We start from the raw sequence: 70,467 nt of genomic DNA, 5'->3' as shown, positions 1-70,467 counted from the left end.
CATGGGGTGGATCTACTAGGAAACGAGATCAAATCTACATCATGGGAAGTTCAGATGCAAAGAGAACACAATCAAACTTTCATTCTGCTTAGCTCATAAAACTGGGTAATAGAACGGAACAATTTTTCAACTCCTACAAGATCATATTAACTCATTTGATTTATTCATGTCTACTAGACAACATAAATTGTAACTATAAATACAGGTAATACTACATAATTTTTTTTCTTGAATATAATACAACTATAATATCATTATTCAACAATTTACAGTGCATATGTGATAAAATTGCACAATTAAAACACTGTGATTTTAATATAAGATAATGCGAATAAAAAAAATAAGCATGCTAGTTAGTAAATAGTATCTAAAAACCATTCATATTAGTGTGGGCACCCCGGTAATTATATTTTCCAATATCCAACACGAGCATCGCACATGTTTTGGATCCCACTCATCCAAATATGTGTGATGCTCGCGTTGGGCATTGGATAGTATAATACCCATCCAAATATTTGTGATGCTCGCGTTAGACATTAGATTTTATAATTCCCAGTGTCTCCATAGTTATAGTTATAATTTTAGATGTTCATTAAATATACAACAAATTTTGAATATACAGGGCAATTGTAGGAAATGAACTATTCAAAGACTAGAACATGGCTGAAGTGAAATGAAATAGTTCAAAGAATGCATATATACAAATATTTCTGAATTTTGCATTACTTTTGAGGTTATGAATTATAAATAATATAGATAAATTGTACTTATTCGTTGAAAAAGTTACCAAAAAATAATCCAAACTGGTTGACATTCATTACATGATCAATTGCATGTTTCGTTAAGAAATGAGATGAGATATTCAAATGAATTTGATGCTTAGAAAAGTACAATTAGATAACATGTAAGAGCATTGAATAAGTCATGATTAATAGCTTAGAAGAGTACAATTAGGCAACATGTAAGCTAATAAAGTTGAAGTCGAAGGAAACAATTCAAAGGATAGAGGTACATAATTATAAATCATTTCATCAGCATTTATCGGCAGCCACGAGCTGGAAAGGAAGAAATAAGGTGGAGTATGAACCTCAAACCAGACGCACATATCTTAATAAAGCGATCCAACATCAAGAATATCCATTATTTTTAGTGGTGTTTTTCTATCAAAATTGTAATAGACATCCCAAAAGCTATTGCATCTATTTTTCAAAAAAAAAAATGCTAAATGACTTTAGAAAACAAAACCGAACGACGACGACGCTCACACGGGGGAGAATTAGAATATACACACGCCAGTACCTAATATAATGCAGGGTGGAAAGTGGAAATCACCATGGAAAATTCATCGGAAGCTTTTTCCCTTGGCTCATGGCGACCTTGATTTATACATAAACAATATTTTTATGTAAAACAAATATTTTTATCTTTAAACATGAATTAAATATTTTTATATCTACATAAAAAATAAATAAGATAAATGGTCAAATGTTGATAAAAAGTTAACGACGTTATACATTAAAAAGAAGGGGAGAATATGGTAGCAGTACGTTTTAATGTAGTTACGGACAATTTTATACATAATTGTAAAATTTCTCATTTGACTAATAAAATGATTTATACATAATTATAAATCATTTCATCAACATCAGCATTTTCATTTCATTTCATCAGATAATGTTCGTTGTTGAAAATTTTGAAATTATAAGTAGACAAATGAGAAATTTAAATGAATTTGATGCTCAGAAAAGTACAATTAAACACCATGCAAGAGCATTGAATAAGGCATAATTAATTGCTTATAAAGTACAATTAGGCAACATATAAGCTAATAAAGTTTAAGTTGAAGGAAACAATTCAAAGGATAGAGGTACAGAATTATGAATCATTTCATCAGCATGATGGGATAACGTTCGTTATTATATCTAAAATTTTTGAAATTATAAGTAGTCAAATGTAGGAAACTTAATCATATTTTTGTCAAATATAGGAACTAATATAGAAAAATAATATTAAAGGAAGTGAAACCAGCAACAAAGAAATACCATGTTAGAATTTGACAATACCATATTTTCTCAAATTTGACAATACCATAGGAACAAAGAAATAATATTTTCTCAAATTTTTGAAATTATAAGTAGTCAAATGTAGGAAACTTAATCATACTTTTGTCAAATATAGGAACTAATATAGAAAAATACCATGTAGGAAACTTAATCATATTTTCTCAAATTTTAGCTCATAACATCAATAATTTGAGAAAATTCCTAACGGAATTATATAAAATTCTTCAAATTGATTGTATCAACATATCAATGATCTAGTAAAATTCTGGAAAAGAATAAAGATAACTAAAAATGACAATATGCATATCTCATACAATAGATAAAAAATATTAACAAAGTTCCATTGCAAAATTAATGGAATTTTAAATAGTTTTATGACATTGCAAAAATCTTTCGGTTATACCGGTATACAACTATTCTGAATATGTAAAAGTCTTTCTGAATACCGATATACAACTGTTCCTAAATTTGCATTACTTTTCGGTTAATGAATTACTATTGATTAAAAAAATATCACATGCCATAGAGCAATACCAAAAAGAAAAAGAAAAGGAAAATTTGTAAGCACGTTTAAGGGGCCTCCTATCAAGTGCACGTGAGCTAGGAGGGGAAGTCGTGCACACTTCCTCTCCCTCTGCATGAGTGCACGCCCCCTATCTCACCCCATTTCCCCCCTCTCATGCACTCCCCTCCCCTCACTTCCCCTCTCCACTCAACGCACGTGAGCGGAGCGGGCGACAGCCTCACGGTGAGCTTCTTCCTCCTCACTCTAGTGATTTGCTATGACGGAGAAGAGGGGTTGCAGTTGAGCGACAATGATGCGAGCGAAGGGGCGACAATGATAGCTCCATATTCCTTCCTCTGGTAACAGGTTAGCTCCACCGCCACCCCCACCGTGCCGCCGCCCCAGCCTTGCTGGCACCGAAAGGGCGGAACGTGCCGCCCTGCCCGGCCGGCCTCCTCACCCTCCCCTTCCCCTTCGCCTCACTTTATCCCTGCTACCATCACCAGCCCATTGTCCACTGCAAACCCGGCGCCTCCAGCAGTGCCATCGCCACCTTGCCTTCTGGCCTTGTCCGCTACTCACTGTTGGTCTGTTTCCTCCTAGGCCATCCCTCTAAATCCTCCCCACACTTCCTCCTCCCAGCACCACCCTCCCTTCCCCCAGCCCGAAACCCTAACCTTAACCTTAGTTTGTCGCCATGCAGTCGAAAACTGCGCGCAACTTAATTCTCTCCCTGGTACGTGTGCCCTAATTAGGATCCCTGCATTTTTATTCCCTACCATCAGTTGGAAGGAAAGAAGAGAAAATAGAAAAAGAAAAACTGTAAGCACGCCGCATTGACGTGCTTTTGTTGCGCTCGGCCACGTACGGATCACACATTCACACTACATGCGTAAAGACTACCCTCGATCTCTCCTAACACATGCGCCGTAGTATATTTGGTCTATCTATATAGCTTAGATACAAAGCATGACTCGAATATTTGGTCGTCTAACCACATATATGAATGTTCAAACAAAAAAAAATACCACATATATGCATGGGTTGATATGTATGTATATATAGTATATCGTTGTGTTCGTGTTCACTCCAGGTCAACCAATGCTACTACCAGGTCGTGTACGGCACGTCCAAACGTGTGCATGATCTCACTTACACGTAATTAAGCATGAAGAACTGATGAATCCGCAGCAAGCTAGCTAGTCATATGCATCTATTGATTGCATGTGTCAGATCCAGGGTTTTCCAAACCGCCGGGGCCAGGGTTACCGCGCCCCGACGGTAAGCACGGTTACCGCGCGGTAACCCGTGAAAAACCGTACGAAACTGTGCAAAATTTATCAAAAATTTAAATTATTTTTAAATTTATTTGAATTTGAGGAGGTTACCGTGGTTTTTCTATTACCGTACCCCGCGATAAGGCCAGTAACCACACAGTATATATAGTTTGCATATACGTGGTTAATTCCTTCGTCAAAAAAATAATTTTATATGAGAAAAATGATGTTTTGTCTAAGATGGGGAGGGAGTATAAATTAATACATGCAAATTAATTAGTCGGTCCTACGTCGATCTTTTTCCTTGATCAGTCAAAACATCTGAAGAAGTATGCTGCGCTAGCTAGTAGTATATACTATATACGTACTATATAGTTCTCCAGGTTTGGCTACCTTAATATCCACGTACGTCGTACGTTAATTAGGTCTCGTTAATTAGCTAGCTAGTGGAGTGCTAATAATCATAATTCATTCAGTGACCGGCATGATCAGCCTTGTTTATTGTTGCGTGTTAATTAGGAAAACTTATGAAAATTGATGGCTTACGTACATCACATCGCTACATGCATGGTCGGAAGGATGTGTGATACAGTAGCCGATTCACCAGTAAACTAGTTTCTTTAATAGATAATGGACACAAATAACTGAAATTAATTTAATGGGAGCATGGAGGGTATTTGGAAACCAATATCCATATCTAATTTTACTCATCCTCATCTAATCATAGTCGACGGCTAATGTTGTCTTCGTCTTTGAATATAAATTCAGTGAGATAGCCTTGGAGGTAGCGTTATATCCCTCTTGTTTTTTTTTTCCGGATTGGGCATGTCTTTTGTTTTGGCATGTCTAGATCTATCTAGACGTGTTGCATGTTCTCCTTCCTTCTAGGGATCTTGTATTTATGCCCTCGAATATCCCCTTCTTCAAATAGAACTATGGAAAATAGAATTAGGGAGAAGTAAAACTCTGTTTCTCCTTCCTTATTCGAAATACCTTCTGTAATAAAGCATGATTTTGTATAAGACTTGGTATATGGTGGGCTCCATCGAGCCTAAACCAAGACTATTGAGTATGCCTTATCTATAACACTAGCAATTACTCATACCTAAATTAAGTGGGTATTACCCAATGGGTATGGGTACACCAATGGATAAGAGAAGAGACATATGTGGGTCTTAATGTAGAAATTGACCAAAATTTGTACAAAATTGCTCTTTCAGAAATCATCCCTCCAAATTAAAGTCAAATTTGATAAGATTTTGTAATGTGAATGAGAGTTTAAAAATTTTAGGTGCAAGTTTTACGCATAGAAAATGGGTATGTACAAAGTGGGTAAAATAGGTAATACACTCCACAAATCCAAATTTTAAATGGGTAAATTTGTTTACCTATACCCTACATAAATAATGTGGGTATGGATATCGGATGGGTAATGAATACCGAGTGGCAGGCCTAGATCCACATGCCTATAGTTTGCTATATAACAAATACGACATTCTAATACAATCGGTCTATTACTTACAAGTATCTCAAATGCAGCCTATGATATATGCACGCGTGAATATACGGGCTACCTTCTTAGTTTATATTTATGATCAATCTTGTGCCTCCGGAATTGTAATCACTTTATTTAATTAATAATATCACCATTTTTTTGGAGAAAAAAACAAATTTAAAATTTGGCCATGACTAGTCATGTTCCTTGATCTTCACATGTGGACCGCCATCATCAACCCCCCCCCCCCCCACCACCCCCCACCCACACATTTTGCAGGCGGATTTCTGCTAAAAGAAAATATCTTCGCTTGAAAAAACATAAGCACCTCATCCGTGAAAATCGCTTTTTCAGCAGTGAGTAAGTGAAACCAAACCAACAATAGGGATAATGCTGTGCACCGGGCGACCGGGCGGGGGGAGGAAAAATCAGGCGCTCCCCCCGCCCCCCGCGTGCGCGTGCATGTCTGCACTCCCCTGGCCCACCACGTGTCCACACACAAACAACTCTATTGCAACAAAAAAACCCACATATTTTGGAACCCCTCTATTAAGGAAATTCGGTTTATTTTTTTTTCCATAAAAAATGTTTCACCTAGTGTACTCACAATGTTTCACTATATATAGATCTAATATTGCAGTGAACTGAAATATTCCATTGCAACAAAAAAAACCACATATTTTGGAAACCTCCTATTAAGGGAATTCATTTTATTTTTTGTTCCACCGAAAAATGTTTCACTTAGTGTACTTGTAATGTTTCACTATGTATGGATCAAATATTGCAGTGAACTGAAACATTCTTTCGCTATTTGCTGAAACATTGTTTTTATATAAGGTAAAACAACACCCGATTTAAACGAGTGACATTTTTGATCTACTTAGTGAAACAATTCCGATATACCTGGTGGAACATCGTGCAACATTTAAAAATAATTCAATAATAAGCTAAAAAAAATTTTCGTCGGAATATATCCATGTGTGGTCTTGTTTTGAAGATTTAATTGCAACGAATTTAATGGTGCAATCGGATCATGATTTGGATAAGTAATTTAAGAGAAAAATCAATTTAAATTAATTTTGCACGTAAATTGGGCGCTGACGTCAGCGCCTGATTTCATCCCCTCCTGATGTCGTCCCCCAACAACAGAACTATAGTAAAGGTTAAGGAGTTGTTTGGTTCCCTCCCAAACATTACCAAACCTTCTTGCCAAACTTAGCCAAATATGTAATCTAGCCAAATATGTGACTTATAAATTGATGGCCACGCCTTAGACATGGTTTGGCTAAAAAATAGTTGTATGACATGTGGGCCTTTGAATTAAAAAACTGTGGCATGCCACGAGTTTGAAAGTGAAACAAACATATATCTTAAAAAGTATAGCAAAGTTTGATAAAGTGAGGGAGTGAACCAAACAGCCCCCTTAACTATTGGTTATCAAGGCTGGCAGTGCCGACCGGCGATCGACCGAACTAGTCGATTGAATAGAGCGATTGGCTAGCAGTCGGATCGAACTATCCAAGTACAGTAGTCAATAAGGTCCCTGCATGAAGATGATCGAAAGGAAAACAAAACAAAAGAAAAAAAAAACAAGCCTGTACTAGCTAGTACGATTCAAGCCACTCCGTAGTGTGCGTAATAACAAGTGATTAACGGACCCAGATCGTGGATGACAATTGAAGTGTTAGGTTTAAGGATTTAATGACCACGCGCAAATACTGATGATCCAATATGCATACTACTAGGTACTAGCTCTAGCTAGGGAGTACATGTACAGCATTAATAATATGATGAGCATTACTGATTAATTATGCGAGAACACACACGCATACATGCACCAAGGTTTTCGGCTTATCAATGGCCTCCTCCCAACACGGGTTGCCTGCCTCGCCAGCAGCTAACTATATTTTCTCCATTTTGGCGATGGCAATGGCGCCCTGCAGGCTGGCTGCTCGATCTCGTCCTGGCAAGCAAGCTTAGCCGCCATTATTACTGAATGAAGCACGTACGGGCGGCCAGTGAGATGAGAGGCCTTTGTTTGCGACTCCAGCCAGCTTCGCACCTGTACACTCCCGCTGCATTTGCTGCGGTTGTTGCTGCATGCCGTCCGTCGTCGTCGGCGGCTATTGCTTTGCACAGTACTTTCTCTGTTTAAAATACTATAATTTTTTCTAATTAAAATCTATATATAATAATATATTCCCTCAGTCCTTAAAAAAATCAACCTAGATATATAGGATGTGATCTATTATATGAATCAGTCCAGATTCATAGTCTTGGATTAGGTCACATCATATCCTAGGTTGGGTTTTTTTTATGAGGGAGTAAACATTTCTACGAACCAGTTTCAATATACGGAAATCTAATATTCTAATAAACTAATTAGTTCAAATTTGAACTTAACCAATAAGATGACTGAAAAGCACCGCTACAAAACTTTGGCACCTTCCACGTAATAAATAGATACCCTATTAAAAATCTACAACACCACCATACAAGTGACCTCCTCTGTCTCCACTCTCGCTCATTTCCACCATACAAGTGACCTCCTCTGTCTCCACTCTCGCTCATTTCCTTGATATCTCTGCCCTCTCCTCGGCCTCTCCTCACCTCCACTCCCGTCTTCTCTCTCTCCCAACACCCCCTCCTCGGCCTTTCATCCTTTCCTACCAGTGGTATCGCCGTTGCTTCAGTCTTCCTCAACGTATTAGATCTGGTCCTGACGCTCTGGGTGAAATATGACTGCACTCAAAGCGAACGGGAAAAAGGCAAAAGGCAGATGCGGTTAGAGGAAGCAGATCTTGCAACGGCGGTGCTTGGGAGCACCGGATCGACCACCATTGGCCGATCCTACGGGGCGGCGACTCATGAGCTGCTCTAGATCCATGACTTCGACCATAATAATTACCAGCGGCGGTGATCGCAAGGCTACGAGAATGATGGTGACCCCAACCACGTACAACGATGACCGCGAGGGGTCATCCACATACTGTGGTGGTGGGTATAACAGGTTGCCAGATCTGGCGATTGCGATTGGGGAGGGGGGATGGGGGCTAGTATGCAGCTCCAATTCTAGGAGCTCAGGTGATGACGACGGATCTGGCAAGGAGCTCATGATGGATACGGGGAGCAACGACTACTAGATTTTTTAGATTTTTATTTTATTTTTTGCATAAAAAAAAAGGCTTTCATAGGTCAGCCTGATGGGTGGGTGTGGAAAAACCTACAAACATTGTCGATTCTCAGTGGCCTTTAGTTCCGAACGATAATCTATCTGCCTGTGAAAACTTATTTAGAGCGCCTAACGATTTGTAATTTAGTAGTGAAGAAAATCATCTCACCTAACCCTTAACTTTTGAAAAATAACATAGTACAACCTTATACCCTCCGTCCCATAATAAGAGATTTTAGTTGGATGTGACACATCCTATAGTTTAATGAGGCCGAGTTTAGTTCTCAATTTTTTCTTCAAACTTCCAACTTTTCTATCACATCAAAACTTTCCTACATACATAAACTTCTAACTTTTTCATCGCATCGTTCCAATTTCAATCAAACTTCCAATTTTAGCGTGAACTATGAAAGCAAGCATTGGTGCGAAACTTCCAAATGAAAGCAAGCATTGGTGCGAAACTTCCAAATTTCAATCAATCTTAATTTTCGAAGCAAGCATAAATTTGAAATTTCGCACCAATGCTTATTATGTGTGGACGTACGCGTACGTGCTTAATTATGCGCACAATTCATCTTAATATAGTACACACCGTGGATGCATGCATGCTACCCTCGTGTCTTTGTTTTTTTTTTTCGAAACATAGTACCGACTGATATACACTCACTTGTATGAAAGCATACACCCGCACTTCCGGTGCAAAAGAAGCTTTTGGTCAACTTTTTATCTAGCATTCTTCAAAGTTATTTTCCTATAATCAATATCTATATCTATATCTATATCTATATCTATATATCTATTACTATTATAATAATTAAAGATGTTTCTATCCGCGGTCCGTCATCCGTGTTTGAGTCGATTATAAAAATTGAAGATGTTTTCGCGGTTAGTCATTTGTGTTTGAGTCGGTTTTTAAGATCGTTCACTTTTGGTAATACAGAAGGAATCATACAAGAAATATGTTTTAAAAAAACTCGTATGCTAACTTGAGACGATCGGACTCCTAACTACAGCTCATGATTTTCTAAAAATATATATATCCAAGCAAACTCCCACAGTGAATTTCATCTTAACTAAACCATATAACAAGATTAAAATAGACTTCACCCATTGCAACACACGGGCATTTTTTTCTAGTTTATTATATTTTTATCTATCAATTGTGCCTATTCTTGTTAATGAAGTAAGGAGCCAAGCCAAAGCGCAAATAACTTTCGTTTACAATTGAATATTTTTTTAAAAGAAAAAGATCAAATCATGGCGAGCAATTTTGAACCGAGCCACCGAGGTAGCTAATCGAGTTTTTTCAGCCCTACCCACGTCTATATCTTCTGACCGATGAAGTCATGATGAGTATCTTGTTGTTGGCTTCTACTATAGAATAATTAACCGTACATATAAGTATCCATCTCAAGTTTAGGACATGAGCCAGGATGGATAGATTCCACCGCAAGAAACCTAACTAGGTGAAGGTGAAGTACACCAATTCGCTTAATTAAATAGTTTTTTTAGAATGCATGGATTCTAATTACAAATATTGTCAAAACTAAGAACAAAAATGCATAATTACAAATTAATGCAGCCTCAAAGTTAAAGAGTATTCACTCGTTCTAAACTATAGGAGGTTTTAGTTTTGTGTAAGTGAAATTTCTCTAATTTTAACTAGGTTATAGAAAAATATATTAACAATTGTGATACCAATAAATAAGCTATCAAGGCACATATTTCAATATTTATTTTAATGAAACTAATTTGGTGTTTAATGTATTGGTGTGCTTTTATATTTGAAGTTAGATAAGTTTGATTTACGATAAAACTAAAATCTCTCTGTTTTTAAATGGAGGGAGTATATACCATGTATGATTTACTTATGAGAAATGCCAGAAAATCTCATGTACTCCCTCCGTACTCGTAGAGGAAGTCGTTTTGTACAGCGACACGGTCTCCAAAACACAACTTTGACTTCTTATTTCTATAAAAAATATTTATTAAAAAGTGATATATGTATACTTTTATGAAAGTATTTTCCAAGACAAATCTATTCATATAATTTTTACATTTTCAAACTCAACAACTTGAGAATTATTTATGATTTATATTCTCAAAGTTTAACTTAAACATTTTCTTAAACGATTTACTTTTACGAGTACGGAGGGAGTATATAGTATACATGTGAATATATGATTTAAATTTAACAATCGGACGGCATTTATTTCACCGTAATAGGAGCCGAGCTATTTATTTCACAATTAAATTAGACCAATCAAGATTCAAAAATAAAAACTAAACCAATTAAGGCATGGCCATACCAGTTTGTTGGATCGCCATAAAGCACTCGCATTTACTGGGAGACGTTGAAAGTTAATGTGCCGATCGACGATTTATTGCAACTTTTAACTTGGCGACAAGAGGATTCACAGAGCCATGGCCGTGCATTATTTGTCCAACACAAAAGCTCGTTTTTTTTTTCATTGGCCATGCTTTTTCTGCCGTACGATCATATCCTTCTGGGTATCTCAACACTCTTCAATCCCATCTTGAAAATTAATTAGAATGGCAAAAAATTGTCGGAGATCGACGAAAATTTATCTGGTACACTCCACTAGTGTGAATGATCGATGAGTTTTTTTTTTTCGATTACACTGCAGACGCACACGCACAAACACCACTATACACGCAACATCCACACTCACACACCCACGAATGCGTCTTTTAGCACACTCTCAAAGAGACTGAAATCAGCACATCCATGATTTTACTAAAATTCCGTTAAAAGCACACCTGCATATGTACAATATTCGTGGGTACTAGGATTTGAATCCTAGCGGTTGGAGTCATGTACCCACGATTCCACCCCTACATCGCTAATGTTTTTCCCGATGAGTGATGCACCGGTGCTCTCTACCGGTACCATTCGTTATTAAGGGTATATCGGTAATTTACTAGTATAATGATGATTGGTAACTTTGCCATTTAGGTTTTTCCCTGCCCAGATCGATATGTGGTCATCCATTGTGTTGGCATCGCTCATATTCTACCAAAAAGCCAAAAAAGAAAGAAGGAAAAAAAGTTTAGTTACTGCTAATTGAGGATTATATTCATTCGCACTTTTTCTTTACAATGATGCCCCTCTACGTTTCCACTGCTGCTAACTAGAATGATAGTATAAATAGATCTGAATCTTTTGATTAAATGTGATCAATGGTTCATTTATGGGGGAGCATCGCAGTAGGACTCTTCCCCAATCGATGAGTCTATTTGTCATGACTTTCATGCATAGCTGACAATATTGTAGTTTTTGGTCATGGATTATTTATCGTTGCCTTCTGTTTCTTGAGCCTACTTTGAAAGGGTGTACTGTATTATTAAAGGAGAGAAATTTTATAGTTATTGAGAAAGTACCTGGAGGTACCAAGATTTTATACTAAAATTTTGGTACCTCAAGATACTTACTACCTAGAGGTACCAAATTTTATACTAGAAATAAAAAATATAGTACCTCCCGGTACCTTCTCAAGAATGGTAAAATTATCCATTAAAGAATATATGCATGCAATGTAGGCACAAATCTATTGTCGTGGGTGTACATGTGTATTTTTTGAAAAGAAAATAATTTACTCTCTCTGTTCCAAAAATATAAAGATTTATAAGTTGTTTAGCCAATATTAAGGTTAGCTCGAGAGATTCCATTTTAGTCACTTCAGATATTAATCATAAATTTTATATTGTTCATATTTCCTTTCCAAGCATCATTGAAAATAATGGGAACCATGGAAATCATTACAATAATCCTCTTAAACTATGGTATAAAATTTGGATCAGAAAAAACCTTATACTTGGATGGGGGAGTAATAGTTTTCTTTATATTTTTATAGAAAAAAAGTTATATATAGTTTGGGAATTTACTCAACTATTCAGTACTATGGGGATGTTTAGATCCATGATGGCATGATGTGTGTAAAGTTTTAGCGTGTTACGTCAGATATACGGACACATATTTAAAGTATTAAACGTAGACTAAGGTGGTGTTTGGATCCAGGGACTTAACTTTAGTCTCTGTATTTAGACACTAATTTAGAGTATTAAATATAGACTACTTACAAAACTAATTACATAAATGAAAGCTAATTTGTGAGACAATTTTTTTAAGCCTAATTAATCCATAATTAGAGAATGTTTACTGTAGCATCACATAGGCTAATCATGGATTAATTAGTCTCAATAGATTCGTCTCGCGAATTAGTCCAAGATTATGGATGGGTTTTATTAATAGTCTACGTTTAATATTTATAATTAGTGTCCAAACATCCGATGTGATAGGGACTTAAAAGTTTTAGCCCCATCTAAACAGGGTCTAATAATAAAACAAATTACAGATTCCGACTGTAAACTGTGAGACAAATTTATTAAGCCTAATTAATCTGTCATTAGCAAATGTTTACTGTAGCACCACATTGTCAAATTAATCATGGAGCAATTGGGCTTAAAAGGTTCGTCTCACAATTTACACGTAATTTATGTAATTAGTTATTTTTTCGTTTATATTTAATACTCTATAAATATGTCAAACATTCAATATGACATGATGAAAATTTTGCCAGGGGATTCCCGGGCTTGTCGATTAGCCATACTTTCTGACGGTCTTCCATCAACTGTGCCTCCAGTAAAACATTTGTGAAGAGTTTCACTTGATTGTCGACTCTGCCACTGGTGGGTAGGTGGGCTTTGAATCCCAATTTTGTTACTCCCTTCGGCCTCTCATTGGACCAACAGATAATCCTCTTTTTTGACACGCCAAACAAACCAAACAGATACTAATCAATTAATCCCTGATCACGATTAAATTAAATGGATAATCACCAGCAGTTAACGGAGCACACCAACAACCAGGAGATTAAAGTGGGCTCGGTCAATCCAAACGGCTTGGAAAGTGATTACTATCCGCAGTAGCAGCATCAGCTGCTGCCATGGAAGGAGAGAGAAAGAGAGAGAGATCTTAGCTTGCTTGGCGCCAATAAATAGGAGCCCGGGTCATCGGCGAATCCATTGCCATTGCAGTTGTATCCTTCTTCTTCTTCTTCTTTCTCTACTCACCTGCATCTGTAGAGAGAGAGAGAGAGAGAGAGAGAGAGAGAGAGAGATGGCAGGAGGTGACAACAACTCCCAGACCACCAATGGCGGCTCAGGTCACGAGCAGAGAGCCATGGAGGAAGGCAGGAAGCAGGAGGAGTTCGCCGCCGACGGCCAGGGCTGCGGCCTCGCCTTCTCCGTCCCTTTCATCCAGAAGGTGATCATCATTTCATGTCTTCTTCTTCCTCCTGATCTTGAGAGTTCTTGATCTTGACAATGGCGGGCGCGCGCATTGATCGATCATGGTGTAGATCATCGCGGAGATCTTTGGGACATACTTCTTGATCTTCGCGGGGTGCGGGGCGGTGACGATCAACCAGAGCAAGAACGGGCAGATCACGTTCCCGGGGGTGGCGATCGTGTGGGGGCTGGCGGTGATGGTGATGGTGTACGCCGTGGGGCACATCTCCGGCGCGCACTTCAACCCCGCGGTGACGCTGGCGTTCGCGACGTGCCGGAGGTTCCCTTGGCGGCAGGTGCCGGCGTACGCGGCGGCGCAGATGCTGGGCGCCACCCTCGCCGCCGGCACGCTCCGGCTCATGTTCGGCGGCCGCCACGAGCACTTCCCCGGCACGCTCCCCGCCGGCTCCGACGTGCAGTCGCTCGTCCTCGAGTTCATCATCACCTTCTACCTCATGTTCGTCATCTCCGGCGTCGCCACCGACAACCGAGCCGTAAGCTACCTAGCACGATTTTAATTCATTTAATTTAATTGCTCCCTCCGCTAATTAATTATCTAGTTTAATTAGTTTCTATATATCTGTAATTTGATTGCTCCACTAATTAGGATCGATTTGATCCTGATTAATCTGAAAGTTTTGAAGTGATAATTCTGTTGACCATATGCATGGATGCAGATCGGGGAGCTGGCAGGGCTGGCCGTTGGTGCAACCATCCTGCTTAACGTGCTGATTGCTGGGTACGTTTTAATTTTTCTTTCTTTCACGCATCATCTCTCTCATGATGATAATTAATTAATTACTCTTCACAATGGAAAGTATTTCAAAGAGGATCTAGAGGCTGAAAATGTGTTGGTATCGATCCACTTCTTTCCATGCCCATGAAACATATAGGGTGTGTTTAGTTCATATCAAAATTAGAAGTTTAGTTGAAATTGGAACGATGTGACGGAAAAGTTGGAAGTTTGTGTGAGTAGAAAAGTTTTAATGTGATGGAAAAGTTGAAAGTTTGTAGAAAAAGTTAGAAACTAAACCAAACCAGGCCATAGTAGTAGTAGTAGTATATAATTTCCAGTCAAAATTAAGAAAACAATGGGTCAGATTCAGAGTTCAGACTAGATCAGATGTATGCGTCCTTTTCGGTAGGGAGAGTGCGTTTTGAAGGAGCCAAAGCCAACCAATAAATTCGGTCATGTGGAGCGCAGGGCTTTGAGTGTGCTGCGGTTGGTGCAGTGAAGATCGGCCATGCACTGCACTGCAACCAAGCATTAATGTCAACTTAATTACTCCTCCTACCTCCGGCCGCCTAGCTTGTAAATTCACACTCTCCACTCCACTTCACTCCTCACCCATGGTGCCTGCCTCTCAATAACTCACCGTTTGATACAGGCCCTATTTAGATTCTACCTTTTCTCTTCAAACTTTTAACTTTTTCGTCGCATCGTTCTAATTTTTTCAAACCTTCAATTTTAACGTGTAACTAAACACAACCATAGTTGTGACATGATACTATGGACCCCGTTTGATACAGCTCGTACTCGCGAAATTAATCCAGGGTTATGGAATAGGTTTTGTTATTAGTCTACGTTTAATACTTCTAATTAGTGTCCAAACATGTGATGTGAAAGGAACTAAAAAATTTTAGTCCCATCCAAACAGCCCGTAAGATTTTTATCCCGTGAAGTTGGAATTGTACCGAACACTCGGGTCTACGACTTAAACCTTATGAATTTGTAGATTTTTGTTACACGGTTCTCAAACTACAATTTCTTCTTTTCACAATTTCACTAAGGCTTAGATAACTTGTTCTTATCTATTTTTTTTCAATTAATGTATAAATAATGTTTAGTCAATTCTTATAAACAAATGTCCATAATTGAGATTAATTAGAGTCCGTAAAAAAAGCTGAAACAGAGTTTTTGTGTTTTGTTGAAGAAAATTCATTTGTACCCTTTTACCTACCTTTAACCAGCATCATTTTATATTGGACAATAATGATCAACAAGCCCTAATAAAGATTTGGGATGAGAGATTCAGAGATTCAGATAATTCTTTTTCAAAAAAAAAAATCAGAGATTGATGACATGTGCATTTTCTGTTCAGGCCGATCTCGGGAGCATCGATGAACCCGGCTCGGAGCCTGGGGCCGGCGATGATCGGCGGCGAGTACAGGTCGATCTGGGTGTACATCGTCGGGCCGGTCGCCGGCGCGGTGGCCGGAGCTTGGGCCTACAACATCATCCGCTTCACCAACAAGCCCCTCCGGGAGATCACCAAGAGCGGCTCCTTCCTCAAGAGCATGAACCGGATGAACTCCTCCACCTAACCTCTATCTAGCTAACCACCAAGAACCCTAATTAATTACTACTGCCAGTACTACTACTGCTACTTTCTGTTCGAGATCGATATCGAGATGCTTGATCGATGCACCGCATCGCATTTAAAAGGGAAGAGATGGATGAACTACTATTTGTGACGTACACATATATAGTAGTAATTTAATTAGCGTTAGTTCGTTGTCGTCTCGGCTACGTGCCACAAGGCCTCCTTTGTAACGCAGGAATTTTATAGGAATTCTGTGATGTGTGTTTTTAGATGTGGGGATTCCTATAAAATTCGTGTGGAACTTCTCTGCCTCCTATATATGTAGAACTTAAAAAATCTATGTATATGTGTGTGTGGAATAGTATGTTTTGGACCACGTGATAAAATTGCAGAGTGTTTCCTTGCAGATTATGGTTTTCTTTTAAATAGGTGAGTATGATAAGTTCCCCCCTCTATCCATGCTTATGAAGTTCAGTATTTCGACATCTAAATTATCAAGAAAAAAAAGGACATGTTTGAAATAAGAAGGGAACTTAATTTTGTTTGAAATAGGGAATGAGCTTAATTTGGCCATGTACATAGCAAGTGACAAAAGACATGTGTCTTCCATGTAATCGAGGAGAAAAAATAGTACCAATGAAATGGAACCATGGTCAACCGGTGTGCTTGGAAAAAAAGCGTACCGGAATTACTTATAAAATGAGCCTTTTGCTAGCATTTCTGCATTTGGCTTTGATGTGGTGTCTTTTCTTGGACTAGGAGCAGTAGCATTTCGAAGAAATCTATGATATGTGGTAGCAATAGTTGAAAGATGTTAAAATTGATTAGATCTTGCATGGTCTTTGACAGTATATATTCTCACGGATTCATGGTGCTTAAATAGAAACCCGTGTAGAAAGGTAGAAAATCAAGCAGTGCTGCTGAATGTTTCACATCTCCGATTTTGGTTTCATAAGATCAATTTCAGGTTCAGTGAGTTTGGATGGGCTTTAATTTGTGTTAGGCTCTTGTTTGGATGGGCGTGGATGGACCAAGGCTAAGACCCATCCAGTGATCCAGAGAGACTTTAGGGAGCCCAAATCCAGGCCCAATCCCCACCAAAATGAACTTCCAATGAACAAAACATGACTTCTTTTTGGAAAAAGTACACCCAAGGTCCCTCAACTTGTCATCGAGTTACAATATCGGTCCTCGAACCACAAAACCGGATATAACGCATCCCTCAACTTACAAAACCAGTGTAAACTAGGTCCCAAGACGGTTTTGAGTCCGGTTTTATCCCATGTGGCAGCTGACTCAGCGTGGAACCCACGTGGGCCCCATGCGTCAGCCTCTTCTTCCCTCCCCTCTCCACCTCTCTTCCTCTCTCCTCTCTTTTCCAATCTCCACGGGCGGCGCGCGGGGAGTAGCTGCACGGGCGGCGGCCGGCGGGCGCAGGCGGCGTGGGGAGGAGCCGCGCGCGGGCGGCAGGCGGCAGGCGGCGGGCGGCGGTGCACGAGCTCCTCGCCGGACGAACGCTAGACCGGCTCCGCCACGTCGGCCGCGAGGAGGTGGCGCGCCTCGTCGGCTCGCTCAGTCGGAGTGCCGCCAACGGCGAGCACGTCGACGCCGACGCCGCGCTGATGGGCCTCACCAGCGACATCGTCTCTCGCATGGTGAATTGGTGATGGGCCGGCCGCCGGCGACGACAATGACACGGAGGAGATGTGGAGCGTGGTCGCCGAGACGGCGGAGCTCACCAGCACGTTAAACCTGCAGTGCGAGGTCATCATAATACTTGTTGTAGCCGTTGAGCAGCCGGGCGAGGTCGTCGTAGTGGTAGGCGCCGCCCTGGTCAATGAAGAAGTCAATGCCGTCCACCGCCGCGTCGTCGCCGAAGGGGCGGTGCACGCCGGCGCGGTGGCCGCCTAGGTAGGCGTTCCAGATCAGGTTGTCGGCGACGTCGGCGGCGGAGGCGTTGGTGGGGAGGGAGTAGCCGCCGCCCTGGCCGCCGATGGAGAGGAGCACGGTGATGCCCCTGGACTGGCAGTGCTTGATCAATGTCGGCACCGACGGCGGCAAGCGGGTGGCCGGATATGTCGAGCGAGTAGCGGCCGTAGCCGAAGACGTTGTAGAAGGTGATGATGACGGTGGTGTAGTGGCCGGTGTCGCAGGCCTTTCTCAGGGAGCCTTCCTCCTTGTGGCGGCCCCAGTAGACGACGAGGCCCGGGTCGTCGGCCGTCGCTGGCGGCGGCGTAGCGAGGAGCAGCTCCTGCTAAGGGGAGGAGTGCATGCACGAGGCCCATGTGTAAGTTGCTGTATGCTAGCTAGGTTGATGGTTTTGCCATGTATTTATAGAGAGATTTGCAGGTGAAGCTTCATGTCCTCTTGTGGTGTTCGTGCGTGATGTGCATGCGTACAAGTTTAATGGATTGATTCGTCCACGTGGATTGAAGCTTTTGAGATGTGAGCATTTGACTCTATGATCGGCGGCTAGTTCGTCGGTGCTGCTCGATCGATCATATCTCGATCCAGTGCTTAATCGTGTCAATCTTGTTGATAGGGCTTGAAGGAGAACAGCAAGATGGCAATGATCTCAAATTCTCAGGTCATTTGCGTTAACGTCGGCGGCGGCACTCCGGCTGAGCGAGCCGACGAGGCGCGCCACCTCCTCGCGGCCGACATGGCGGAGCCGGTCTAGCGTTCGTCCGGCGAGGAGCTCGTGCACCGCCGCCTAGCTCCTCCCCCGCCGGCCGCCGCCCGCCCGCCCAGCCTCCGCCGCTCGCCGCCCGCACGCAGCTCCTCCCCACGCCGCCTGCGCCCGCCGGCCGCCGCCCGTGCAGTTTGGAAAAGATAGGAGAGAGAGAAAGAGAGGTGGAGAGGGGAGGGAAGAAGTGGCTGATGCGTGGGGCCCACATGGGTCCCATGCTGAGTCAGCTCCTACATAGGACAAAACCGGAGTGAAAACCGTCCAGAGACCTAGTTTGCACTGGTTTTTTAAGTTGGAGGATACATCATATCCGGTTTTGCGGTTCGAGGACGGTATTGTAACTCGATGACAAGTTGAGGGACCTTGAGTGTACTTTTTCCTTCTTTTTTAAGTTAACAAGGGCAGAAACTAGTTTGCACTGAACTGTTATTATGTTACATGTCTTCTCTACTTGCCCACCAAACAATAACCTTCCTAGCTAGAAAAGAAAAGAAAAAAAAAACTTACTAGATATCCACATTTGCACAGATTAGTTGTACATTGCATTTACTAGATACATGATGACCAAGGCTAACAAACAAGAAACTCAAGTGGTGCCCCTGAGAAGTTGCTCAATTCATATGTACCATCACATCAGCAGCATCAGATTCCAATATCTGCTTCCAGTCCCCTTGTGAAGAATATATCATCATGGCAATGCATCATTGATATCAATTGTCATATGCCATGGATGAGAAGGCTGAGGACAACTGACAGAATGCCAAACTACAGGGGATTACAGACAGAGCAAATGCATATGCATATGTACAGTTGCTGCATTGGGCTCAAAACAATTGCCAACATTTCATCCTAGCTAATCCTGGTGCTGCAGCTCACAGCTTTGAAGAAGGGGAGCTTGAAGATGGGAGGTAACCACTCTCCATACTGTTCTGCAGCAAGATCGAAGGATCGCTCGATGGCGCGTAGGACCACTCCGTTAGGCTGTTGTTCATGGATTGATTGGATTGGGAGTAACTGGGCCTGATGTATCCACTCAAATCTTCATCAGGTACAACCTCTAGAGGGGCTTGGCCACAGAGCATGCTCACCACCGAAGACATTCTTGGCCTCTGAACAGGTGATGTGTTTGTGCATAGAAGAGCTACATTGAGCATCCTAAGTGCTTCTTCTTGAGAGTAGTGAGAACCAAGACGCTGGTCAACGATTTCCAGTAGTCTCCCTTCCTGCTTCAATCTTTCAGCCTGTGGGCAGAAAATAAATCCAGTTAGTAGATTCGTGTTTAAAATGTGTAGCAGGACTATCAGCAGTTTACTTGGTGATATTAACATGCAATGCAAGGCTAAATTTCTTGGGTAATTCGCCTTTCAGATGTGAAACACTTTCAGTTAGCACTAGGCAATTCTTTCTTCTGGCATGAAGAATATTGGTTTGTTTGTGGGCTAATCCTGATCAAGAGAAAATTGTTTATGGGCACACCTAGTTCATTGTTAGCCTTTGTTTGACAGAATCTCAGTAGCTACTAGACAGACTGATTATCCATTGTTATCCGTTGGGTGAGTACCAAGAAACTTGGTCTTATTTCATTGGCTATAGCAGAATAGCTGCCATTCAAATGATCGATTTTTGGAACTAATGTTGTTGGTTTATGTTACAATTGACCTTTATTCCTATCATAACATAATTTTGAACAGCCAATCCAAATCATCAATTACTCAGCATATTATCAGCCTAAAATGTGACAGAGCTCTCCAAAGTTAAGCAAACTGACTTTATAAAAGATAACATATCTATGACAGAAATTCGTCCCATAAGATCATACCCAATTCTATGGGGCTGGACGGCTGGTTATGAATTCGAGTCCTAAAAGACAAAAGCAGTAACAGAAAAAAAGAAGCTAAAATAGCATACCCAGTCAAGAAGATGGAGATATTCGTCATCTGACATGCTACTTGTATTGCTCATTCCACTAACAATCTCTAATGTCACCACTCCAAAACTGTATACATCTGCTTTACATGTCAAGCAACCTCTCGTGGCATACTCAGGTGCCATGTATCCACTGGTTCAAATAAAGAACGGTATCAGATGTTGGATAATAAAGATTTTTACAATATACAATAATAGAAAATGAAAGGTGAAGTAGCCAATAAAAATATAGAATGACAGCTTACACTGTTCCAGCTATCCGAGTGCTCATACGCCCACGGTCATCATTCAGTTTAGCCAAACCAAAATCAGATATTTTCGGTTGCAGTCTTTCATCAAGAAGAATATTTGATGGTTTAATATCTCTATGGATGATTTTCAATGTTGATTCTTCATGGAGATAGCACAAGCCTTTTGCTGTTCCAAGGCAGATATTATATCGTTTTGGCCAGTCTAGTTTCAATTGATGATCTCCACGTCCTAAAAATTGGTACACTATTAGAATAGAATGCTCTTACCAACTACGATGAGCGTTGAACTAGATAATTGTAGGGAAATTCATTTTGGGGCAGGAAAACCAGTTTGGAAATATCATCTGAATTTATGTAGTCTTACCAAAAAGTGCACGACCAAGACTATTGTTTTCCAATAACTCGTATATCAGCAGTAGCTGTTCTCCATCAATACAACAACCAAAGAGCCTTACAAGGTTAGGATGCCTTAGGGCAGATATTATTCCTATTTCATTTAAAAACTCACGATTCCCTTGGCTCGACTGGGAAGAGAGTTTCTTAACAGCAACTGTAGTACCATTGGCTAGTGTACCCTGAAGATAGAAGATTGGTTAACAGTGTGTTACAACTCAGAAAGGAATGAAAGAGGTACTGAATTAAAATGCCTACTGTTAGTTTATTACATCTGAGTGCTGGTCGATTCACCTTTATTATTATTTATATGTTTCTTAGTTATTATGTTCGATCATCTGAGTATGTTGCAGTGGCAGTGAATTACTTATCCCAAAGGCAGTGTTTGGCTAATGGGATAGGGGAAATGATTTCCCACCCACCAAAAGACATCTTTAAATCCTAACCATTCATTTCTCCTTTTCCATTTAATCTTAACCCTTCATTCATTTCCCATTCCCAATACCACCCCCCATTTCCCATTATCCAAACACACCCAAAATGTGTATACCATATGCAGTGATGTCATGAATACAAAGTAAATTTTCTGTATTCTAACACCTTAAGGGAGAAAACCTTAAGTTCACAGTTTTTACCTTGTAAACAGGTCCAAAGCCACCCTCACCAATTTTATTTGCAGGATCAAAATTTTTCGTTGCAGATTCAATTTCTTTTAAGCTAAAGAAGTACTGTGTCCGTGTCTGAAGATCTGAAGTATCGGTCTTCCTTCCATGGTAAAAGAATTGTAAACCTGTGATGCACAGTAAAATATTAAAACTAGAAGGTAGAAACACTAGTGTATTTTGGATGTCTGTCGTCAATATTAGCTGACGAGCATATCAATTTTTTTTTATTGACATTCTTCTAGTTTAGAGATAGTTATAAACTTTCAACTGCATAATACAGCCAGAAAAAGGATAGCATCCCCTTGGTCCTTATGTAATGAATTAACACAATTTTGGTTTATGTTGCTCAAGTTGGTTGCTTCAATAATAAGTTTACGGGCTGATACTTGAATTCAAAATTAGTAAATTTCACATCCCAGGTTTTGGGGCATTCGTAAGTTTTGCAATTTGCTTCGAAGAACCCCATGAATTGGGGGGAAATGCTTCATAAAACCCAGGTACATCCTACATCATCTAATTCCCATGGTATAGTATTTGTGCATAATATTTGGACAAAAATATTATGCAGTATTTTGTGTGCATAGAAACATTAGGCATTTTCTCAACGAATAGAGTATATGCTTTTGAAAATACCACACATTATAAGAATATGTGTACTTTGCATAAATCTGGTTTTGTTGAACATTTTGCCCAAAAACCTGGGTTGCTTTATACATGGGAAAACCTAAGGTTTTACGCTACAAATTCCCCAAAAGGCCAAAACCTAGGGGTTTTATGAATTTCATAGTTTAGAATCAATGACAAGCATGCTAAACCAGACAGAGAAGATAACATACATTCATATAGTATGTAGGACAAGGTAGAAAATGAATATCAACTTACCATTTCCTTTCAGATTCTTTTTCCGGAAGAATTTGATATAGCAAAGAATTAGCGCAAGTATGACAATCAAACATGCTGCTACTATTATAGTAATCATCAATCCAGTAGAGATTCCATGATGGTTCCTGTTTACTGTACAAGTACTACAGTTAGCTAATTTCCAAGCATATGAGAAGATATGATTAAACAGTATCCATGCGTAATTAGAGAGCTTGAAAAGCACATGTAAAATGTTGGAAAGAAGACAGTTTAGTTGGGAGTGCAAAGAACTTACATTGTATCACAGATATAGCTGAGATCAATGGACCATACACACCCCGGTCAGGAACACCTGTGGTACCTTTGCCTGCCCAGTAGAAGTGAATTTCCAATGTATTATCTGTGATGTTGGTTGTGAAAGTTTTTGTAATTACACGATGGACACCACCAGCCTCATCTTGAATGTTAAAATCCTTCAAAACTTTAGTACCCTGGCAGATTATTGCAAATCTTAGTTAATAATGTCTTAAGAGAACAGTAATCCATATTTGTATGATGCTACTTTAACAAGAATTAAATAATGCATGGTATATTCAAGAAAGTGAGGACAGGTGCCCAAGAAATCATTTGAGCAGGAAATAACTTACACCAACAAAAAATAAAGTAACCAAGAAAAGAAACTTCCATATTTTATTCATAATTTTATATCCACTTGGGTTGCTGACGATTTCAGATTATCCAATTTTCATCTTTGTCGCTTCTTAATACAAATAATGGATTTGAAATTGGATTTTGTGGATTTGCACAACTCTGTGTGCATTCATGATTCTGTTTTGGAATTTTTCAAACATTAAAACATGGTAAATTCTTTTTTTTCTCGAAAAACGCAGGAGAACTACGCCTCATTAAATTAAGAAGAGAGAAAAGGGGCTAGAGCCCTACAACACACACCACACACAACTCACACAACTTCACACAACTCTCAACGAAGGAAACATAAAAGCGCCTGAGCTAAACACCAAGGGGCGACCAAGAAACTGCCACTAAACATGGTAAATTCTATAACTGAGACAACTGTTCCCCAGGCAGCAAGCAGTTGTTATTGATCTTTTTTGTTAGTAGGACAATCATTTGCTCCAGATAATATATAAATTCTCCAAATATAATGATAGCTTTTCCATGCAAAATTTCTGATAGTTATTAAGAATGAAGTAAGAATTCTATAACTGAGACAACTGTTCCCCTAGGCAGCAAGCAATTGTTGTTGATCCTTTTTGTTAGTAGGACAATCATTTGCTCCAGACAAAATATGAATTCTCCAAATATAATGATGGCTTTTCAACACAAAATTTCTGATAGTTTTTTTAATAATGAAGTAAGACAAGTGGTATAAACTAAGAGTAGCAAAGAATTAAGATGCCAGCAAGATTATGACATAAAGGAAAATGGCAAATCCTACAGATTAAGGGAATGGTACCTGGATAAAAACATCAAAAATGCGCTTGCCATTGCTGGAAAAAGTATGATCTTCTGTAAACACAATCTCAGCAAAATGAAGTTCTACAGAATATTCACCATTTTCCATGCAGACTCCATAGTATTTCAGTGAGAGGGGTGAGAGGCGAGCTTCAGTGTATAACTCAGGGTGATCCAGTGTGAGTTCTGATGTGTTTCTAGCAATGTAATCAGCATCTGGATTACCCACAAAATCTCCTGTACTACTATAGGCCCATTTTCTGTCATTTGATAAAACAAAAGTTGATGTTCCTATTCGAGATGAGTCATCCTCATAAATATTCCCATTGACCTCAACACTTTTGCCACCACAGTTAATAAATAGGGAGGAATCTGAAGATATTTGAAGGAATTTTTTAGTACCATTTTACACTTAAAATTTTAAACTCAAATCTGAATATAAGACTGATGTCATGTCCCATCTCCATTGCATAAGAAACTTACAGCGTGGTTTGTCCATGCAGGGAAGATTCTTTCGTAAACATGGTTGCAAACTTGCAAAACAAAAAATCATAAACCCCTTAATACTTATTTTCTTATATGGATATTTGATATGAAAATATATTATATTGAAATTTCAGTGTGTGATCTTACAGATTGTCATTTGAGGATGAAAAACTTGAAACCATATTTCTGCAATTACAACATGCAAGGCATTTCAACATCATGAAAAAAAAAGCTCATTCTATGCAAAGTTCAAATGAGCAGCATACACGTTTGCTTGTTGACATTCATTTGGAGGGTTACCCGTGAAGTTATTAAACGACACATCCCTGCAAGCATTCATCAGTTGTTATCCAAGAACATATCACCAAAACAGAAAGTGACATATACAACTGATTTTCATTCTATAAAAAGTAAACAAGAGTGACCAGTAGAGAGCATATATGTATGTGCACAGAAGAGTATTGCATTATAGCATACGCACATGTTTACTTTGTTGCTTGCCTTGTTTTTCAACATCCAACCAGGCAAATCTCCAGTCAGCATGTTGTCACTTAAGTACCTATTTATAGTAATTGAAATGAGGCGCCTTCCAAAAGCAATAAACAAAACCACCAATGTTGGAGAGAATTCTACACTTTATTTTGTCCAAAATCAAACAAAAAATGTTGACACATAAAGTAAAATCTCAAGGATTTAATCTCACAAATATTGTAGTTGTAGTGCCACCATTCTGTCAAAATTTTGTGGAATTTGACCAGTCAACTTGTTGAAGCTTAGATCCCTGAAATTAATACAGATTGTAATCATGGCATTGAGCAAAACACCAGGGCTTTGTGTGGCCACATATGTTAGCTTCAATGAACAGTAAAACTTATACAACATCCTATAGTAGAGAATGAGTTAGCATGTCAGAGAAACAAGTATTTGTAATTATCAGCATTCAGTGTAAAAGGAGACAATAGGTTATGCCAAGATTACCCCTTAATACTATTACCCCCTAATAGTGCAACAAAAACAAGTGAAATAGATAATGGTAAAAGACACCCTTGTCCAACGCATGCAGTAAAAGACACCCATATTTCATATTAGAATAATAAACCATGACATTTCCAATTCTAACAACTGACTTTTCTCGTCTCACCCATGATGATGCAAACAGAAAAACCATAACCATATGAACAAGAAAGTTCACTCTAAAAGGTAATGGTTGAAGCAAAATAATGGCTGGATACTTACATGAGTATTAGATACTGCATCTGTCCAAGGTAAGGTGGTATTTCACCATATATGGAGCAGTTTCTTAGGACCCTGTAACATAAGAGAATTTAATATTGTGCTGGAAGTACTAATGTTTTTGAACAAACACCCAAAAGGATACTAAGATGGAACTTAGCATCAATTTTTAAGAGAGAAGAAATGGTGAGAATTTCATATTGTGCTGGAAGTACTAGTGTTTTTGAACAAGAAATGGTGAGAATTCCATATTGTGCTGGAAGTACTAGTGTTTTTGAACGGACACTCAATGTGGGATACTAAGAAGGAACTTAGCATCAATTATTAAGAGAGAAGAAATGGTGAGAAAACCAGAGCTGAGGAGGGACTCGAACTCTGCCCAGCAAGAGCACCTGGAAGCTCCCATACCACCGGGCTACAATGCCGTTCTCTGCTGGAAGTACTAATGTAAGCTAGTAAAAATCACTGAAAGATAAACTTACACTTTTGTAAGGTGCTGTGCATTTTGTAAGGGAGGAAATTTCATGCTCGGTCCACTCAAATCAGTCACTCTCCTGATTATGTAATGGTTACAAGATATATTGTTAAAAACATCAGTTGTGACTCAGTGGTAAAATAATAAAGCATAGGTATGAAACATTCATACAGTTCTGTTAAGTTGTTCAACAAAGAAATTTCTGGAGGAATAGGCCCACTCATCAAGGTACCCTGCATGTCTCTGAAAAATCAAGAGAGAAGATTTAAACGAAATTAGAACATTGAACAAAAGTCATTTTCATCCATTTCAACTGCAACTCGTGAAATGTTCTACATCAGAGTGAAACTAACATTCTGTTGACCCGTTGCCAATTTTTTATGAAACTGGGTATTCTTCCTGAGATATTGGTCCCGTCAATTCGGCTGAAATTGTTCCAAATTACAACAAAAATTAGAACTTCCTAGTCAAGAAAAGATTTTCTTGAAATAAGGGTGGGACATACAAATCTGTCATATTTGTGAGCCTGGAAAAGGTTGAAGGCAACTCTCCTGTGATGTCATTTGCAGAAATGAAACTGTAAGAGGAAAATGAGTAATAATTCAAGAAACTTTAGACAGCCTTAGTGGAAAAATAATGAGAAACTTCGTTTTCAAGGCATATTCATGTTTCTTTAATTGATAAAAGTTATCAGCATCTGAAGGAGAAAAAAAATCATTCAAAACATGGCATCGTGTTATTCTAATTAACAGTATATAAACTGTAATGGGAACAATTGAACAGCAACGATGTATTAATGCTAATTAGGTATGGTTACTTATCACATTCATGCTAGTTTTCAAAGTCGTTGCAAATTTAACTTTAAATAAAGAAGTCTGGTTATTTGAATTTCCATTCCCGGTAACAACATAAGTATATGTCTTAAACAACAACGCAAGACAAGTGAACCTCCTTAGCAATGAGGATGTAAATAATTATATAAAGGTATCAGTACAGGAACTTACAATCTCTCCAAACTGATGATGTTACCGAATTCTGGTGGAATATGACCCTCAAGCTGATTGCCTTCTAGATTTCTGCATGCAAATGGTTGAGGTTCAAAAGTTAGTTCCTCTAATATTTTAGGGGAGCATATCCTATGGACATAGGCCCTCGCGTGTACACACCGTGTACACCAACTAAAAATTATCACAAAAAATTCTAGAAAAATTCATACATGTACTTCCAATAGTATTACATCTACGCGCAAAGTCACATCTTCCAATAGAGAGTAACAAAAAAGATAAAATTCTGACAGAATTACAACCTTAAAACTGTCAGATGTTCTTTTTTGTTACGGCTAAAATATAATGAATTTGAGGTTAAGATTTTACCATTATGTGTAATACTATTGAAAGTACATGTATGATTTTTTTTATATTTTTTGGTGACATTTGTTAGTTGGTGTGCACGTGTGTATACGTAAGAGCTTCTATGCATAGGATATGTTGCCATATTTTAGTATACACTTTCAGCCCAGCAAGCTCCAGGTGCTTGTAATCATCGTGCAACCACAACTCACATAGATTTCAAGAAGGGCATGCGTCCAAGCTCCTTAGGTACTGTTCCAGATATGCGATTTCCCTGGAGAGACCTGTAATTGCACTAGAAAGTTGAACAAATGACTACTTACAGGCATTCTGACGATATGATGTAGGATCATGCAAAACATACAGATTAAAAACAGGTAGGCTAGCCCATGATGCTGGAATTGGTCCTTGGATGAAATTGCGTGATAAGTCACTGCAGGGAAAGTGAGACTTTTATTTATGAATGCTGGTGAATGTTCTTAAATTTAAGTAGCTGGATGGAAGCACTTACAGATTTGTCAAATAAGTGAGGTTGACAACTTCTTCAGGTAGAACTCCACTAAGATTCTGACGCATAAGTTCCCTGCCATGTGCATGAACAAAGAATAAAAAAAACATTTTAGTGAACAACGAAAGACACTGAAACAGTTGAACTATTCTGGATAAGAACCACTCTAGAGCAATAAAAGAAGTGGAATAATAGGTATTATCCTTACAAGCTGATAACATGACACTCTGTGTTGTTCTTGAATGAACAATCACATGTCAGATTGCTGACTGGAAAATTAGGATAACTAGATTTTGGGTAACTATTGGAATCACTGGCATTAACCCAAGTTTTAGACCCAGTGCATGGATCCACACTGAAGTCCCAATCCATCTTGTTAAGCTTGCGTGCTATTCCCTTAAGTGCTTCAACTGCAAAAGAAAAGGCAATTGAAATTTTAGCTTGTATTTCTGTTAGCATGTAAGAACTCAGCAGTCTCAATACAATGTTGTTTGTTTGCTTCCCTCAAAAGAAACAAATAGAAATCACCAGCACCAACAAGGCAAGTATCAAGTGTTCCCGCATGAGAATTTCAAAATGTTGCAATATACAACTTAAACACACAAATTTTGACAATTTGACCCTTTCCGAAAACTAATTTTACAAATGAACCGCGGCCAAAACTTATTTCAAAAATGACCCTTTTGTTCAACGCTAAATCGTATGGCGCTGAACTTAGACACCTCAGCGCCAAATAGCACGGCGTTAAATGCACGTTGGCACGCCGACTCAGCCTCTCATCCGCGGTGGCACAGCATTCAGCGCCAGTTGACGTGGCGCTGAGGTGTCTAAGTTCAGCGCCATACGATTTGGCGCCGAACAAAAGGGTCATTTCTGAAATAAGTTTTGGCCGCGGTTCATTTGTAAAATTAGTTTTCAGAAAGGGTCAAATTGTCAAAATTTGTGACTTAAACAGTACAAAGCCACGGAACAATGCATAATGAGTGAGCTAGAGAACCTATCAAGCAGTGGATAAAAGGAAGTTTGGTATTGCAATTCTCATTTGCTTAGAGAGTAAAAAAACTAAAATGTTGGCACAAAAGCCTCATGTTTGATGGTAGCAGCCTCCCAGAACTCCATATTTATCCTCGTTAGCAAGTGAAGTGAGACATTCATAAATTATTTCTCTCCACACATAGCTACCAGCATAGGCCATGGCCATGACATTAACTTTGAGTCATTGAGCTATCAAACATGCCATTTCTTTCCCTCAAGTGCCCAATTTCTTGTAGCGCATATATGCACAGTAGGCCATGGCTTTGCACAACTCACCCATCAGCTCAAGCCCATGACTCATTGCGCTCTAGCAACTAAACCTCCGAAAAATTGCAAGCGCGGAGCATTGTGCACTGCCATTCTCCGGTTCATCATTCCTTGCAAGAGGAAGGCTTTGCGAAACCATCGCTGTTACCAACTCAATACAATCACCAGGCAACATATTGTCGTAATGTCATGAGATGCATACAACACATTGTCACCATGGTTTGTATTGCACATAAAGCCAAGCCAAAGCAGCCAACGTCTCCTGCCAGCGCACCGAGCCAACTTTGGCACTCCTAGGAAGTTGCCCGGCGTGCACCCTGGGTACTCAGCAATTTCATCAAACAGTTGGCGTGCAGCACCCATTGGACTAGATCAATCTGTTCACCACTGCATATGCCTAACCCGCAGCTCTGGCGCAAGATGGGATCTTCAAGACGAAGAGAGCGGCCAAGTCAAAACTCAAAAGCCAAAACAACTTCCTGCTCAGATTCGCCATCGACAAGATCGCACAGCTTGCCCTTATCTTGGGGGCCCTTGGAGGAAACAATTTTGGTGGGGGAATAACCGAAAAGGCGAAAAATGGCGATGCTATTTGCTCTTATGCCCCTAAAGGAATACCAATTTGCATTTCAACCCTGAATGATTCAGGGAATGCTATATATTTGCACTTAAGCTGGATGAGAGAATTTTTTAGAAACGTCCTGAGAGAAGCAACAATTCGGCACGAACTCCATGCGTCCTGAACACAGTTCACCCGAGGATCACAGGCGCAATAAGAAAAGAAGAAAAATGGCATTTCGCCATTTTGCACGGTGTACGACTGTACGAGTTCTTGAGGCATTGCCCCCCAAGTGAGCAGCACTGATGGATCTGATGCGGCAGAGCAGAAGAAATGCCTGAGTGCCCTTCCGGGCGATCTGGGTGAATTTTGCAGATGATCTTGAGACGCCAAAATCAGCGGTAAAGAAAAGGGAAATCTTTGGCAGTTTATCTCCAGATCAAAATAAACAAACATTTTTTTATTATTCTTGTTTCCGGGGATTGGTAGAGGCTGCTAGTTGTAAATACGAAGTAGTAAAATAAAAATCAACTACCAGCGTGTGGAGGCCATCGATCGATTTGTAGTTGCGGTTGCAATGACAGATTGGGAGCAGCAAAAAAATCCACAAGAATCTCAAGACAAAGCTCAAGCTTAGCTAAGCGAAAACACACTTAGGCGCATGCTTACTACAGTAATTAATTCTAATTAACAAAGAAATTAGCAACAACAACCAAAAAACAAAACAAGAAGAAGAGCAAAATCTGAGAGGAAAGCTAGCTAGCTGCCGCCGCCGCCGTACGCAACTCACCTTCTTGCTGCGGCAGCCTCTGAGTCTGCGCGGCCGCGGCGGCGCACCGGCGGCCATCTCTGCAGCCGGCGCCCAGCAGCAGCAGCAGCAAAGGTAGGAGGAGGAGGAGGAACAGACGGCTGCCTCCCACCATTGCCCTTCGGCCCCTCCCAATACTGGGCAGCAAGCAAGCTACAGAGAGCTTTTGGTAGAGCTAAGCTAGCTAGGCTAAGCTAAGCTCCTCCTCACTGTGCTCGTGCTGCGCTTGCGCGTGCGATGCGACGCTGGTTTTTGGGTGGAGTTGCGTATGGGTTGTGGTTGTGCGGCGCAGCGGCGGTAGGCCATATCGCAGCAGGCTCGGGTTTTTGACCAGCTGGGGGATTAACGCTTAATGCGCGCTGACACTGCTGCTGATCGTGTGTTTTTTTTTTTTTGTTCGCGGATAAGAAGTAGGAGTAGTACGGAATTTCTTTCTACTGTACAGTTTCTACGTCCGGTCAACTTGTCTTTCTTTTTATTTATTAACAACGAGAATACTAGTGTCTCCGTCCCAAATTATTAGACATTTTGATTTTTTTTATTTTAATATTTAATCATTCATCTTATTTAAAAAATTAGTATAATTATAAAAAAAATAAGTCATACTTAAAATATTTTAATAATAAAGCAAATCACAAACAAAATAAATAATAATTCTATAATTTTTTGAATAAGACAAATGATCAAATATTAGAAAGAAAAACTCAAAACGACAAGTATTTTAGGACGGATATAGTACTAGTTTACATATTGATACCGTTAAGTACGGTCTGGTCTGGTTTGATTTTGATTATTAGACAGACTGGAGAGATAAATTAAATATTTTTAAAATTTTAATAAATAATCCAAACAAATGGTCGTACGTATTACAGTAAAAAGTGTTATGATAGCACATGTTTTGAAAACATAGAATAAATAATTTAGAAAAGACAAAAAAACCAAAGAGATGATATCTCCGAAGGTTTCCCAAACCACATCGAGGCTAGACTCCATCTTCCTTTTGTCGACGATCCAATCTTAGAGTACAACCTTTGATTTTTTTAGGCTTGATAAAATATACTCCATCCGTTTTCTAATATAAAGGATTTTAATATTTTATTTGCACTGTTTGATCATTCGTCTTATTTAAAGAAAATTAGAATTATTATTTATTTTATTTGTGACTTACTTTATTATCCAAAGTATTTTGAGCACAACTTTTTAGTTTTTATATTTGCACAAATTTTTTCGAATAAGATGAGTAGTCAAACGTTACAAGAAAATAGTGAATATCCCTTATACTAAGGGATGGAGGTAGTAGGAGTCACACATTTTGATAGATCTAAAGTATTGGTTTAAGGGATGAGATAGGTTGGGTTAGGTTAGAATCTATTTTTTCGAGTATTTGGCTTAAGGATAAGTGGGATGGGATGGTATCTCATAGAAAATATTATTAGAACTGACGGATAAATCTAACCCACTATTCTCTCTATCATCTCTGAAGGATGATCTCAGGAGAATATTCCCTCAAGATTCGGATTAAATTGATGGACTATTCCAAACCATTTTTTTATCTGGCTGATATATAAGATATCTTTTTAAAAGTAGGATCATTAGGATCATTTCATTCCTCGTGCCAAACGAATGTACGAGGCCGTCACATCTTAAAAACAGAGTTTAACCTATCCCACGTGACCCCGATAGCCAACCCCTGCTAGTTAACCTTGCACGCCTTCCAACGGTTTTGAGCACATGTACGTATCTGACTGCATTGCTTGGTCCATAGAAAATAGAGCTTCGGCTCAAAACATTTTTCATTAGCTTCTTTAAACCGCGTGGGATCCTTGAAGAATTAGGATGCCACTTCAGCGGTTCCTTTTGCAAATTAGCCCCCGCACATTGGAGATTAGGAGTGTAATTTTTGCAAAAAAATCCCTATGCTTCCAGTTAATTACCTATCAGTCATCGCTACTGTCCACCGTCCGATCTCACCTAGTAGTATGCATGCTTGTGCATCTTCCGTGTAACCTCTCTCAACCTGTGGTAGATTACCATCCACTTCATTCTGCCAGATACAGACATACAGTGCATGTAATGGAGCCAAAAACTGTATTGATCAGCTGTGGCACCAGTCAACCCAAGCATGTGATTCTACTACTGGCTTGGCTAAAAACATGCCATTCCCCTTCATCTACTTGGACTAATTAAAGTGGATACCTAGTTTGATGTTTGACATTTCAGTCCACAGGAACTCTCTTTGTGCAAAGAACCAAACGCCACTGCTAGCCAAGTGCCACTTCTCTTTCCTAGTTCCAAAAGATGAAAAAAGAGGATCCAAACCTTTCCTAAAGATCAGCAATTGATGCTACTGGTAGCATGCATATGGTTGGAAGGTGATCTTAATTTCTTCTTCCCTGATGGTGAAATTGGACTGAAAACCACTTTGCTTAGGAATGATGTGAGCTCATGCCATGCATGATGACCAACCAATAGTTGCAAACTCTCTACTAGTACTAGCCAGTGAAAGCAGGTGATTTGGATCAACTTATGATGTGTCAAATCCACCATTACTAGTAGATTATCTATACATCTTGCAACTGGTCAACAAAGATCAACTTCAAATCTGTTGTTGGACATAAATTAGAGGCTGTTGTCAAGAACACAACAGTCCACTCTGGCATGGCATGGATGGTTTGTCAATGACAAGTTGTGCTCTCTGACTCTGACTTTCTTTGGCTGGTCTGTTTGCTGCTGACCTGGTCATCTGCATGGATTAGCAGTGGTATAGTACAGGATGCAAGCTATTAAGTCATCGCACACCACTGAGGAAGCAACTATGAATGGTTGATGTTGATGGTAAATGATCTTGGTTGTTAGCAGGTAGCAGGCCGATTCATAATTATCAAGGACTTTCTGACGCATGCTAAGATCGATCTTCTAGTAGTCTACTAAAGTCTAATTTTGAGTAATATGTAAATCCGCAAATGGAAGTTGTTTTGGTCGATTTTGCTTAGGAGTAGTCCAACTTGACAAGTTTATTTTTCAGATAATGTTAAGTAATTAGCTGACCACTAAATAAGTCCTATAAAACGTGCATAGGCATGAGATTAGGCGATAGGGCATTAGTGGCAATGCTTTTTTTTAAGATGCTTCCTTGGAAAATTCCAGGTCATGTTCCACCGCTATGAACATGGAAACTTACCAGCCGTAAATGCAAGAACCAACCACAATTAACAAAGAGGAAGAACTCCAAAAGGAGATGTAAATGAGATGACCCACCAGCACATGAGCACATGATTGCAGTTTAAACCGTTCTGATCAACATGCAGCAAGGAATGGAAGGATGGAGACACTTAGGTAGGCAGTGCAGTGAAGGGCCCTACCTAAGCTTGATGATAAGGTCCACATGAATGAAGACAAGTAATAATCTGACCAAAAAATGCCATCATGACTAGCAATAGAACAACGCATGTGTATAGTTCCTACGTGTGAAATATCTAGGCCAATGCAGACAGTGACATGCCACAACCTGACAAGGATTAGTTTAGTGACGAATGGTGAACTGAAAATGATGCAATGCATTTTGTGCTTGGGCTTAAGGCCCCAACCCTCAATCTCAGCTAGTGTTCATAACATTAAATCCACTATCACATAAGCAAAAATCTAATATAGCAAGAAAGTTAATGAGAAAAGAGGTAAAAAGATGAAACTATTTCTCATACAAGAAATATCTCTACACAAAAATCAAGAATTAAAACAAAGGAAAGAGAAAAGAGGTGATTAGATAAGAATTTAAAACCATGTGGTTAATGAGTCATGACAAAAACGGCAATTATAGTAGACAGTAACAGTTAAGATTCACCATCCACTGAAACAACCGGCAGTTTCTGATTTCTCAAGAACGAGCAAGAAATTGACCATGCAAGTTTGCCTCCTGTAATGCAACCAATAAACTTGATGGCATATTGATATGATCGACTGAACTGGAAAATCTTCTTCAAATTTTGCATTTTCATAGTTTCTGCCCAGAGATATCCTTTCATTCTCCATGCTTGGGAGAATTCAAGTTAAAGAGAAAATGTACATTGGGTGAGCACGATTACAACGCACGCCTCAGTGCTCTCTGGTGTGGCATTATTAGTTTATTACCCATATATACGTGAACTTGACAACTTAAGACTTACAGCTCCCAGATTCATGCAGATATGTAGACTTGTTAGCACAGGGATGAAGCTTTGCTTTTATTTTGTACGCTGGATGCTGTACCTTGAAGCTATCTTACAGGGCAGAACCTGCACGCCGACGCCTTGTTGCGTTAGAGGTAGCAATCTGACCAAGCTGTTCGCCCTGGCTTGCTGGGACTCGTTCTCTGACAGGTGTGTAATGCCTCAGCCAAACACCAGTGTATACCTGAAGAAAGAAGAAGCCATCATCAAGATATCTAGTCAACTAACTGATTAACACCATATCTGTAATTATGTATCGCATGAATCAAATATATAATACATAGGAATTAATTGGCCAGCATTCAGAATACACCCAAAAAGGTCTAGATAGAGAGCACAGTATCAAGTGATGAATGTATAAAAGGAGTCAATATATCAAGAATACTGCTGGACTTTGTTAGTGAAAGATATAACTATGCCGTGGTCATAAGAAAATCCTACGCTCCTTGTTTGCAGCCCAGAGAAGAGCTAGCCAAACCAAATGATATTCAAAAGGAAAAGAGCATATAACTATTTATTTCCCATCACCGCAGTCACTGTGCAGAATAACAATGGCTCCAATCTGGCTCAATATTGATTGACAAGAAAATCTAAATGTTAAGTTGCTCAAAAAGGAGTAATCATAATTCATGATTGACCTGGAGTTCATACTAAGGGAACATAATAGTACATGGCAAATTTGTTTGCCTATCACTGACCTGCTGAGGCCTCATAATCTTAGTGTCTGGATCATCAAGTGACTCTTTCCAATGTGCTAACCAACCAGCCATGCGAGGAATTGCAAACAGAACAGGGAAGAACTCTGTAGGGAATCCCATTGCCCTGAATCAACACAATCACAATTAGCTACTCAATGACAAAAGGAGAGAAAAGAGAAAAACAGCTTTCCCACTGATGTACCTATATATTAAGCCAGAGTAAAAATCCACATTTGGATACAGCTTCCTCTTGACAAAATAATCATCTGACAATGCTGCCTTCTCCAACGCAACAGCAACCTGACATGGCATCAGAAACCATCACAAAGGTGTATTGGATTTATCAAAGTGTTATTGCAGTTGCACACAGATAACCATGTTGTTCAGAATCCTACTTCACGAACAGAAAATAATTATTGTAGTTTTTTGTTCCATTAGGAAAAGGTTTGGAAGATAACACAGGGTAGTTAACAAAAATGTGACACCATCAATCCTCGAAGAGTGCTAGTTATAGCCTGCTTGATATTTTTGCCAAATAACTTTCCAGATTAATCAATCAAATTTCAAGTATTGTGGAAAGGATAGAATATAATCCTAATAGTTCTTGGGATTCCTCTAATACGATGGATCAAATGATCAAAGCCAGCAACCAAAATATGATATTGATTGTAGCACTTGGGCAAGTAGAACACAATTACTACACGGAACAGGTGCTTAATGTTTTGCCAATATAGCTTGTTAACCTCATGTTTATTTGAGCTTTGCAGTATTAAATATCAAAGGCTTTCTGCGATAACAGTAGTAAATCTGCAAAGTACATGTGGATGAAGAAACTGACTGAAAGCAACAATCAATGTTTCATATGTATCGGCATATGATTGATATACAAAATTCTGAAGGACAAGAATAGCATTAAAAAAGTTTTTTCTGAATGGTTAAAAATAATACATCTGTCAATAAATATCTTGATTGTCTTTTTAATTTTACAGACTCCTGAATAAAAATGATTGCTCTTTGAAATATGTGAAGCACGACGATTAATGGCATCTAAAAAGGCTAGTTGTTATTTTTTAATACAGAACCATGAATTTAGGTTTAAATTAATCATTCTGAACGATTATTAGCGTAGCCAGTTTCGTTCAAGGAGATTTTTAAATATCTAGCCAAGGGCCTGTGCGTTGTAACGGATTTTCTTAGCGATTATAAAAATATTTTTCAACTTTTTACCCAACATCATCTGCCTATTAATTATAAGAAATAACAAAATTTAAATTTTAAGTTATTTTTTGTAGTGATTATTTTGTAGCATTGGTTTTAGAACCACAAACAATATAGATATAGGAGTCTTTAAAGATATTATTTATTTATTTATTTTTCATGCTTAATAAGTCAATTAGACATGTTATAAAAAACATTATGGTCTAAATCATGTCCACTGTTTTGTTTAAACAAGGTTAAAAGTATATGTTGTGTCCATTTCCTCCCATGGACCTATGGTCCCCACATGTCAGTTGGTAAGGTGGTGACAGAACCACCACCATCGCCGTTATAACTATCAATTTGCTACATGGTAGAAAAAATAGAAACAACAATGATTTAAGAGTGCATATAAACAAGAAACATTTTAATTTATGAAACTCATATTCTAAAAAAAATGTGTTTTTAAGAAAAAAAAATGAAGCGTATATTTTAAAAAACATGTGTTTTAAGAAAAATCGAAGTGTATATTTTATCCTGTTTGATGAATGTAATTACTTTTTTCACACAAGCGTATATTATTTCCTATATTTTTATGAGATTTTAAGGGAATTGAATTTATTATTTATAAAATAGTTGTTCGATTTAAATGCACTTTATATAATATGCACAGGTACAAAATAACGAGCGCGTCAACAGACGCGCTTATATTCTAGTTACAGGAAAAGGATTGAACAGTAAAAGACTAATAAATCTGTTTGCGTTTATTCAACATTGATCAGATCAAGAAAGAAACTAATCAGAAGTATTCCATCCATCTCAATGTGTTGTGCAAAGTCCATATTCATTCATTGCAAATAAAATGTAGACCTACTGTTTAGAAATGAATGCTTCATGTTCCCAAGTACATGTCATTTAGCATCCTATAGTGCCTGACAAAATCTGTTTCTTGGGTGTTGATTGCAATGTGAAACATTAACCAAATATTTCACTAACTGAATGAAGGTTACATACATACAGTCATCATAAACTGGACTTCTTGAATAAAGAAATTCAGCATAACTAACCTCGATAAGAGGATCCCGTCCGACAATAGAGAAGACCTCCTCTGCTAGCTTTCGGATGACTTTAGCACGGGGATCATAATTCTTGTAAACACGGTGCCCAAAACCTGACATCTTTCTCTTCCTAAAGAACAAAACAGATCTCATAAAAACAAGTCCAAACATATAGATTTAAAAAGGTAAAAGCTTAAACTTCATTAAACTAAAAAAGACCTCCATGATTACATTTCAGATCAGAAAATATAAATCAGGACAGGAGTTATATATTACCTGTTTTTCACTCCCTCGATGAAATCTGGAATATTCTCCACACTTCCAATTTCATTTAACATTTTAAGTACCGCCTGGCATGTTAGAAAATGGCATTAGTGCTTCTGCATCATAATAATTGAGTAATGCCTTAATTACTTCTAAAAATAACAGATGTAGAGTCAAGGTTAAAGCGAAACAAAGGTTTTAGAACTAAATTTTCAATTATATAAAAAAATCCAAGAAAATAAAAACCTCTCTATCAAGGAGGTGACTTATTTACATTGTTAACAGAACAAATTTATAGAGTACATAGACTGTATGTCTTTGTTACTTGTGAGCTTGATCCTTAGATTCTGATGATGAATGTGTATATAAACTATTAGCAGTCCAATGCAAGAAACAAAAGTGACAACTGCTCATTGCTCAGCATTGTTTACCTCATTTGCACCACCATGCAGTGGACCATATAGAGCTCCAACAGCACCAGAAAGAGCAGTGAAGACATCAACACCACTGTAAACACAGGATAAATAATCAGGCAAGGTCAGACTCCCAATTCTTAGAATGAATGGCATTATCTACCTTGAAGCAAGGTGCCTAGCAGCAGCTGTAGAGCAGTTCATTTCATGTTCAGCATGGAGAATAAAAAGGATATCTAGAACCCTAGCAAGTCTAGGATTTGGCTTGTATTCTTTGTCACCCCTGCATCACAGTCGAAAAGGAAAATGAAGTCAATCACAAAATTGAATTGCTTATTGATTTCTAACAAAAGAAAAATGAAAGAGCACATGAGAGAACAGAATACAAATAATTCCAAAGTGATGTGACTTACAAAGAGTCTAGCATATACAAGAAGTTCTCTGAATAAGAGAGACTATTTGTAGGAAGGATAGGAGGTCTTCCAGCTAATCTCAAGTACGCTGCAGCTGCAATTGTTGGTGCCTATACAGAAAATCAAGTTAATATTGCATCAATTATTAGTAAAACCAAACATATATAAAGCTAACTGCTGGGCTTTGCCCGGCAGTGCTTGTTTCCGGAAAAATAACATTATATAAATCTAAAAGAGAAACATCATTGTGATATGCATCATGACCTTCCATAGAATATCTCTGGCTATTTTATCACTTCACTAATTCAAGAAAGAGGGTGTATCATTTAACTGGGAAATTATCCTCGATTAACTTCACTAGTACAAGAATAATCGGATTTCTTAAGTCATACCTTCCCAAGTACTCGCACAATCTGCTTATCCCTAACCTGCTTCGACTTGTAAAGATCTTGACCCTACACGAGTACAATATATGTCATTAACAACAGCAAACTATTACACATAACAGATGGTGCATACATAATTCAGATATTAAAAAATCCAATTTTTGGCTGATTCTATCATGTTAAGTAAAATCATGTGAAGAAACAACTAGCTCAATTAGTGCATTTAGAGAGTGCTTACTCTAAGAGCAGGGTTTGCATCCGGATGGAAGACAGAAAGCGTGCTCATTGCACTGGCAAGGGCACCCATGGGATGAGCGTCATGAGGCATTGCTTGTATGATATCCTGTCAACGTTAAAAGAACACCAAGCCATTAGTTATTAGTACAAATTAAACAGAAAAGCTGTCCATATATACTGCAATGATACACAATAAGATGGCAAAACATACCAAGAGTCCCTGGGGAACAGCAGAGTGCTGAGAAATCGCAAATTCCCATCCAGCCAATTGGCTCTGGGTAGGCAAACTTCCGTACACTGCAAGAGCAAACATGTTTTCAACAACAAAAACTACATTTGCATTAAAGAGGAAATAAAGGTGCAGAACACTTACTCAGGAGGTAGGCCACCTCAACAAATGAGCTGCTTTCAGCCAACTCTTCAATTGGGTATCCCCTGTAACGAAGAATTCCCTCATCCCCATCAATGTAGCAGATGGATGAGCGAACTGGGGCTGTGTTGAGATAACCAGGATCATAGATCTTAAGACCCTTGTCGTCCTTTCCAGTGGTAATCTGCAACAATTAACCCAAAAAAAATCCTATTTAACTCTGGGATGATCTCATATAGCAAAGGCATCATAATATGCACAGAGCTTGAGCTGTCCACACATTCTCTTGAAATTTTAGTCCTAAACCAAAAGGTAGTGAAGTAACATTTGCATAGTTATCTAATAATTCGGTAGTTGCATTCTAGTTTGTTCGCAAGAAGTACCTGCCAATCAAGCAGAACAATTTACTACAACTACGAAGTCACATGCAAGCACTAGAAGATTTAGGATAACTTCATTGTGAACAAACGGGTAAGCTGCGACCTCATCGAAGTCAACCAGGATAACAATTAGAAATCGCCACACCTACATCCATACAGACACTATAATGAGGAACTAAACTCAATAATCATGCTAGTTTCGACTTTCTGACATCTCCAGGGAGAAGATTTGTCCAAAGGGGGGTGGCGATTGGGCGAAATTTACACATCGGTTTTGTCACCCAATCACTAGCAGCAGACGAAAATTGAGCACAACCAAGATCGCAATCCCCTAATCCAAGCCGATTCCACAGAAATCCAGCTTGATCCACCAACCAAAACCCGCATCCCGAAATCCCGCAACACCCCCCACATAACCCGGCGCGGATCACGGCGCAGGTCGCGGCAACGAAGAAGCCAGCAGTAAGCGTAGCGCTCCTACCTTCTTGAAGTCGGTGGCGCGCACGGTCCCCTCGTCCGACACCTTGACCTCGTACCTCTTCCCCGTCCTCCCATCCACCACCGCCAGCGCGCCGCCTCGCGCCCCCGCAGACGCCGCCGACCTCTCCAGCGGCCCCGCCGCGTCCGCCTCCCCGCAGGCGGCGGCGGGGGAGGCGAGGTGGGCGGAGAGCACGGCGAGGCGGGCGCGATCCATCGGCGAGGAGAGCAGAGCAGAGCAGAGGTGGGCGCGGGTGGTGGTTGCTTGGACGACTCGTCTGCGTTGGGTTGCAGGTTGGGGTTTGTTTGGGTTTGGCTTCCGCTTTGCGGGAATTATCGAGTCGTGGATGCTGCTGCTGTTATTATTGTGGGGGGAGATGGAGAAGGTGCAGGACCACTGGGGGCCTCGTGGGGGGATCAGATGATGATGACGATGGTGATGACGACGACGACGATGAGATTTGTTTTCGGTGAGTTTGCACGTCTTACGGTTTCATTTTCAACGCGGGCTTCTATTTGAACTCTTATTAAAATACATCTTCCAATTACTTAAACTTATTATGAAGGTTATTCCAATTCTAAATTGCCACGATTTTCTTGTGTCATATATCACGTGGGTGCTAATTCTTTTTCTCCTTTTATTTTTCTTTTTTCAAAACCACCTTGAGTAATAAGAACGGTTTTACAAAATTTAGAGGGTTGGATGTCCGGTTTTAAAGTTTAAGGCGTTAAACGGACTTCTATTTAAAGTTTAGAGGGGTATTTGGAAATTTTCCATTCTTTTTCTCCTTTTATTTTTCCTTTTTCTCCCCTTTCTCTTCTTCCTTCCTCTTCGTGTGTAAGAAATAAAAAAAGAGGGGAAAAAAACAAAAACATAGAGAATAATAATGAAAAAAATGGGATAGGAATGTGTGTATGACATACCATGTCAATGTTATGTAAGATCGGGTAATTTGAAATCAGAATAATACACTTTAACAAGTCATGGATCTAAAAATCTCTGCTACTTAGAAAACCGATATTTTTGGTGGTGAGTCCTGAACAATCAAACAGCTAAGTTGTTTCCTAAGATCCTCCCACAAGATCAACACTCCAAAATGCCCAATCCTTGTATCGCGCTCCAACCACCCATTCGTGCATCCACTCTCTTCGCGCTCCGTCGCACGCGCGCCGGCTCCCCTTTTGCCGCCCACCTTCCAACCCTGCTCCCTTCGCCGCCACCAAAGTCGTCGTCCCATTGCTCATACGCCTCTACCCATCGCACCGATCCACACTGCCACCGATGACGATTTCCTCCGCTCATCCCCTAACCACCGCCCCATCCCTCCCAAGTCAAGGTACACGGATGTTCGCGCAAGGGATAATTTCAGGTTGACGTGGCATATTCGCCAAGGTGTAGTTTGTTAGAGTTTTGTGTCGAATATGTGTACGTAGTCGGTTGCAATTTAGGACTTGGAGTTGTAATAGGTGTTTGGACTAGAGTAAGAGTCAGATTTTATCTTGGTTGTAACCGCAAGACGACAATAGCATAGGTATGGATACGACTGACCGACGGCCTAGCCGATGGAGGGTCGTGAATACCCGGATACACTGTAATATGCTGGATCGGGGAAGACCGCTCGTAATCAGTGCTCTGGGGATGTAGGTTTTGACTGAACCTCGTTAACAAATATCATGCCTCAGTGTCGCCTTCATGTTTAGATCTTCTATGGCGTTTCTTCCACGTTCGGTTTTCGAGGTATATATCGGGCTGGTTTTATAACAGTGTGCGCGTGCGGCTGCGAGGGAGAAGGGAGTGGGGAGGCACTCGAATGACTGTGCATTACATAATATAATTTGATGGACATAAAGAAGATTAATTAGATCACCATCCTAAAGATAGAGACAACACTATCCACAATTAGTGAAAATCCTGCAAGCTACATGTAGTCCTAGTTCAAACCTAAAAACAGACTCCATGAAATTAGCGCCTGATGGTTCTACCAATGAGAACTTGCGCACATTGCACATCACCGCCGGCAACATTGAACCGAATTAGAAGGTATCATCAGAGTGTAACTGCATTGCAAATCAACCACTCGTCCAAGTGTGGTCGCAAAATGCGAAGAACAACCAATGACTGCAATCAATCGGCCACGAGCCAATGTGGGGTCCCACCCACGGCATCAACTGCACGAAGAAGGTTCTCTCAAGCGGCTCTCCCATAGAGGATGCGATATGATTCACCGCTGCCGCTCATCCGAAAGTCGGAGAGAGGTTTTCACCCATAGATATTGATGTGGTGGAGAAGGAGAAAACCCATCATAACGATGTCTATAAGGAGGGGAGCGGTGCCACATATAATCACAGGACATTATACATGCATGAATATATGAATATATGTTGCTGCATTACTCTAGCTACCAAGTCAGCTCAAAGCATAAATGGATTGAAGCCTCGCTCATTTTGGAGATAAGAATTTGAGCGGCAGAATATCATGTCGAGATGAGTGGGTGAGATACTTTTTTTGACGTTGGTATCTCATCATTGAAGTATATACCCTCATATGTCCCTTCCTTTTCCTTTCGTGAGGTATATGTCGGATATGCACCTTTTTATATATGTATCTTTTACAGAATTGATCTATCTACTGCAGAATCTTATCTATTTTAGCCTTACATGCAACATAAACTTACTCTTCTGAGAAAGTCGATTTACAACACGTGCACTTATCCTTTGTATATCATCTAAATACAATCCATTCTAAAATATATAGCTATCTTATATATCTAGTCATAGCCATAAATATATAGCTATGTTTTCGGAGCCATTGTTTCACTTATTCGCGGGATAAGCAAAACGACATATTTGTAAAAGAAAAATAATTTGTGAATAAAATTTTTATATACATGTTCCTAGTGATCTAAAAGCAAAAGCTGAAAAATAAATTTTGATGAAAAAAAATCTCAAAATCAGCTCCAAATTTAAAGTTGAAAATTCAATTTTGGCTAATAATAAGCATAATCATAAGTGAAAAAATGAGGCCCAAGAGAGGGAGGGTGAAGTAGTCATTAAAAATTCTAGAACAAAAATAATAACATAGTGATTACAACGTTATAATGTTATATGCTAAACTATGTTTTTTATGTTATATTTATCCATATATAACTCACTCTGTATGTAAAAAAAATAGACATAGTAATAAGAGAAAATAACCCCTATTTTCTCTGTCTTAAAATGTAATAGTAGCTATTTCTATCTACAGAACATGCACTTATCCATATCCACATCCAGAAATAACTACATTTCGAGGCTAAGGGAGTATAAAAAACCACTTCTCATTAACATATTTAACTGGGACAGATTGGGAGTAAAAAGTTAAATTAAATGCGTCTTAGTCTCTTAATAATTGAATCAGATATCTTGAATCATATATTCGATCCTTCTAAATTGTGCTATATCCATATCAAATAGAGAATATATCTCTACTATTATAAAAATTGAAGATGTTTTTACCGGTACTTTGATACGTCATACAATCCGTGTATGAGTCGGTTTTCAAATTTGTTCATTTTTAGAAATAAAAATCCATACATATTTGAGTCGGATTCTTATAATTCCGTTCGCTTTTAGAAGTACAAAATGAGTCGTATAAGAAATATCTTTAAAAAAACTCGCATATTAACTTGACATGATATTTTAGAAAAAAATATATATCCAAATGAATTCTCACAGTGAATTTCACGTTGAACAATAAAATAGCCTTCACCCATTGCAACGCACGGATATTTTTTCTAATGACTATATAAAGATAAAAATGATGCTCCGTTCATCCCATTTAAGTGCGGTTGTAGATTTCTGTGTCTAACGTTTCATTGTTCATTTTATTTGAAATTCTTTTATGATTAATATTTTATTATTATTAGATGATAAAACATGAATAGTAATTTATAGACGCGACTTAATTTTTTTTTCATAAACTTTTTAAATAAGATGGACGATCAAATGTTGGACATATAAACACACAATTTCATTTAAAATGAGACGGAGGGAGTATATACGATGTTCCATGCATGTACCACGTGGAGCATCGCACCACACGCATGAATGATATATGTTTTAATTTATTATTATACGGACACACATCGATCTTACATAAAAATACCTGTTTGTATGTGTCTATATATATATACATATATATATATATATATATATATATATATATATATATATATATATATATATATATATATATATATATATGATCCATTTCGTTTACTACATCACATAATTAACCTATAAGTGTATGTATAACAGTACATATATCGCACACCACATCCTCTCACTATATATAAACTACACCAAGCACAACAGGGATAATATTGCAGCTAGCTCTAGCTACAAATTAAACTTAAAGCATGCAGCATATACATATAGATATATAAGTACATATATATATCATCATATGCTACGTTTTTATTCGATCGTTGACCACATTGATCTATATAATATAGATACTGCATGCAAATTATAAATGCATGTAATATAGCTAATTAAGCTATAGAGCTTGATTAATTAGGCTTGGCGGCGGCGGGAGGTGTAAGGTCCGGTGAACCTCCGGCCGCCGGAGCCGGCCTGGCGCTGGCAGTTGAAGTAGACGGCGGCGACGGGCGCGCCGAGGTTGTAGCGGCGGGCGAAGGCGCGGGTGGTGAAGTTGTGGCGCACCGCCGGCGCGTACACCGTCTCCCTCCCCAGCTGCCGGAACAGCACCAGCACCATCCTGTGGATCCCCGTCGTCGGGTTCGGGCTCTCGTAGCACACCACCTCCCTCCCTGCATCCGTATCGCAAAGCAACCGCGCCTCTCAGATCATATATATCGCCAATTCATTAAATATTTTATATATAACGTTGGTCAGTTTATTTTAACCTGACCAACAGAGAAAGTATATATTATACTATTCGAATCTCGATCTCATGTCTCATCGATCTATAAATCTAGTGTTAAGTAGAGATTGCATATTGTACGTACCATATGTAGCATCGGTTGAAGCCGGGATGTCAGTCACCATCCTGCAAATACACGCATGGACATATATCGATAAGTAGCTAGTTAGCACATAGATCCATATATAGAGTTCCATATATGTACATATTGATCGATCCCGATACATATGATCTAGCTGTACTGCATCACGGATCGATCGATCGATCGATCGATTTATGTATGTATTGTGTGGTTCGAGATGAACTAACGCACACACCGATCGACCACGTGGACACAACGCATGCGTGTACATCCATGACATGGCGCACATTTGTACGGTAGCTGATCGACGTACACGCGTGCAGCATGCATTGTTACAAGTGTATATTTGGTCCCTAGCTATCTATACTATACACAATTACCCACAGTTTTTTCTGCATGCAAGTTGCAAGCTGCATTTGCACCGTTTGTTGCGCACACAGGGGGGCTGTAAGTGGGTCAGCCGCGAACCCACTTATAGGTTAAAATAAGTGGCTTATTTTAGCCTATAAGTGGGTTTAGCGGGTTAGCCACTTATACCGCGCATGCGTATGCACGTGCGTGCAAAATGATCGGTTTAATTTATTTTATGGAATGTAAAAAAATTGACACTAATTAAATTGATTGATAATTAACTGAGATCGATGTAGCTAGCTATAGCTACTATATAGTGCTCACCAGTGGAGGTATTCCCTCAGAGTTGGATTGCTAGGGTTAGGTGCATCAGGATCAACCATCACCTACAACATAGATGGGTATTCACACAGTTAGCATAAATCCACGCATGAACTGATGAACATATATATTATATGCATATATATGATCAGGTGGTGCCAATTCGGTAGGTAACATAATTAATTAACGCGCAAAAGCTTTATACGCCAATGTATTAACACTAAAATTGTATAAAGATGGCACGAAAATAGTACCAGAGTATATGCGACGCGAAGATCGTCTCCCCCGACTTCGACCACCGGTTTCTCCGCGACCGCCGGTGCGCGAAGCTCCACGCCGCTTATGACCGGCATGCCATCATCACCATACATGACGGTGAGATCGACGGTGCTGATGAAGGGATCCAGGACATCTCCGATCACACGCCCTGTAGCCAATGAATCGTTGGCCATTTCTGACGATTTGCTTAATTGGATCGAATTGCTAGCTAGCTATATTGTGCTGGGGATTGAGCTAGACAGCAGTGAGAACAAATACTGCGAGCTACAGGAGCTTGCAGCTGGTATATATGCTGTATATGTTTTTTGGGTGTGTGTTGTCGTCGGCGATGGCTAGCTGTGTAGATAGAATTGGTTTGTGTTGTGTTGGGACAAAAGCTACAAGGGTTGCGTGCTATTTATAGGGTACAAACTGCCGACCTTGCACATCACACATTCGCATGCATCGTTCTCCGGCCGGCGCTTCGGTGACAAATTCTCCTAGATTTTGACAGGTCTGACAAATTTATTTCTAGCGTGTCTTTAATTTGATTTCCTAGGACGGCAGATGTATGTTCAACTACATATTTGATGTAGAGACTCGATTCAATTGTGTTTGTTTTTAAGAAAACAAAATATGTATGTCAAAATATATCTCTACTATTATAAAAATTAAAGATGTTTTTGCCGGTATTTTGATACGTTATTCATGTTTGAGCCGGTTTTTAAGTTCATTCGCTTTTGAAATTACATATTTGTATTTGGGTAGGTTTTTAAATTCGTTTGCTTTTGAAAATATAGAAAGAGTCGTATAAGAATTCTCTTTAAAGAACTCGCATGCTAACTTGAGACAATCGGACTCCTAATTATTGTAGCTCATGATCTTGTAAAAACAATATTCAAGTAAATTCCTATAGTGAATTTCAGTTTAGCTAAATCGTATAACAATAATAAGATTAAGGCTGTGTTCGCTCCAACCGGTTCCTGACCCAAACAGTACGCACGGAAACAGAACGGTCCATTAGCACGTGATTAATTAAGTATTTTCTTTTTTTTTTCAAAAATGGATCAATATGATTTTTAAGCAACTTCCGTAGAGATTTTTTTTTTCAAAAAACGCACCGTTTAGCTATTTGAAAAGCGCGCGGACGGAAAACGAGAGCAGGGAGTTGTGAACCAGCTCTTGCGAACAGAGCCTAAGCCCTAAGATATATAGCCTTCACCCATTGCAACGCACGTGTATTTTTTTTAAGTATATCTTCATATATAGAGACTGGATTCATCTCGATTCTATCATTGAAAAAGAATTGAGGCATGCGTACACAGGTCGTAAGCATTTCTCTTTTCCTTTTTAACTTGAAAGGAATTTCTTTTTCCTTTTCTAACAATTGGAATGAAATATGGATAAAGCTACATACGCATCTCTAGCGTGTGTGCTGTGCGTGTGTCTGTTAATTTGTATGTGACAGCACATCCTTTTTGCCATGTGTGTGATTTCAATAGGCTTATGGATCAACTTTTTTTTTTCAAAAAAAAAGAAGGGAAAGCTTAGAATCTTTGAGACTTGAGAGCGCCCTGGAGATCACTGCTGGTACGTATTCTTGGCCTTTTTCGGGTCAAATATTCTCTCCTTCACTATTGGCTTATTGGTTTTCACCTTTTTTTTTTTTAGCTTGGCCCGGAATGGATAGGCCGACCTACAGATGTGCACCCATTTTTATTAACCAAGGTTGAAGCCATACAATATTGCTGTTGAGTTCACTGAATTTTTAGGAGTCACACTATACTAATATCAATATGATCTACATTTTAATTTGACAATGATTTTATTTGGGCGTCCAACATGATCCATGCGATTGGATACCCTGAAGCACCACTCCACTTTGTGTTCTACCCTTATCTGCACCTCGTTCTTAGGCTGATCCATACATACCCCTTGCCCTTCTCCCCCTTCTTCCTTCCTCTCTTCCCCTGGGTTTGGCAAACGTACTCTAGCTAAGGGCATGTTCTTTTTTTATTATCATTGTCAGATTATCGCGTTCATGCATGCTTTTCAAGTTTCTAAACGGTATGATTAATGCAAAACTTTCTTCATTAGTATGTCTTATTAGTGAACTCTTTTAAATCAACTTATCATATTTCTAATATTTAATTCGTTCGCTTGTGTCCTCGAATAATTATCATAAATTTAGTTTCATCCATTACTATGATGGCAATGACTTAGGGACCGTTTGAAAGTGCTAATGGGCCCTAAGTCATATTGCTTATCCTACAAGCTATAATTATTCTGCAATTTGCCTCATGCTGGTCCTTGTCAACAATGCAAACCCTTCTCTCTCTCTCTCTCTCTCTCTCACACACACACACACACACACCCCGATCGAGGTACATCTCGTTGGGTGTCCGCATTTGAGTTATTAGCTCGAGAGGACGAGGAGATCATCTGCAAGGGAGGAGATGCCACCATTGGAGTGGGGATCTAGCTAGATGGTTAATTGGGGACTCTGCTTGATCCATTTGGTGCTAATTAGAGCAAGGCTAATATTATAGCCTATTGCCGGCTACACTTCATTCTATAGCTAATGCTGAAGCCAACTACTCATACAATAGGTTGCTTGTTGGCTAGCTACATCTCATAAATAAAATAATTAATTATAACTAGCACATGTCAATGTGTATGATCAAGAGTGAAGTGGATCATTATTGTAGCCAATTTTGTTTTGACATTAACATTTGTATGCTACAGAAGTAATCACAAAACACCACATAGTTCACACACTTTTCTAAGGACCAGTAGAGCTCACGATGGCCTAAGGAGCTAGTGCTACCTCCCTCTTCGTCCGGTGAGACATGGTGTTGGTGGTGGGGAACTATGGTTTTAGGCAGGAATTTCTCACGGGGGCGGGAGAGATTATTCAAGGTGGAAGAGGAGCAGGGCTGTGGTCGAGGTGGCCAGCGGAAGAAGGAGATCGGAAGCGGCGAAATATTGCGATGGGGAATTTTGGAGCGACTGGATTTTTTTTGTCATATATATAGGTAGTTTCGCGAGTGCGGGAGGGAGAGGTGGAGAAGCGCAGGAGCTGCGTCAGAGAGAGGGGAGGAGAAGCACAGGAGCCGGAGGGGGACATTGCACTGTCGGAAGAGAAATCGTCACGGTGGTCTCGCGCGTTGAGAATCAATGGGGCGGAGGCGATCGAGAGGAAGGGGATCGGGAGGGGAGGGCGATGCAGATGGGGAGGGCAATGTGGAGGGGTAGTATGATCCACTGTGGTTGCACAGGCCCCACAATGTGTGTTTTTAATCGCCGGGAGCAGCTGCAAGCGAGCGATACCAACTAAAAAATCTCTATCGCCGGGCTACAAATTAGTCAGTCGTTTTCTTCTATCCCTCTTCTCTTCTCTCCCCTCTACACAGGAATATGATGATGTGGCATAGTTTTGCAACTCATTATTTTACCTGCTCTTAATGACATTGATGTATAGAGCGTAGTTCTAGCAGGAGGAGGAATTCATTAGAAGGCGCCAATAGGTACTTGTATATTTTTTATGATTTTTTTTGCGATCATTTTCTTTATTTTGTTCCATATTCGAATGTATGGCAACCAACCAATTGTTTTTAGAGATGTTGCACAACTTTATTTTTCAATTAATGTACAAATTTCTAACATTTTAACTTAATTTATTAAATTATTCTAATTTCACAAAAATATAAATTATCCTAACTAAATTGTTCTTTTATTGATGTGGGGATTTTCAAAGGAGCCTCTAATTAATAGTACTAGTTTGATACCCCGCGCGTTGCTGCGAGATTTTATGGTGATGATAAACAACTTTGTAAATATGTGCTTACAAACATAATTGAAGAATTGAAATATCAAAAATAAACATTCTAAAATAATAAAGTGTAAAGTTGGCATTTGAGTAGTAGATGGTTAACGGATATAGCAGTGGCTTAATATGGTGGATGGATGCAATGTATGACCAGGAGCACTTAAGTGGGTCATCCATTGATGTGCCTAATTACCCATGGCAGTTTCCTTACTTAAAGCATGCACAGTTAAACAAACAAAGATGCATTTGATCCGACGGCTATTGATTATCGATGATATGGCTTAACCTGGATGCTTCTTTATAGTGTTAATGCTTGTAGTGGATACCAACTATATAGGAAAAGAGAATGCATATAAATTGTGCATCACCAGCATGCTGAGATCATGTGCAAACCTGATGTACTTTTGAAAGGGAGAGGATCATATACCTATTAATTATAATTTTTTCTCTTGTTATTTGTAAAATTTCTGATACAATATGATATGATGGGACAAATCATCGATGTTAACTAGATAGCGTCCCGTGTGTTGCGGTAATAGGGTATTGAGATGTGAACATAGCATTTTCCAAATTACAATACACATAGTCTTATAGAGATATGCCTAATCAAAAGCAAAAATAAAATAAAATCAATGGGCCATCAATCCAAATTAGTGAAAGGTCACGAGTGATACGGGTGGTTTTCTGTGGCAGCTATTTATAATTAATAATTAATAATTAATGTGGGTTTCAACTATATATATTGTATACTAGTTGATATCCTACACTTTGCTACGGGATATGTGGAATAATGCATGTTACGGGCCCCTTTGAATCGCAGGGTTGAAAAAATGGAGGAATAGGAAAAATACAGGATTCTGATAGGAATTGAAGTGTAAAACAGAGAATTGCAAAACACAGGAAAAACACAGGAATGGTCGTTTGATTGGAGCGCAGGAAAAACGCAGGAATCGGATGAGAGAGATAGACTCAAAGGGAATTTTCCAAAAGGTTAGAGCTCTTGCTATATTTCCTCCAAAATCCACATACAATGTGCCATTCCATAGGAATTTCATAGGATTTGGAAAACTTCCTATAGGATTTGAATCCTATGAAATTCCTAGATAAATCTTTTGATTCAAAGGGGCCCGACACATTATATAAATGGTAGATGTATATGTTTAAATAATGTGAAAATGATATGGAGATAATGATTTGACATTGCTTGCATATTGAGTTCTAAAAATACAACAAAATTGTAAATGATATGTCATGTTAGCATGATATTTAAAATACTCTAGATAATAATTACTAGTGAGTGATGATGTGACACACTTGCATGTTAAGTTTTAGTAGTTAGTGGGCATCAACTTTATAGTAAAATAGGATTTGAAATAATTAACTATTTGCCACTCTTACGAGTGGTTCTAGAGGATTTGCCACTAGACCCACATGTAATAGATACACGAGGGCCCACATGTCATAGATACATGAGGGCCTACATGTCATAGATAGCGAATGGCAAATCCTTAATTGACACATCTTAAAAGTGGCAAATAATTAAATGTCCCTTTATATACATATAACCGGATGATTTTGTGATCACTATTCGATGGTACAACTTAATTAATTAATTATTGTATAGTTGAAAATTGAATTGAAAATATTTATTTAATAAATTGATATACCTCTCTAGTTTTTACAAAAATCGGACAGTTTAGAGGCTTAGAAGCGTGTTGCATGCATTAATCCATTCTTCCATTCATTCGAAAAAGAAAAGGCATAGATTCTTAGCATGCAGTACGTGTATCAATTATATGTAGAAACCTCATGTAAGAAAATAATAGCCACAAAATTTGTCAAACTTGATTCTGTCTTCACTGGATGATTAACTGAAATTGACATAACAGAAACAGATTCAATAAAGTACAGCAAACAGAGGCGTAGAAAATTCTATCAAATATATTGGCTGGCTAGCTCTAGCTAGCTAGCTTTGCTCTCTTTTCACAAATTTCCTCACGTGCAGCTAGCCCTTCCCAGCTTGTAATACTACTGGTCCCTTGCAAATCTATCCAAGCTAGCGTTTGTGATGGCTATGGATGTCACGTCGATCGACCGGACCGGGTGCCCATCCGATCGATATCGATAAAGTCCGACCGTCCGATCGCTTTCGTACATTTTATTTACTTCTTTGATTGATCCTGTTTCGTGATCATATGTGGGCCGGCCGATAGTTGTCCGTGATGAATACCGATCGACGGTGTGTACCTTGGAATGAATCGTTGGCGCAGCCGGATTTTTGACATTCTAGCTAGCGATGTTTACGTTATCTAGATCAGGAATTCCATGTCTTTTTAGAGTTTAGGCAGGAAAGAGGCGGATAGTGTGTAGTGTCTTTTTCATTGCAAAAGCTACTCGAGATAAAGTTAATTAGAAGCGGTGAAATACTTTTCTGGAGAGATCATGACGGATGAAACTAAATTTTATTATAGTACATTTGCGATGTAATTAAGAGCCATCTACTACCTTCACTACAAGAGGGCGAATCCCTCTGTAGGTTTGTTCCAAAAAACCTTTCAGTCCTCCCACGAGTTTAAGTCCTCCCACGAGATAAGTATTTAATTATCCCAAATTAATATAAATTGGTTCTTTTAGGCGGTTTTGATCATATTGCAATCAAGATCAGAAGCTATTACTACTACAGAAAAGCAAATAGGGAACGGGCGTATAGGTGCCGGAAACACAAGAACTGGCACCCATATGGCTTTTCCCGCTCACGCGCATGCCCGTGGGAGCGCTGAAGGATAAAAAACCGGCATTAATGAGATGTTATTAGTGCCGATTTTATTCTTTGTAATAAAACCGGCCGGCACTAATGATATTGTATCGATTCATTAATAAAAATTGGCACTTATATGTGTTTCATCGGTTCTTATAACCGACACTTATATGTCATATATTGGTTTCGTTCTTTTTAAAACCAGCACAGATGGATCGTGGTGAGACATTCGAGTGAAGCGTGGAGGCCACCGACAAAATAGTTTTTTATTTCATCTGAATCGCTCGATCGTTTATTTAATTTCGCCTCTGGATCCTTCTCAACCTCATCGTTTGCCACATTTCTCTCTCCATCGCTCATCCCTAGATTCCCTTGCCCCTTCTCTCTCGCTTCTCCCAGCCTCCTCCACCTCGACGGTGATCTCCTCTCCCTCTCCCCAAACGACCTCCTCCTTCTCAACGGCGGCGTCATGTGCTGACAGCGGGGACGGCTAGATCCGAAGCTGGGATGGCTTCATGGGCAGCCAAATCTAGAGTTAGGGCAACAGCAGGGTGGCTCCTCAGCAATGGTGGCGATGCAGGGCGGTGCAGCCCGTTCGACTGCAGCAGCTCCATCCCTCTTCCTTGGAGCAGAGGCAGGGACAACGGTGCTCCGAGCAAGAGTAGGGTCAAGTGCTATGGCCTCTGCCTCACCCCCAAGTACCTTATCGTGTTCCCCTTTATCTTTCACCGTCACTGCCACCCATCCCTTCGAGGCTTCGACAATGAGAAGAAGTGCCAACAACAGTAGAAGTTCACTGATTTGTTAAGTGGTTTTGATAACAATCCGGCCCAGGTGGGGTTGGCCGAGGCCCAACAAATTAAGGTTGTCCGAACCCCAACAGTTCTTAGGCCCACCCACTCGGGGAAAGGCCCAATCTCCCTAAAAGACTAGTCCATTAGGGGAATGGTGGCTCTCCCTTTTAAGGTGGCTTCCTCCTCCCAAGCTAAGCAAGGTGGGATTATTCAAAGGCTCACACGGTCGCCGCCCGACTTTTGCGTCTTTTGCCAACGGGTAATAGTGGAGGATGTCCTCATCAGGTTTAGTTCTTTAGCTTCCAAGTCAAATAGTTAGAAATTATTATCGTCAAATAGACTATTTAATTTATCTCACATTAGTAAATGACTTAGTATTTGCGGATCGTGGAACACTAGGCGACATAGTTGTGGATCTCCTCCTCACCATCGCTAGAGGGGAGCGTCGGATTCCGGTAGTCCTCGAGAAAGGTGAGTGGTGGTAGGGATTGCGGCGACACCCTCTAGCTAGAAGTTCCTAGGACATGGCGTGGCAGGAGGCTGTGACAGGTGGCACTGGCGAGGCAGGGGGGACAGTGGCATGCAGGAAGGCAAGGCAAGAGGATGGTGGTAGCCTAGTGTGGAGATGTCAAGTGAACGGGCTGCTCTTGGACCCACCAATGGATCTAGCCATGCCTTGTGCGGCGACAACAAGAGGATGACGTGCGGTAGTGGTGGACGTGGTGACGGTGGGCTTCTCTATTAGTGACTAAGGTTCCCCGGCCAGATTTGGTGGCAATGGTGGGTGCGGGTGGCTACAATGCCATTTCTAGTCGCCACTGTGGAAAAGCCGGTTGTCGTTAGAGTCATGACATTGGAGATGCCACCTATCTTTCCATAGGTGATGTCGTGATGCCCCTCCCTCATTTGTACCTTAGGGTAAACTCTCTGAATAAAATCATTGTTCTAGATATTCAGAATAGTGATGACGATATTCTAGATGTCATGACCTTCTTATAACCGTTGCATTGGAAGTTCCCTAATGACACGATGTCCTTGTGGTGGTGTACCCGCCAGATCGGGTTCAATAACAATGATGGTGAAAAAAAATCTAGACAAATAACTGATTTATATATTATATTATATATAATGTACATATGTGACTTGTAATTAATATTTATATATATTATATATGCTACATGAGACTCTCCTACTTTCTTTCATAGTAAAAGTTACTCTCCTGATGTTATAATTTGCTTTGGTTAACATCAGTCGCCGGTGGTGATAGTAGCAACAAAATAATTAAATCGACAAAGAATTAGCTATTGATTTCGAAGATTTTGAGCCATTGTGACAAATAATTGTTATACATATATACTCTGGCTAACCATACAAGAAAATCGATCTATGTATTTAAGGTGGTATTTTTAATTACTCCCTCCGTCCAAAAAAAACTAATTCTGGGTTTGAATCTATGTGTGGTTTGAATCTATGTGTCTAGATTCTCTATGTCCAGATTCAAACCCAGAATTGGTATGTCCAGATTCAAACTCAGGATTGGATTTTTTTTTGGACGGAGGAAGTAGTTTTCTAGTCTTTAGTTATTTGTCATGTAACCTCCATAATAATTGGTTAGAATGAATTAAATTATTTAAAAAGATCTCATATTAGTCAAGAAAGATATACTCCATCCTTCCCATAAAAACCAACCTAATACTGAATGTGATACATCTTAGTACAACGAATCTAAATATACATCTGTCTAGATTTATTGTCATAAATTCGTTTTTTTTTGGATGGAGGGAGTACGCATGTTGCTCAGATCGTACATGGTAGGTGTGATCATGTTTGCAGATTTCCAGTTCGATTTCTACCAGCCGCACGCCAAACCTTCGATCCACGCATATGCACCTAGTAAAACCTGAAGATAGATCGATGTGACTTGCATTGAGAACGACATCGATGCACATATATATTTCCACATGCATGTCACCAGAGCAAAACGTGAGAAATTGCCGAACGAACGAATTGAAGGCATGTGCTTATTAATTGTTTAGCACGTACGACACATATACACGTACACGTGTTCATTGAAGTCGTCGTAGTTGCACCCCCGCCGTTAAGCAACACCGACGCGATCGAGTCATATGTCTCGAAGACCAAGAAAACGGCTGTGCTACTGTGCTCCCATGCAATTGTACACCGTCCAGCCAAAACTGTGGTGATCACGACAGATCGAGATGGCCTCCGTCCATATAATCAATGATCAAGATGCAATTAATTAGCTGCGGGGAAGCATAGATGGTGTGGTGGTGTGTACGATAAATTGAACCCATCAGGATTTACACATAAATATTGCGCAGATGCATGCATGTTTTTTATGGAAAAATTTAGTAAAATAAAAAAGTGTTGTTGGTTTTAGTCCCGATTATCTAACCGAGACTACGAATTCGAAACAAGATCGATCTCTAGTCGAACTAAAGAGAGAATAACAGCAGTTCGGATGGTCCCCTTTCTTTTTTTTTATTTTCTCCCGAATCAAGTGGCATGCATATCCCTAAATCTCAAATCAAAGTAACATCCCAAATCCACATCACAAATCTTAAAGTTACTTATACACATAAATCAAATACATCGCAAATCCTAAAAAAATTACACACAAATCAAATTACATCACAAGTTCTACAAAATTCATCGCAAATACATCACAAGTTCACATTGCACACAAATCAAATACATCACAGGATCATGCAATAAATCACAAATTCAAAAAAAAAACCATAGAGGCGCCGCCCGGCCAGCCGCTGCCGCCTCCTCTCTGCACCGGCCGGCCACCGCCGCGCCGCCGCCCACCGCCACCGCGCAAGCCGCCGCCGAGCCGGCCGCCGCCTGGCCGGCCCGCTCTCGCGCTCGATCTCGCTCAATCAAAAAAAGAGGAAGGAAGAAAGAGATAAGGCAGGAGTTAGAGAGGAAGAAAGAAAGAAAGAGATAGAGTTTGCTGTGTGGACGAGAGAAGAGGATAAGTAATAGGGATTTTATAGTACGTGTTGATTTTTATTCCCGGTTAGTAACACCAACCGAGATTAAACTTAGATCTTTAGTCCCGATTTATAAGATCCTAGGCGCCTGACACGGAACCAATCGGGACTAAAAATCATCTTTAGTCTTGGTTGGTGTAAAGATCATTTTTAGTCCCAGTTGGTAACACCAACCAGGAATAAAGATCATCTAGTCCTGTTGTTCTTATAAACCGGGACTAAAAATCGTTTCTAGTCCCGGTTTTTAATGGAACCGGGACTATTGTGGATTTGGGTCAACCGACCAAAGATTATTTCTCCACCAGTGTTATTATACGTGTATTAGGAAATACATATTCATAGATGTGTGAGTGTGTTTTTGCATGTGTGCACTTTTACCGTGTACTACTTTGCTCATCGGATTATGAGTGTGTACAATTTGTGAGTGTGTGAGTGTGGAGTAATAAAAAAAGACATATAGTTAGGTATTGTTAGTTACTTTCTCTCTCTTTTTCTTTCTTTCTCTTTCTCTTTCTGTTTTTTAAATTAAAGTTAAGATAAGAAGATTACGTGAAAAATTAAATAAAAGATGATTATCATCATTTGAGATGAGAGTGAAAAATTAATAAACAAGATTTAAATTTTAGAAGTAACCACAATACGAGGACGGAGATGGTAAAACGTAACGGGAAAGGTGAAAAAAAAATTGGCATTCACCTTTGAATATATATTCGATCTGGTGTAATGTTGACTGAAGTGAAATTGAACCCTTACTTTGCCTACCGCTTTCAATAATCCTGTAGGCTTTGTGTCGTACTACTCATCGGTCCATTCGTTTTGCTCATCGGATTATTCAAAAAATGAGAGAGGGAGCGTTGCCATCAATAACTAAAAAAAATCTACATCATCATCGCGAGTAGCAGTCTGCCAGGTAATTTAGCACCTGCGGAAACATGACCAATAGAAGAACGCAGGTTGACTTCAAACATTCTCCTGTTCTCCATTTCGGCTCTGGACGGTGGCTTTTTTCTTGATACTTAGAAAACCACTGCTAGGTGAAATATATGCTAGTACACGAAATATAGTGACTAAGAACATTTCCAACAGAGTGGTCATCCCACTCTCCAAGTTAAAATTTGATAGCTATGGACTAAAAACGAGCTTCAATAGTATTGCTAAACGGATGGCCAAGCCATCTGGCTGGCCAAACTGGCTCTCTCAGTAGCCAAACTTGGCCAGTCCAAATTAGCTTACCAATCGTGGGTCCCACGTGAGATGCTCTCTCCCTCCTCTTTCTCCCCCCCCCACTCTCTTCCGGTGGCCGATCGAGGTCACCGTCGCCAGCTTCCCTTGCCCGTCGTCACCTCCAGCCTCGCACACGCGGGGAGCCGTCGCCTCCCGCCTCACGCGCGTGTGTACTCGAGGATGGATCGATGGGCCGATGCGGGAGAAGAGAAAGAGGAGGAGGAAGAAGGCAATGGAGGCTGACATGTGGGTCCTTTATCATTTTGGAGATGTAAATATAGAGACTGTTGAAGTGAACACCTAGTTTAACTATCCAAACCAGTTAAAGAGTTGGCTATATCAGTATTTGGAGAGTCTAATTTGGAGATGTTGTTGGAGATGCTCTAATCTTCTTGGGCTGTACCGCAGGTTATTTGCCTATTAATATATATACTCCATAGTACTGATCATTTATAATATTTAATAACGAAATTTGGTTGTAACCTACCTATTTTTTTCATATTCTCACCAGCTGACTTCTTACCAGCTGTTTCTCAAAATTTTAAACTTATCTAAATAAGGTCTATATACCCAATTATAATCGTAAATCTGCATAAAAGATAATATGTTACCGACAACATGTCATGCATCAATTTTTCCCACCTACCTATTCTACCCATCTCCACCTTCTATCCATCTCTAATTCTACTCTAGACCCATTGAATAGGTAAGTATTGAGCTCATGAGTAGTCAATGCTATGGCTATGGATATGGCGTAGCTAGCCGTCTACTGCTGGCCTGCGGCTAGTAGTTGGCTATTAGCTTACCTTCCGATTTTTGCTGCTGCAGCTAGCTAGTGCAGCCGAGTAAGCTCAGTAGTAACTATAACCTAGTCAATACACCATGTTTGTTATAGAATTGTTTGATTTTTCAATTACCTGAAAATACCCACAAATTTCAATCACCTTTAGATGGTATAGATTATGCTACAACTCGTATGCTACAGAAACCTTGTCCTAATCTCTTCTCCCCTCTCACCTTGTCCTTAAGAAATACCTTTTCATAGACGACTTCCCTATAGAATTATAGGCGAGGCCTTCAGGAGGACCACCTATGATAAGGCCATTTCGAGGTAACGCTAGATCGAACGCTCGCCTCCCCAATGAGCGCCACTACCTCCTCGACCACTAATGCGTCGCCTTTTATAATTGTTCGCGCCAACGAGACTGCTCTAACTGGCTTCCTCCTCCTCCCCTTCCCCACCTTCCCAAGCCGGGCAGCAGTGAGGACCCCTGCCATCTTCCTTGTCTCTAGCGGCTCGCGTCATTGAAGACACCCCTAACACCCCCCCGCCTCTTAACCACCCAAACTTCCACGCTCCTGCCGACCTCTCCACCCATTGCCCTTCAATTCTACAACTATGAAGGAACCACTCCCGCCTCGCCACCCACCTATGTTTGCCGCCCACCGCCATTTTCGTCGCCCTCGGCTATCCCTCTAAATCCGTGAAAGCTCTCCGTCCTTCCTCTCCCCACCCTTTCTCACATCGACTCCCACCCTGGAACCTAAACTCTAAGTTCTCTGCAAGAGTTTCGATGCTTTGAGCACCGTCGAGGAGTCACATCCTCTTTCACCGTTAGTTGGTGAGTTAATTACCCCCTACTCCCTTCATCCGTCCCCACTCATGGAATTCAGTGTTGTATTAAAGGGAGTTCAGTGTTAGGTTAAAGGTGATTGAAGTTCATAGCATCCTCTTTTTTTTTTAGTTTGAACTATGGATCACATGACGTATTTAACTTGTGACATGTGCGCAACGACTTTGCTAAACATCTCTGATATTTGATGTTTTCCTGGGCGTAGGATCGTGTGTCAAGATTAGTGCAGGAAATTACAGTTCTATATAACTAAAATTACATTCGTAAATTCAGTTGATATGACATGTAAATGTATTGTAATTGGTAAAAATGTTGTGCAAGTAAATATGTATTTGTTATTTTCTTTAAAATATAAAATTACAGTGCTATATAACTAAAATTACATTTGCAAATTCAGTTGATATGAAATGTAAGTGCGTTGTAATTTTGATAAAAATATTGTGTAAGTAAATATGTATTGTTGTGTTCTTTTTTAGTTATTTGGATGTAAATCTAAGGGTAGAAAAAACCTGGGTGATTTTTTTTTTTAGAAATCACCCGACAAATGGATAGACAGTTCCGTGTCGTAAACGCCTTTGACCCAAACAGAAAAGTGTAGTAAACATAACGAGGCATCCCCCCACGATTCATGATTTTTTTTATTTTTACATTTTTATTAAAATATTTACAAAAACATTTTTTTCAAAATTTACAATTCTAGTCGCCTCTCGCCCTCTGGAAGGGCATTTTTTAAAAATCGTCCTTCCAGAGGGCTTTAGGGGACCTAAATACAAATTTTTTATTTGTGTTCAAACTCTTTCCACCGGTTTTAATTGCTTAAAAACTAATAATTCTTATTCGACGCTCCAAATGATTTTAAATGGAAAAGTGATAAGCTACAAAGTTGTAGATATCATCCAGATCTACAACTTTTATATAAAGTTTATCTCCATCCAATGTCGTTTGAAATGTAGATATGAGATTTTTTAAAAAATAGGTTTTGCATTTTGTAACGAATATTTGGATATCTAAAAGATCTTAAATGAAAAAGTTGTTAACTACAAACTTGTATATCTCCTCGAGCTCTAAAATTTTTATATAAAGTTTTATTTCATTTGACTTTATATAATATAATTTTAAATTGTAAAATCATAGAGTTGACAAGTTATACTGGAAAATTTACATTTAGGTCCCTTAATACCCTCTGTGAGGGTGATTTTTCCCAGCGGGCGAGAGGCATTTGTAAATTTTCGAAACAAAAGATTATTTTTTAAAATATTTTAATAAAAAAATATATAAATAAAAAAAATTCCACGATTCATCTCATTAGCCCACTAAGCAAACTAGTGGGCCCAATAGCCCAATTCCGTGGCCCCAGAACCAGCGCCTCCGAGCCCAGTGGGCCCATCTTGTCAGTGACTGACACCAAGGACACCGCGACGCGGCCCCCTCCGCCTCGCAAAGCAATTTTGCCATTCTCCCGTTTCAAACCCGCGCTCTCTCTCTCTCTCTCTCTCTCTCCCCCTCCCTGCCGCTGCTGCCGCCACCGCCGCGGCGGCGCCCCGATTCGGTGATCCCCCGCTCGCCCATCTCCGCCGTGACGTATCGGCGACGCGGAGGGAGCCCCCCACCCCCCACCTCCGGATCTAGGGTTTCGAGGCCCAGGTGGCGTTGCGCTGCGCCCCCGCTCCTCCGCCTCTCCTCCGCCGCCGAGGGTTCGCGTGAGGTAACCGACGCGCCCCCGTTTGGTAATCGCACCGGCAGATATCGTGGGGGTTCGTTTCTCCGTGGCGTGTTTTGGTGATGGATCCGATCTAGGTTTGTTTTAGGGGCTATTTTGACCCAAATTTCAGGTGTTTTGCGGAGATTGTAGTGTTTCTACCTAGAAATACTGCGATTATTGGTGCGTTTGGAGATGCCACTGGCTGTGAAATTTCCTGTGGGAACTCGTTTCCAGTTCGCTGGGGATTTATGGAATGGTTACGGTTTTGCAATATTACGGGTTTTGCGAACTAAGGCTTCGGTTTGGTCGCTCATGGGAGCAATATTTAGTACGATTGTCATCGCCATTTCTGCAATTCCACCAGCGATTGGTTGCTCTGTTCGTACTCCCAATAGAAAGCTTGCTCCGCTGCTGATATTTAAAGTGCTTCGTTGGTGGATTTCAACTGCAGATGTTGGGCTCTGAAGGAAATGGTGCAATTTCTTCGTGCATGATGCTCGTATATTGTGTCTATTATGTAGTCCTGCCTGCTTCGGTGGTTCTAGATGCTACAGCTTTATCTGCCATTCTATTTATGCTGCATTCTATGTTCAGGGCATGCGCAAAATATTATTGAAATGATCATTTACTTGAAGATAATTGGATTTATTTCATTAATTGCTCCGTAAGCCTTGATTCATAGGTAGTATTATGCTTTTTTTACTACTAAGTCTGTAGAATCCCATCTCTCCTGCAATAGCTCATAAGAAAGTGACATGTTGTGCGATGCAGAACTGGTTCTGAATGCATAGTCCTTAGTGCATTTTGAGCTACCCTTTGTCAGGACTGTAGTCTCTGTAAATAGTGGGAGAATTCATTGGCTAAAAAGATGACAAAAGCTAGCTGCTTATCAGTATTAAGTGTCGCACCATTTCTTTTATCATGCGAGTAGTGCAAGTGCCTGAAGGGTTATCCCATTTAGCTATTCCAAATGGCACATACGAAATATGATTATTTGTTCATTTGATCCGTGATACTTAGGTAGCTATGATCTGTCTCTGCTCGGTTTGTTTTTCTGTTCAGACATGCAGAATACAACTGCTGTCTGTATTCAGTTTATATCTTGCAACTCATAATTCTATGTTTCTACCTGCAGGTTTCTGCGTATTACCAGCTCTGTACTTAATTTACTAGTGAGAAGCAAAATGAAGTGCAATGCTTGCTGGCGGGAGTTGGAAGGGCAAGCTGTATCAACAACCTGCGGTCATCTTTTATGTATGCCTGCAATCTTCCTTACTAGTTTTGCTTAACCAGTTTCTCATTGTAAACTAACATTGTCTGCTGCTATTGCAGTATACATAACTGATCCTTGCTGATGATTATCCGTTGAGCAGGTACAGAGGATGCTAAGAAAATACTGAGCAATGATGCTGCATGCCCGATTTGTGATCAAGTGCTTTCAAAAAGGTCTGTTGTTTACTCTTGAAGTTGTATTCATTATCTCATACTACATTTTCTCTTCTTTCCTGTAAGCTATTTTTGAATGTACATCATGATTTGACAATTAGGGATGCCAAAAGTACCTCAAACGCATACATATTTATCATCTCGATGGTTATTGCCATGTCATTTCATCCGAATGGGTGCTTAACACATGGAGTTTACTTTCTAGCATGCTTTGAAGCTTTTATACTTCTTTGATGTGTTCGAGTGAAAATGGACTCCAGTGGTTTACTATTTTGAGACAGTCTAAACATTATAATTTTTTTTCTCAGCCATATGAGACCTGTTGATACAAATCCAAATGATGATTGGACAAATGTAAGTTCGCTTACGATTCATTGTAGATAAAAGCAATCCTTCTTTTTCTAACAGCCAGTCTGCTCATTGGTACAGATGTCAATGGCTGGAGTTTCTCCACAGATACGTATCCTTATTATTTTCTCATTGTCCGTAAGATTCTTGTGCTACTTTTGTTGAAAATCATCACTAACTGCTATATGGAATCTATGGCGTAGCTAGCCTCTTGTCCTGTTTTATTGTCATAGTAATGCAAAAATCTGAAAGATCAAAATTGTTTATATGATTATTGTCTAAGGCTTGGTGACTATTCAGATTTTCCCTAACTATGATGCTAATCAGTTATGAAGAGTGCATACAGAAGTGTCATGTTTTACATTGGGCAAAAGGAACTGGAGATGCAGTACAAGATGAACAGAATTGTTGGTCAGTGTAGGCAAAAGTGTGAACTTATGCAGGCAAAGTTCACTGAGAAGCTGGAAGAAGTTCATACTGCATACCAGAAAATGGCCAAAAAATGCCAGTTGATGGAACAAGAGGTTGAAAACTTGTCGAGGGATAAGCAAGAGCTACAAGAAAAATTTGCTGAGAAATCCAGGTCAGTATGTACAGTACATTTCTAGTTTAATTCTCATATGAATAAACCTCTGCTTCATCCAACTTATATGGAGAATTGACTGCTGTCATTTCCAGGCAGAAAAGGAAGCTTGATGAGATGTATGATCAGCTGAGAAGCGAGTATGAGTCGGCAAAGCGTTCAGCAATTCAACCTGCGAACAACTACTTCCCAAGAGCCCAGCCAGACCTGTTCTCAGGCGTGCCCAACATAATGGATAGCAGCGACCCTCTGAGACAAGGTAATTTAACATGTTATCATTCAGCTTATTAGTTCTCTCATACCATATAACTCATCCTTTCCTCTGTGCACACCCTTTTGTTATGCTTCCAACCAGAAAAACTGTTAACTGTAATGCTTGGATTGCTAGTAGCCACTATTAAATATATAAAAGTTAAAATGCTTTTAGCCCTCCACAAAAACAGCTTATTCACTGGCTGCAGGATTGGCTGGTCTTCCTGAAACTCCAGGGCGGAGAGATGAGGGATGGGCTCCACCACCAAGGCAACGTCGGTCCACCTCTGGACCATTTGAGCTGTCTGCGGGATCTCCTGCTCACAATGCGGCGCCTCCGGTTGATATTAGGCCCAGACAGCCAGCACGGCCCGTATTCGGCACTGCCATGAATAATACTTCTGCAGCTCTGCGAAATATGATAATCTCGCCTGTGAAACGTCCTCAGCTTTCCCGAAACCGTCCACATATGTTCACGTAATGTCCTCCTTATTGCTCATGCATGTATTTCACATCTAAATGAAGCAGTTTGGGAATGAAAATTGATGTCCAACTTGCTCAAAAGAATTATTTCAACAGTAACATGACATTTCTACGCTTGCCCTTTCCTATACTAATTCATGGAAATGTGAAATGCCAGGTTGTAGAATTGGAAGAGCTGATGTGGCATCCTGCTTTGGAATCTGTCACGGTCTTGTCATGGACTTGCTAACTGTAAATGCAGTAAGATCAATCTGTCTCTTTCCCTCACTTCAATTTCTGCCCCATCATCTTGGTGTATAGAAACTGTTACAGAAGTCCCTTGGGAGAAGATTGTTAGGGAGGTTCTGATATATACTTGGGGCGCAAAGTCACTCCTTCCTGATTGCAATAACACGTAGTGTATCTGCAGCTAAATTCTTGGACTTTGTGACTGTCATCACACTAACCATCTACTATTAGTAGTAATAATTTACTACTGCTCGGGGTGGACTAACCCCTGAATGATGGGGACGGTTTTTCTAGGATTATGTTCTAGGGACCAGTACTGACTTGTCGGATGCGGGTTCTATAGCTGGAAACTACAAAGGGATCTGTTGTAATCGTGCCTTCTGTTGTTTATTATATTTGTAGTTACCTAAAATGCACTTAACCAGTTCTTCATTGAGCTATAGTACAGCACATCGTGGTCCTGAATTGTAGAAGTGGTACGTGGCATGCTATTTGTATGCACCCTAGCAAACTCATCAGCTCGAGACTAGCGCCTTTCGGCCTACCTGGACGAATTTTTATACCTTTCTGTCAACAACCCAAGGGATATGTCACGCCATCGCCCATCGATGATCAGCTGACGGCCACCGATCGTGAAGGCGAGAGGTACAGGATAAATACTATCCGTGATGGCTGCGTCTGCATTTTTTTTTTGTTTAGCATTGTTCGGGTGACTATTTATGGCAGCGGGCCAGCTGCTCCACCGAGCTGAAGCCTCGTCACCGCCCACGTACGGTGCGGCGATTGGCTGGGCTTGCGCTCGCCGGAGACGCTCCTGATTTAAATTAATCGAATGATGAGGAGATTTTGTTCCAGCTAATCCCTCTTGAGGTTGACAGCGAAAGCGGAGAAAACGAAACCTGCCGCTCCAATCCGGAGGGTGACGCTGGGCCGGCTGAGCACGTCAGCACTCGCCATTGAAAAGGATTACGGGGTGTTTGATTTGATGCTTCTTGTCGCAACGTGATAGTACTTTAATTTGAGGAATGTGTTGGGTTAATTGTACTAACAATCATGGTTAATCGTACTACTCTGTTAAAAAACCAATCCTAGTTTATATGAACTAAAAAATCAATTCTAATTATGAACCTAAATATAATCCTAGTTATGAACTAAAAATCAATCCTACATAACTAAAAATCAATTCTAATTATGAACCTAAATATACCCTAGGTTTGTAGTTAGGATTGAATTTTTAATGGGGGTGGAGGGGTATTTCACTTATTTGCCCACCTGGTAAAGATTATTTTACGGCCAACGCAAATAAGTGAAGTACGATTTGAATTAGGAGAGTATTATTGTTCAGTTCGGTTAGTGACTAGCTTTAGCAAACCACACTTAAACTTCCTATTATGTCTTAACAAGAATGTGTGGCTTACGTTGGAAAGAACGGCTAGCAGAACGGTAGCCATAAGTAAATTGATGTACGTCATATATGGGACCATATAGCTAAAATGAGCTACAATGCGTGGTGAATCTCATCTAAAAAAAATGCGTGGTGAATCATAATGATGGCAATAAAATCAAACAACTGCTATGCTAAGATGGTCTAAAGATAAAGTGAGCTAAGATGCCTTGTGATAGTCTAAAGTGAAAGATACAAAGATAGCTATCGCGGGAAAATTCCTGTGTATTCTCTCCGTTTACCGTTAACTTTTTAAACATTCCTATCATTTCATTTATTATTAAATATACTTTTATTTATTATTAAATATAGTTTACATGCTTCACAAAATATTTTAAATGACGAACGGTTAAACGTGTTCTAAAAATGAATGGTACCAAACATTTAAAAAATATTTTTCCTTTCATAACCATCCAAACAAGGCACACTCAACATTCGATTCCAACATTCGATTCCTAATACTGTGCTTTTCCTGTTTCTGTAGTTTTTGAAATCTTTTGTTCAAACGGAGCAAATTTTGTTGAACTTAGATACTACCAGTACTATTATTTTTTTTTGCTTGCGCATATACACCCGGCTGGCCCACAAGTCAGGCACACACCGAGACCAAAAACCCCCAACAAGGGGGAAAAAACCCAACATGGCTACTAGGAGAGCTACCTAGCTTCCTTCCTTCGCCGTTCACAGCCACTTCGTCCAAACACTTTGGGGAGGGCAAACTGAAACGGAAAATACTACTGCGTACACAAATCGTTGGATCGGCAACAAGAGCACGAATCTCAAAGCGGTTACAGCTTTAGTAGCCGCTGTCCACCACCGGGAACGCGTACGCCGGCGGGTAGTCGACGCCGGCGTCGACGACGGCGTTGCCGAACCCGTCGCCGCCGGTGTAGAGGCCGGTGAAGTCGACCGCGTCGTCCGGCACGAACGCGGCGGCAGCTGCGGCCTCCGGGCCGCAGCCGCCGGCGTAGAACCCGTCTGCGGCGGCGGTGACGAGGTGGCGGTCGCCGTGGGTGGTGGTGGTGGAGGATGAGTCGAGGAGGAGGCGCGGCCTCTTGACCTGATGATGCACGGCGGAGTCGTCGGCGTTGGAGGCGGCGGCGTTGGTGTTGTCCCTGTCGACGAGGCGGCGCAGCACCTGCGGGTCGCCGACGACCTTGACGAGGAAGGCGAGCATCTGCTTGGGGCGGCGCTCCGTCTCCTGCACGCGGCGCCACATCGCGGCGACGCGGCCCTCGATCTCCCGCTGCTCCCGCCTCAGCCGCGCCACCTCCAAGGCCACCACGGCGCTCTCCTCGTCGACGTCCCCGGCGGCCGCCTCCCCTCCGCCGCCGCAACCGCCGGCCTCCTCCTTCCTCTTCGCTCCCCCTCCGCCGCTGCTCCGTCGCACGATCCGGCGCAGCAGGTGCGTCTGGCCGCGCAGGAACGACACGTGCGCGAACTCCCACCTGTCCGGATCAACCTTGCGAAACCCCTGCACAATCCATTGATGACAGAATTTTGAATATAATCGAGCGAGCAGGAAGCAGGGAATGGGATGGAAGGAAAGCGAGAGCGTACGTAGGTGTTGAGCTGGCGGACGAAGCTGGAGAAGTTGGAGTGCTTGAAGTGGGCGGGGAGGAGGGTCTGGGAGAAGGCGAAGGGGTCGGCGACGACGAAGCTGTTGCTGTCCCTGCCCCAGGCGATGACGCCGTCGGTGGCCGGGTCGTCCACCATCCGGTACGTCTTCGCCACGAACGGCGCCACCCCGCCACCGCCCTCCGCCGTCGTCGTCGTCATCACCCTTCTTGCTATACTAGTAGTGCTAGTACAGTGGTTGGTGTTGGTATGCAGTGGAGGAAATGCGGGATGCAGGGGATGGTGGAGTGACGCAAATTTTATACGGGGATAGCGTAGCGAGAGGTGGCAAAGGTGATCGGCAGGGGGAGGACGCGTGTGCGCGCCCTGGACCCTCCCAGCCACAAGTTCTCGCGACCTTTTTCATTCCTTGGCCGCGGTCGCGTTGGGGTATTTTTTTTTTGGCTCGCGGCGCGCGTGCGTGGACTTGAGGGAGGGGGTGGGGTGATCGCATGTCATGGTCGTGGACGAATCGCGTTGGTTGGGATGTGGAGTGACCTGGCGGTGTGGGCCAATGGGGCTTCGACGTGTCCGAACTCGAGTAGCTGGGGGGCCAATTAACCCAACGCAACCATCACGCTACGGAAAGGGCAAGTACTAGGGTACCGAGTAACTACGGCTACTCCTCGACGGTCCAATGCGAGAAGGGCATAGTAAGGCCGTGGGGCGTCGCGCCGCTGGCTGGGGTGTCCGTACAGTCGGCAACCACACGCGGCAGCGAGAGGATATAGATCACAGTACACAGGTCACCCCGCGGCAGCGCGAGCCTACCTGGGCGCGCCACGCCTTGCATGCAGGTACGCGTCTCACGGGAATTCGCGCGCTGGCTCCGCTTGCCCCGTCGCTCCTCCGTACTCCGCTACTGTCTCCCCAAATGGGCCATGCCAGCCCGTCTCCAACTCTCCGTGCATGTATGCCTGCCAATACTTCGGTTTGGATAATTTTAGTCTCTCTCACATCAGACGTTGAGATATTAATTAGAAGTATTAAACATAAACTAATGATAAAACCTATTCCAAAACTCTGGACTAATTTACGAGACGAATCTATGACTAGACTATGTGACGCTACAGTAAACATGTGCTATGGATTAATTAGGCTTAAAAAATTTATCTCGTGAATTAGCTCTCATTTATATAATTAGTTTTATAATTAGTCTATAATTAATACTTCAAATTAGCGTCCAAACATTTAATGTGATAGGAACTAAAGTTTAGTTCTTGGATCCAAACACCAGCTTACCATGCCCAAATAGGTCAGTGTTGTGGATAACGGTTGGTACGGCCGTATATTCGGGCATTAATACGTTGGCGCCGACCCCTCCGTCACGAATGAGCAAAACGCTAAACATTAATCGTTTTAGGATGTATAATCACCGTCATTAGTGATTAATCGGCCGTTTCCGACTATTCGGCCGAATAAACGGCCAAATCATGTGACAAGGCCGGAAGGCCCTGCCCAGCCAGCCCACGATACTGGCCCATTAGTTGTGTAACCTAGCAATATATAGCTACAGTACGTCGTTTGTAATCAAAAACCCTCGCAACTCATTCCTGAAGCTACAACCTGCAAGTCTAGGGTTAGTTCTTTTCATCTAATCCTCTTTCAAATCCAATCTCCATATTTTGTTGTTGTCATTTTAATCTTCTGTTTGAATCTCGAACAGGTGAGCATGCTTGAAGTTTTTCTTCTATCAAAAATAATAAGCTATTATGAGTTATGTACATATATTTGTACAAAACATTAAATTTCCGTCAAATACCAATTATTCGCCCGTACTCCGATTAATCGTTTAGCGGAACCCTCTCCGTCCGACATCCGTGTTCCGTCATCCACAACACTGAAATAGGTTATTTGAGAATAGCTATATATATATATATTTATCGATAAATCTTTTTTCTAAAAGTTTTTAACAAATATAAGTATAGTATATTTATTGTATATTGC

The 70,467-nt window shown here is 40.3% G+C and overlaps 6 protein-coding genes and 1 pseudogene across 7 annotated transcripts; 2 read left to right on the top strand and 5 right to left on the bottom strand.

The window, feature by feature from the left end:
* The first annotated feature begins 13,452 nt into the window (after window positions 1–13,452).
* On the top strand, window positions 13,453–16,783 carry LOC4328814 (aquaporin NIP1-1-like). Its single transcript, NM_001409877.1, has 4 exons — window positions 13,453–13,799; window positions 13,894–14,316; window positions 14,500–14,561; window positions 15,925–16,783. Exons 1-4 carry the CDS (start codon window positions 13,653–13,655, stop codon window positions 16,145–16,147), a joined length of 855 nt encoding a protein of 284 aa, NP_001396806.1. The 5' UTR covers window positions 13,453–13,652; the 3' UTR covers window positions 16,148–16,783.
* A 490-nt stretch (window positions 16,784–17,273) lies between these two features.
* On the bottom strand, window positions 17,274–18,431 carry LOC107279968 (xylanase inhibitor protein 2-like; annotated as a pseudogene).
* Window positions 18,432–19,193: 762 nt separating this feature from the next.
* Window positions 19,194–31,266, bottom strand: LOC9267718 (probable LRR receptor-like serine/threonine-protein kinase At1g53440). The gene is made up of 24 exons (XM_015771285.2): window positions 31,110–31,266; window positions 28,667–28,868; window positions 28,462–28,533; window positions 28,315–28,383; window positions 28,163–28,234; window positions 27,606–27,677; window positions 27,107–27,178; window positions 26,955–27,026; window positions 26,773–26,844; window positions 26,609–26,680; window positions 26,130–26,201; window positions 25,597–25,674; window positions 25,375–25,452; window positions 25,160–25,219; window positions 25,041–25,079; window positions 24,891–24,940; window positions 24,409–24,779; window positions 23,227–23,422; window positions 22,953–23,084; window positions 22,041–22,195; window positions 21,377–21,587; window positions 21,007–21,241; window positions 20,744–20,894; window positions 19,194–20,076 (listed from the first exon to the last, which is right to left on the bottom strand). The coding sequence occupies exons 1-24, from the start codon at window positions 31,240–31,242 to the stop codon at window positions 19,708–19,710; spliced, it is 3,105 nt and encodes a 1,034-aa protein (XP_015626771.1). The 5' UTR covers window positions 31,243–31,266; the 3' UTR covers window positions 19,194–19,707.
* A 3,811-nt stretch (window positions 31,267–35,077) lies between these two features.
* Window positions 35,078–41,560, bottom strand: LOC4328812 (citrate synthase 3, peroxisomal). The gene is made up of 13 exons (XM_015771174.2): window positions 41,230–41,560; window positions 40,372–40,552; window positions 40,210–40,295; window positions 40,000–40,104; window positions 39,768–39,830; window positions 39,376–39,485; window positions 39,126–39,245; window positions 38,981–39,056; window positions 38,562–38,635; window positions 38,295–38,415; window positions 36,233–36,330; window positions 36,031–36,154; window positions 35,078–35,516 (listed from the first exon to the last, which is right to left on the bottom strand). Exons 1-13 carry the CDS (start codon window positions 41,440–41,442, stop codon window positions 35,385–35,387), a joined length of 1,503 nt encoding a protein of 500 aa, XP_015626660.1. The 5' UTR covers window positions 41,443–41,560; the 3' UTR covers window positions 35,078–35,384.
* Window positions 41,561–45,719: 4,159 nt separating this feature from the next.
* LOC107276111 (protein RICE FLOWERING LOCUS T 1-like) lies at window positions 45,720–47,355 on the bottom strand. The gene is made up of 4 exons (XM_015769366.3): window positions 47,158–47,355; window positions 46,907–46,968; window positions 46,235–46,275; window positions 45,720–46,036 (listed from the first exon to the last, which is right to left on the bottom strand). The coding sequence occupies exons 1-4, from the start codon at window positions 47,353–47,355 to the stop codon at window positions 45,780–45,782; spliced, it is 558 nt and encodes a 185-aa protein (XP_015624852.1). The 3' UTR covers window positions 45,720–45,779.
* A 14,499-nt stretch (window positions 47,356–61,854) lies between these two features.
* Window positions 61,855–66,543, top strand: LOC4328810 (E3 ubiquitin-protein ligase CCNB1IP1 homolog). Of its 2 annotated transcripts, none has more exons than NM_001409875.1 (9): window positions 61,855–62,122; window positions 63,255–63,373; window positions 63,493–63,565; window positions 63,874–63,919; window positions 63,995–64,025; window positions 64,241–64,496; window positions 64,592–64,755; window positions 64,985–65,225; window positions 65,389–66,543. In NM_001409875.1, exons 2-9 carry the CDS (start codon window positions 63,304–63,306, stop codon window positions 65,393–65,395), a joined length of 888 nt encoding a protein of 295 aa, NP_001396804.1. In that variant the 5' UTR covers window positions 61,855–62,122; window positions 63,255–63,303; the 3' UTR covers window positions 65,396–66,543. The 2 variants fall into 2 exon arrangements, with proteins under 2 accessions (NP_001396804.1, NP_001396803.1); NM_001409874.1 differs by having other exon boundaries at window positions 64,958–65,225.
* Window positions 66,544–67,274: 731 nt separating this feature from the next.
* On the bottom strand, window positions 67,275–68,849 carry LOC4328809 (heat stress transcription factor C-2a-like). Its single transcript, NM_001409873.1, has 2 exons — window positions 68,464–68,849; window positions 67,275–68,377 (listed from the first exon to the last, which is right to left on the bottom strand). Exons 1-2 carry the CDS (start codon window positions 68,680–68,682, stop codon window positions 67,700–67,702), a joined length of 897 nt encoding a protein of 298 aa, NP_001396802.1. The 5' UTR covers window positions 68,683–68,849; the 3' UTR covers window positions 67,275–67,699.
* Between the last annotated feature and the right edge of the window lie 1,618 nt (window positions 68,850–70,467).

This window comes from Oryza sativa, chromosome 2, assembly GCF_034140825.1.
Source record: "Oryza sativa Japonica Group chromosome 2, ASM3414082v1".
NCBI classification, from domain to species: domain Eukaryota; kingdom Viridiplantae; phylum Streptophyta; class Magnoliopsida; order Poales; family Poaceae; genus Oryza; species Oryza sativa.
The sequence above is the reverse complement of the archived record's forward strand: the minus strand, read 5'-3'. Positions and strand labels throughout refer to the sequence as shown.

What these genes read in the sequence shown, in the direction of transcription:
- LOC4328814 (NM_001409877.1), top strand. Translation starts at nt 13,653, where the DNA reads ATGGCAGGAGGTGACAACAACTCCCAGACCACCAATGGCGGCTCAGGT. An exon ending in TCGCCACCGACAACCGAGCC is followed by an intron (nt 14,317 to 14,499) that starts GTAAGCTACCTA and finishes GCATGGATGCAG; the next exon opens with ATCGGGGAGCTGGCAGGGCT. An exon ending in CTTAACGTGCTGATTGCTGG is followed by an intron (nt 14,562 to 15,924) that starts GTACGTTTTAAT and finishes TTTTCTGTTCAG; the next exon opens with GCCGATCTCGGGAGCATCGA.
- LOC9267718 (XM_015771285.2), bottom strand. Translation starts at nt 31,242, where the DNA reads ATGGTGGGAGGCAGCCGTCTGTTCCTCCTCCTCCTCCTACCTTTGCTG. An exon ending in CTCACTTATTTGACAAATCT is followed by an intron (nt 28,384 to 28,461) that starts GTAAGTGCTTCC and finishes CTTTCCCTGCAG; the next exon opens with TGACTTATCACGCAATTTCA. An exon ending in GCACAGCACCTTACAAAAGT is followed by an intron (nt 26,202 to 26,608) that starts GTAAGTTTATCT and finishes CTTATGTTACAG; the next exon opens with GGTCCTAAGAAACTGCTCCA.
- LOC4328812 (XM_015771174.2), bottom strand. Translation starts at nt 41,442, where the DNA reads ATGGATCGCGCCCGCCTCGCCGTGCTCTCCGCCCACCTCGCCTCCCCC. An exon ending in TGAGGTGGCCTACCTCCTGA is followed by an intron (nt 40,296 to 40,371) that starts GTAAGTGTTCTG and finishes TTGCTCTTGCAG; the next exon opens with TGTACGGAAGTTTGCCTACC. An exon ending in CTGTTCCCCAGGGACTCTTG is followed by an intron (nt 40,105 to 40,209) that starts GTATGTTTTGCC and finishes TAACGTTGACAG; the next exon opens with GATATCATACAAGCAATGCC.
- LOC107276111 (XM_015769366.3), bottom strand. Translation starts at nt 47,355, where the DNA reads ATGGCCAACGATTCATTGGCTACAGGGCGTGTGATCGGAGATGTCCTG. An exon ending in TTCGCGTCGCATATACTCTG is followed by an intron (nt 46,969 to 47,157) that starts GTACTATTTTCG and finishes TCTATGTTGTAG; the next exon opens with GTGATGGTTGATCCTGATGC. An exon ending in TTCAACCGATGCTACATATG is followed by an intron (nt 46,037 to 46,234) that starts GTACGTACAATA and finishes ATACGGATGCAG; the next exon opens with GGAGGGAGGTGGTGTGCTAC.
- LOC4328810 (NM_001409874.1), top strand. Translation starts at nt 63,304, where the DNA reads ATGAAGTGCAATGCTTGCTGGCGGGAGTTGGAAGGGCAAGCTGTATCA. An exon ending in AAATTTGCTGAGAAATCCAG is followed by an intron (nt 64,497 to 64,591) that starts GTCAGTATGTAC and finishes TGTCATTTCCAG; the next exon opens with GCAGAAAAGGAAGCTTGATG. An exon ending in CAGCGACCCTCTGAGACAAG is followed by an intron (nt 64,756 to 64,957) that starts GTAATTTAACAT and finishes CACTGGCTGCAG; the next exon opens with GATTGGCTGGTCTTCCTGAA.
- LOC4328809 (NM_001409873.1), bottom strand. Translation starts at nt 68,682, where the DNA reads ATGACGACGACGACGGCGGAGGGCGGTGGCGGGGTGGCGCCGTTCGTG. An exon ending in TCCGCCAGCTCAACACCTAC is followed by an intron (nt 68,378 to 68,463) that starts GTACGCTCTCGC and finishes TGGATTGTGCAG; the next exon opens with GGGTTTCGCAAGGTTGATCC.